This window comes from Diceros bicornis, chromosome 16 (assembly GCF_020826845.1).
Source record: "Diceros bicornis minor isolate mBicDic1 chromosome 16, mDicBic1.mat.cur, whole genome shotgun sequence".
Classification (NCBI taxonomy): domain Eukaryota; kingdom Metazoa; phylum Chordata; class Mammalia; order Perissodactyla; family Rhinocerotidae; genus Diceros; species Diceros bicornis.
In genome coordinates, this window is record NC_080755.1 from 43,208,738 (window position 1) to 43,279,835 (window position 71,098).

The 71,098-nt window shown below is 37.5% G+C and overlaps 1 protein-coding gene across 1 annotated transcript; it reads left to right on the plus strand.

The window, feature by feature from the left end:
• Positions 1 to 4,830: 4,830 nt before the first annotated feature.
• Positions 4,831 to 53,717, plus strand: ME2 (malic enzyme 2). Its single transcript, XM_058557151.1, has 16 exons — positions 4,831 to 4,926; positions 11,658 to 11,777; positions 21,944 to 22,077; positions 25,739 to 25,888; positions 28,060 to 28,135; positions 29,253 to 29,414; positions 29,726 to 29,829; positions 32,100 to 32,209; positions 32,311 to 32,408; positions 32,707 to 32,820; positions 35,591 to 35,705; positions 37,667 to 37,809; positions 43,226 to 43,328; positions 48,418 to 48,488; positions 49,163 to 49,261; positions 52,894 to 53,717. The coding sequence occupies exons 2-16, from the start codon at positions 11,670 to 11,672 to the stop codon at positions 53,059 to 53,061; spliced, it is 1,755 nt and encodes a 584-aa protein (XP_058413134.1). The 5' UTR covers positions 4,831 to 4,926; positions 11,658 to 11,669; the 3' UTR covers positions 53,062 to 53,717.
• Positions 53,718 to 71,098: the final 17,381 nt, after the last annotated feature.

Genomic DNA, 71,098 nt, shown 5'->3' on the forward strand with positions numbered 1-71,098 from the left:
GCGATCAGATGCACCGCTTGTCAAGCCATGCTGTGGTGGTGTCCTATATAAAGCAGAGGAAGATGGGCACCGATGTTATCCCAGGGCCAATCTTTCTCAGCAAAAAGAGGAGGATTGGCAACGGATGTTAGCTCAGGGCTAATCTTCCTTACACACACACACACACACACACACACACAAATAATAGGAATAATAAGTTTTCACATATTGAGATATATGGGGAAGCCATTCTGGTTTAAATCTGATTTGGTCTAAAACTTGTTTTTCCCAGAGCAGCCTGACTTACAGACCACTGAACATGCATTGTTCATCTGCTTCTAACATTTTCCCAAAGCAGACTGCACTCTTTAAAGATAGGGATGAAATGTCTCCCTCTGTCCAGCATTGATACTAGTACTTCTTTGAAGATCAGCTTTTCTTCCCAGAGAACTAAGGTCAAGTTGACCGCAGTACATGCTAAACTGCGGCAAAACATCTCCTTGTGACTTTGGGGGAAAAATGCATTCCTTTCATGCTTGATGTATGTTCCATCATTCCCAGATTACCCGTAAATGGGGTGTCTAATCGGTGGATAATCTATACTCTGCTTGGAGATGTATTTCTTGTTCAGCCTTATTTTCAGTCAAGGATTGTCAAGTTCTAACTCCATTTATTAGAGAGAACTCTGCATTTAGCAGAGGTCCTTTCATTCTCTCAAGGAAAATCCAGAAAGTGGAAAACCTAAAACAAGACAAGTTTGAACAAGAAAGTCCTCTTCTCCAACACACATACAGTTGGCCCTCCTTATCCACAGTTCTGCATTCTTGGATTCAACAGATCTCGGACGGAAAGGCCTGCCATGGTTGCCTCTGTACTGAATATGTACAGACTTTTTTTTCTTGTCCTTATTCCCTAAACAGTACAGTATAACAACTATTTACAAAGCATTTACATGGTATTAGGTATTATAAATAATCTAGAAATGATTTAAAGCATAAGGAAGAATGTGCGTAGGTTATATGCAAATACTATGCCGTTTTATATAAGGGATTTGAGCTTCTGTGGCTTCTGGTATCCGTGGGGGGTGCTGAAACCAATCCCCTTTGGATATCAAGGGATGACTGTACATGTATACTGGGAATGTTAATATAGCAACTAACATGTTCCTTTTATGTAACTGGTACTTGGTGACATATTACATATATTATATTCTGGATCTGAACAATGAAAGCGTAGGAAAAAGACAAATGTAATTGGAAAACATGAGTAATCATTGATAGAAACATAAAACCTAAAACCTCTCAAAGTTTCCCTCTGTCAGTTTGTATAGGCAAGAACTACACCAAAGGATACAACTCCTGGGTTAAATAAAGTGCTCATTACTCCGTAACTAGTGGTGAGTTTTCCGTAAGATTGAAAACAGACGTGTGGGAAGGTACTCACATACTTTAAACACAATAATCCTCTTAAGCTTTGAAAATTACTGTACTCTTTTGAATTTACCTTTTAGCCTCTATCTGTCCAACAATCTTGCTTGAATTGAGCTATTTCATCCATAAGTGATGCTATTTTAATTAAGGAATAGTCATAGTGAGACACTATGTTAAGGTCTCACTAGTTAATGTTTAAAAGGCCAAAGGGAATCACATACATCTCTAGATCTCTAGAAATAATGTAGGTGTATAGACAAATTTCAAGTATAGGATTTTTTAAAATGAATTTTAAGGTCTGATATCTAATATAGTGGATTGGGGGCACATAAAGCCAAAGGAGTATTATTATCATTACTACTACTACTTCAGATCTGATATCCTCAATTTGACCTAATGGGAGTTACGAGCTTTTCTAAAGAAAGAAGTTCTTTAGAATGTATGACATTAAGATAGTATGACAGGGACCAAATTTTTGTGCACTTTAACAGTAACTGTTAGAAATTATTTTTAGATCCCAAACAACAGAACACCCTATTTGAGTTGATTTATACAAACAGAGGCTCATTTCACAAAACAAGAAATATGGGGCTAGGAACCAAGGCTGAACTCAGTAATACTATTGGGGGGCCAGCCTGGTGGTACAGTGGTTAAGTTCTCGAGTTCCACCTCAGTGCCCAGGGTTCGCCACGCAGTTCAGATCCCAGGCGTGGATCTACTCACCGCTCATCAAGCCATGCTGAAGCGGCATCCCATATAGAAGAGCTACAACTCTACAACTATGATACACAACTATGTACTGGGGCTTTGGGGAGAAAAAAGAAAAAAGAGGAAGATTGGCAACAGATGTTAGCGCAGGGCCAATCGTCCTCAAAAAAATAATAATAATAATAATACTATCAGGGACCCAGGTTCTTCTATCCTGCCAAAATCCTTAAGAGTGTAGGCCTTCATCCTCTTGCTTGTCATCTTATGGTTCAATGAATGGGTACCATGCCTCCAAACATTTCTGGCAAGAAGAAGTGGGATGAAGGAAAAAAGCCAAAGGCACATGCCAGTTGAGTCTATTCTTTAAAAAAAAAAGTTCCCCAAAGCCCTACCCAACAGCTTCTACATATGTGACTCTAACAGGGTCCTCTTAGACCACCAGCACTGTCCAACTGGCATATAATGCAAGCCACAAATAGGAGCTACATATGTAATGTTAAATTTTCTAGGGCCGGCCTGGTGGCTTAGCGGTTAAGTGCGCGTGCTCTGCTACTGGCGGCCCGGGTTCGGATCCCGGGCACGCACCGACGCACTGCTTCTCTGGCCATGCTAAGGCCGAGTCTCACATACAGCAACTAGAAGGATGTGCAACTATGACATGCAACTATCTACTGGGGCTTTGGGGGGAAAACGAAAAAAGGAGGAAGATTGGCAGTGGATGTTGGCTCAGAGCCAGTCTTCCTCAGCAAAAAGAGGAGGATTAGCACAGATGTTAGCTCAGGGCTGATCTTCCTCACAAAAAACAAAAAATCTGAAAAAAAAAATTTCTAGTAGCCATGTTAAAAAAGTAAAAAGAAAGAGATGAAATTAATTTTAATAATATATTTCATTTAACCCAAAATATACAAAATATTTTGACATGTGATCAATATTTTAAAAATTAACATATTTTACATTCTCTTTTTGCACTGTTTTCAAACTCAGTATCTCAATGTAGACTAGTCACGTTTCAAGTGCTTAATAGCCACAAGTCACTGTATTGGACAGGAAGCCTTGGACCAATTACCAAAGTGACTAAGGAGAAGTTAATTGGGATGAACTACCCAAACAGCAGTGTCTGCCTCCTTGACATTAACAGATATTTCATTAATAAGGAATGAATTAACCTCAATTTAACCAAAATAAGTCCCATCCATGATAGCTCTCTACAACCCTTCAACCTGAGATTATTCTAACGTAGGCCAAACTGTCTTTCAAAGACAAAAGAATTTTACCTCTACAAACGAAGCATTCATAGTGACACTTGAAATTTTTGAAGTTTCCCTCATTTAGCTTGCTGCATCTCAATAATTTCTGGGCAGCAGGGTTATTTTAGGTCATAGTTATTTACAGTCTTGCTTTTACTGCAGTGGTTACTATAGCAGCCATACCGATCTTTTATCATCTAACTACACTGTTCCAAGAAAGCCCCACCCTTCACTGCTCCCAATGGCACGGCTGCTCCAGATTTTACATAGTTGTCAAAGAGTTTAGGAGGAGACAATCTACTTTTCTCTATTTCCACTCAATTTTCTCTATCTTACATTTCCATCATTTTCAATTTTCTTACTTCCTCTGCCTTGCCTCTTTTTCATCCTTTACATCTTTATCTTAAAATCATCACCACCATACTTCAAGAACACACTCGAACACACTTTAAGAACTCGATTACAGTAAAGAATTTTTGGTGATAACATTTCTGAAATAAGAATGAAAAAATATCCTCCAATATCATAACCGTGGCTGAGTATAGATGTATTAACATACGGTCTCTGCTGCTTTCAAGGTGACGACAGTGTTCCAGTGTTTTTCTGAGGGAACATTGACTATCTATCGACGGTGACTGTGAAGGTAGGGATCATTAGTAAGTTCCCTGTAGGCCAATAACTATGCCGGCAGCTGTGGAGAGTGCCAAGGAATTTCGCAGAAGAGCGAGCCCTAGACACACAAACAAAAATAGTTGGGAAACATACATCGTTCCTAAAAGTGCGGAGGCCTCGTATTTCCTGGGTCCTCCCTCTTCTGCTTCTCCATTCTCCCGCCCTGTACCCAGCCCCTAAATCTCCCCTCCGTCCTCCTCCTGCCTTCACTGGCTGTCCAGGACGGACGCAAACTCCCAGTCTTCCCGTCGCCTCCTCGGGCTGGAAGACTGGTACCCGCCGACATCCCCCAGCCCCGCCCGCGCCTGCGCAGAGCCTCTTCTCGCGCGAACGCGCTGCCATCACCCCCAACAGCCCCGCAAACCCCGGCGATGCGAGGTCCGCATCGAGGTAAGCCGGCCCTGGCTCCTTTCGTGGAGCGACAGGTGTCGCCTGTATCTCCGGACTCCTACTCTACACGGCCCCTCTCACATTCCTCGGGATCGCGTCCACAAGGGCGCGCGCCCGGCCTTAAAACAATAACCTCCGGGAATGAGACGGAGACAGGTCCTGCAGGGCAGGAACCGGCGCGCGGGCCGCCGAGGCGCGAGGCGGAGCCCCGCCTCTCGGGGCCGGCTTCCTGCCTCCCCATTGGTCCGCGCGCCCGTCAGTCTCCGCCCGTGGGGCGGTGCCGGCTCTCCCCCCGGCGCCCTCTCCTCGCTACGCCGCTTTACTAGCTTCGTCGGCGCTGTCCTGCTGCACACGCCAGTCGCGTCCTCAGCTGGCGCGGGCCCCGGGGAGCTGGGGGAAGGGCAGGGCCGGGCCTGGCCGGAGCTGAGCATCGCCCGGGTGGACGGCAAGGCCGCGGCCTCTCCGCGGGCAGCACCACCTGTCGCGGGGCGAGACGTCGGGTAAGGCTCCGGGGGCGCGCAGCTGCGGGCGCCCTGGCGCGGCGGGCCCGGGCGGGAGCGCCGGGAGGGGAGCGGGCGCCGGCCTCCTCGCGCCGGCCCGGGGAGCCCAGCGTGGACCCGCTGCCGGGCTTCCGCGTGTGCGGCCGGCGAGGCCCCGGCGTGGAGGATGGGGGCAGGTGAAGGGAAGGGGCTCACTGAGTCGGGGCGGGGATGGCGGGAGCGGTCAGGTCGCGGCGACCCCCGGTTCGACCGTCCGCGGCTCTTCCCCAGCACACGGTTTGGGGGCGCGACTTCCCAGTTTCTCGGCTCCCTGGTCCCAGGGCGCTTCCCTCCCGCTCCGGAGTGAGGCCTTGTGGGCTCCGGATCACGAGCATCTCTCCTCTTTCCTCCAGCGCCCCTTAAAGACCAATTTTGTGGCTCGTCAAATCTCTTTTTATGCAGGGATGAGTTAATGACAGGAGTTAGGTAGTGTGGGTGTGGTTGTGTGTGCGGTCGTTCGTTCCTTGCTTTAAAGGAAGTTTGCTGCAAGCTAGAAAGTTCTAAGATTCTGTCCATGCATATGAAATGGCATCTGTGGACCCGGATTGGCAGATGATTCTTTGATGTCCGCGATAACCATCTCTCCTTGTGTGGTGTTACATTTGTGGTCCTGGATTTGACTTTCTTTCTTGGTTCTGAAGATAATTCTAGAAAACATGTTGCCTTTTGGTAGGGAGCGTAATCAAAACAACAAATCTCAACAGAAGTGCTTCTTTACGAAACGTGTTATCTCATATCTGTTTGATTTACCTTCCTAAGGCTTGTGGCAGTCACTTCTAAGCAAAGCAGTTAATAGCATTGTTATTTCTTTTCATGTTGCAATTGATGATGATAACAATAGAAGCACGTATTAATTGTTAATTATGGGCCGAGCACTGTTATCTCAGTAACGCTTTGAGGTTGATAGTGTTATCTTCTCCAATTTACAAATGAAGAAACTAAGTCTTAGGAGGGTTAAGTAACTTGCCCAAGATCACAGGTTTTAAGCGGCAAAGCCTGGGTTCAAACTGAGGCAGTCTAATTTATTAGTTCCAGTCCTCTCTTAACCTTGTATGCTCCTTAAGCATTGTTCATGTCTTTAAGCTAATTGCAATGTTGTACTCATAAGTTTTGATCTTCAGTAGCCGAACATTCTGGGAGTTAGAGCAGAGACAGTCGTTCCCCACCCCACCCCCCATATACCCATATCCATGTGTGTATATATATGTATATATACACACTCACTATAGTATATATATATATGTCTATTGTGTGACTACTATAACTAGTTCAGTTATGTGTTGCTGTGTTACATGGTTTGCAGAAATACAGGAAAAAACAGTTTAACTCTGTCATCTAATATTGGATCTTTAAATAATCAATTTTGAGCACTGATTTATAACCTGTATCTGACTCTTTTATGGTAGTTATAAAGATTTCATTAAAAGTTAGGGTTAGAGGCCAGAAATGCTGACATTACCTTTACCATACCTTACTAGAAAACGTTAGGCTGTGCTCTTGTAGAAGTTCTTCATTCTCTTGAGAATTAAAACATACTCTTTCTGGGGGCCGGCCCGGTAGCGTAATGGTTAATTTCGTGCTCTCCACTACCTGGGCCCAGGGTTCGCAAGTTCCGATCCTAGGCGTGCACGTACATACCACTTACCAAGCCGTACTGTGGGTGGCAGGCGTCCCACATATAAAGTAGAGGAAGATGAGCCCAGATGTTAGCTCAGGGTCAATCTTCCTCAGCAAAAAGAGGAGGATTGGCAACAGATGTTAGCTCAGGGCTAATCTTCCTCACACACACACACACACACACACACACACACACACACACACAAACAACATACTCTCTCTTGCTCAATAGTTATTCTTGAGAAAGAATTGCTCACGGCTTAGAAGGTGAATATGTATAATGTTTTTGTATTTTAATATATTTGTTATGAAAACACATTAAAAAATTCATAAAGGAAGAACTCATTTACCATTTGAGAATTTCTTTTGTAAATTAACTCCTACTATAATGCTGTTCATGCATAGCTTGTATTTAATTTCATATAAAACTAAGCTATGCTAAACTATATTCAATTTTATATTAAGTTAAAGTAAAATAAATTCTAATTTATGTTGGTGAATTTCAGACAAACTTTAAAGCCATATTTTAAAATGTAAATAACACTGAAACTTATAGTTGTTTACTGAGGAACAATGTTAGAGGACAAAATTCACACTAAGTATAAAAATTACTCTACATTTTATTTATTTTTTTATTATTATTTTTTTAGTGAGGGAGATTAGCCCTGAGCTAACATCTGTTGCCAATCCTCCTCTTTTTGCTGGTGAAGATTGGCCCTGGGCTAACATCCGTGCCCATCTTCCTCTACTTTGTATGTGGGACACCTACCACAGCATGGCTTGATAAGTGGTGTGTAGGTCTGCACCTGGGGTCCAAACCTGCGAACCCCGGGCCAGATCGCATGAACTTAACCACTATGCCACCAGGCCAGCCCCTGCATTTGCTTTTATAAAAAAGTAACTGTTTTATTTGAAAGTCATCATTTTGGTTAGATGGCTGCATATTATACCTCCTTTGATCAATATGTACAAATTTCAAAAGTAATGAAAAATATTGTATTGATTCTGTAGATATTGTTTAGGATGACATTTGATGTTGCCTGCATCTATATGCCATCCAAATTCTCATTCTCGACTTGGAAACTTAATTTGAAATAGTTTAAATAAATGTTAACCATGATTATCCTTGTAGCCTCTTAATATGGATTTCGCATTAGAAGATGTTGATGCGGAAACTAACAGGCCTTTAGAAGACTCTTTCTGACCACCTTAGTCTGTTACTACTAATAACAATAATGCTTAGATAACTAGCATTTATAGAGCACTTAGAGGGCACTGTGATAAGCATCTTACATGGATTATCTAATTTAAATCTTAAAACGGCCCTGTTTAGTAGGTCCTGTTGTTTATCATCCCCATTTGAGTGATGAGACAACTGCAATTTAGGGAGATTGTGATTTACTCTGACTTACTCCGACTTGCTCAGGATCAGCGCTAGCAATGGCAAAGCCAGGATTTACATCCAGCAGTTGATTCCAGAGCTTGCCTTTGACCACTCTGCTAGACTGCCTGGGTATGGATTGCATTGAATAAACCTTCAAGTCAAGTAGTCAAGCTATTTATGATGATGATAAAGCTCTAAGGGCTTGATACTTTATATATATCATCATTACTACATACAACTCTGCCAAATAGTTTCTCCTCCCCTATTTTATTGATGAGAAAAGTGAGACTTCTAAGTCAGTGGTTCCCAGACTTTTGAACTTGATGGGCCAGTAAAAAAAAAAAAAGTGTGTGTGTTAAGGGGGCAACTGGGACCAGACATAAGATGGCAAACTTTTAATTCTGTCAAGGTTAAGGACCTTTTTAAAAACTACACTCAACCATCCCCATCCTTTTATAAAAGAAAGGACATTTTTATCACCAAAAAGGTAGGAAGATCATAATTACAACATGAAAACAAAGACAATAAATTTAGTATTATGAAAAACTATATTACATTGTCCTAGTTTTTCTCATTTGGTCACAGACCAGTGAAAAGTGTGTCCCAGACTAACACCAATTCAGAGACCATTTGGGAATGCCTGGGTCACACAGCTGATTCCAAAATGGTAATTAGCTGAGTCCACATTCAAACTTAAGTCTGTCTGACTACAGAGCTTGTGCTCATTGCACTAAGTCATGACCTCTCTCGAATTTTGGTCTTGAGGGTATTGACCATCTCTTTTCTAGCCCCAAGTAGGGTAGTTTCCAGTAGCCAATGGCCTAGCAGTTTCAGTCCTAAGCCAGTTTATAAACCCCACTGGGAGAGTAAGTTCCACTGGCTCCCAGGATAAGGCAGTGTGAATGACGTACCGAGGGTAGAAACCACAGACATATCTTAATATCCAAGAAACTCTTAAGCAGCTTGATTATGAATAACAAAAGATCCTCCATCACTTAGGAAATTCTGAGGATTTTTAGGAGCTCTATACCAGAAACTGGGGACAAAGACCAACGTGTTTCTTATACTACAAGTACTGATTACAAAATGTAATTTTTTTCAGATTTTCTTTAATTTAAAATAAAAGGTATTCCTTACTATTTTAAATTTGCCTACCTTACCAATATACTGCAATACTAAATCCAGTCTTTTGATACCAAAGTTTTAATTGTGGTAAATAAGGCTGCCCTGGAAGAACCACACAAACACATGACCAATGCTACCATTTAAAATTTATTTTGAAATAATTTGAGAGGCTTTGTTGCATACATCGTACCTTTTGGCCCCTTAATATTTCACTGTGTATTTTTGGAACAAGGATATCTCTTACATGTGGTTATCAAGTTCATAAAATTTAAAATTGCACAATACTTTTATGTAAGAAGCTACAGTATATCTTCCAATTTTGCCTATTGTCCCAGTAATGTCCTTTATAGCATTTTTTTTGGATCAGGTTTTGCATTTAATTGTCATATCTGTTTAGTGTTCTTTCAATTGCAATAGTTCCTTAGTGTTTGTCTTTTGTGACATGAACATTTTTGAAGAAAATCAAAAACCACAAATCAGTTATTTTGTGGTATGTTATTATTCTCGTCTATTATTATTATTATTATTATTATTGAAATATATTCAACGTATAACATTGTGTAAATTTAAGGTGTACAACATGTTAATTTGATACATTTATATATTGTAATATGATTGCTGTTGTAGCAAGAGTTAACACCTGTCATGTTACATAATTATTTCTTTTTAGCGGTTGGAATAATTAAGTTCTAGTCTCTTAGCAAGTTTGATGATGATAATACAATATTATTGTCTATATTCACAATACTGTGCATTAGATCTCTAGGACTTACTACTCATTGTAGGTTTGTACCCTTAAACAATATCTGTCCCATCCCCACCCCCATCCCCACCTCATGATTCTTGATGTTCTTATGATCATATAGATTTCTTGTTTTTGTGGCCATATTTAGGGACCACATTTATGTGAAATATCCAGAATAGGTAAATCCATAAAGACAGAAAGCAGACTGGTGGTTGCAGGCACTGGGGGAGAGGGGAAAACTGCCTAATGGGTACTGGGTTTCCTTCTGGGATGATGCAGATATTTTGGAACTAGATAGAGGTGGTAGTTGCACAACATTATGGATTTTCTAAATCCCTCTGAATTGTTCACTTTAAAATGGTTACATTTATGTTATATGAATTTCACCTCCATAAAAATCAACTTTAAAAAATCCCAATGTAAATGGTTTTGCTACACCCCCATATACGATGGCTTTCTCATCAAATAGAAATTCCATTTGGGCCGGCCCCGTGGCTTAGCGGTTAAGTGCGTGCGCTCCGCTACTGGCGGCCCGGGTTCGGATCCGGGCGCGCATCGACGCACCGCTTCTCCGGCCATGCTGAGGCCGCGTCCCACATACAGCAACTAGAAGGATGTGCAGCTATGACATACGGCTATCTACTGGGGCTTTGGGGAGAAAGAGGGAAAAAAAGGGGGAGGATGGGCAATAGATGTTAGCTCAGAGCCGGTCTTCCTCAGCAAAAAAAAAAGAGGAGGATTAGCACGGATGTTAGCTCAGGGCTGATCTTCCTCACAAAAAAAAATAAAGAAAATAAATTCCATTAAAAAACTTATTGCATGGTAATTGCAGTGATTTGTGATGATTAAAGAAATACATGGGCATTGCAAATTGATATTTGGTAGGACAATTGATATGCAGAAGAATCTATATATTCCCATCAGTAAATATTTAAGGTTTAATGTACAGTCATGCATCACTTAACGGGGATACTTTCTGAGAAATACATTGCTAGGTGATTTCTTTGTTGTGCAAACATCATAGAGTATACTTACACAGACCCAGATGATATAGCCTACTACACACCTAGGCTATTTTATGGTACTAATCTTATGGGACCACCGTCATTGAGCAAAACGTCGTTACGCAGTGCATAACTGTTATGTGGAGTTTTCCATTTTGAAGAATTCCCATATGTTTGTGATGGATGTGAAAGGACGAAAACATGTTTTCTAGCCAATTTGCATGATTTTTTTTTATATTAACAGGTTTTCTAAAACCAAAAAAAGTTTAGTACATTAAATTTAAACATAGAATATATTAGTACATTAAAATTCTAAGTCTAGATTAAGAATCTGGATAGCTTCTCTTCCTCTGAATGTGTATGCTCCAGGCTTTCCTGTTATTCACTTTTCCACCTTCAAGCTAAGCTCCCACACTCACTGACATGGCACTCACTTGGCTCTTTACAAGCTGTTACCTTGTTTCTTAACATCTCAATTTCTTCTCTCATAAGTGAAAGATACATACCTTGCCACGCTTGTGTGGATTAGAAAAAGGGTAAATGTTTAGCACACTGTAGTAGATAAATACATAAAGAGGAGCACTAATTATTATCCAAGGACTTAAGAGTGTTGTCAGGAAAAGTAAGTCTTTGCCTTCACCTTATTGTTACCTTTTTAGAATCGTTACAACTTGTAGAAACATAAATGTATTTTGAAAAAGCTTTTTCACATGTGGAAAGTTAAGCTTTCTAAATCTGCTTTTGAAAACTGATACCTGATGTACATGCAGTTCTGTACTGTTTCTCATCAGTGGTTAATTTGCTTTGCTTTTCCCAGGTGAAAGAAAAGATGTTGTCCCGGTTAAGAATAGTTGCTGCTCCTTGTCCTCTGGCATGTCGTCGTGTTCACACAAAAGAGAAAGGCAAGCCGCTTATGTTGAACCCAAGAACAAATAAGGTTAGTAACACTCATACTAACATACATTGTCTCTCTTGCTGATAAAGGTTTTTTATATTTTAGATTGATAAAGTATGAAATTTTTGTATTTTGTAGCTTTATACTAAATCTATTCAGAGGTATTTGCTTTTTCTGCATGAACTTTTTTTTCACTGTCCTCCACGTGGTGAGAATCGTGGCTGCTTTATAGCTCCCAAATTTCATCCTGTACAACTTCTACCACCAGAAAGGATCGACTTTATATCCTAGTTCTAACTCAAAAAAAAAAAAATCCCCAGAATAGCAGTCTGGCCAGGACTTTTGGCCAGATATGGAATATTTAGATTGACCCAGCTCGATTCAGGTACTCATTCTGGACCAATCAGTTGGGCCCTTGGAGGGTGGGGTCAAAATTGTAAAATGAAATTTTATCTAATGTCCCCCCCCACCCCACCTCTGCCCAGCTTTTTGGACAGAAATGATTGCACACGAGTGATTTTGCCCATTAATCACACTACTGCTTCAAAGGAAAGACACCTGTGCCCCTTTTTACACCCTTGGGACAGAAATGATGGGCAACATTGAGATCTAGTTGTGCCTTTGTTCCTCATCCAAGCTACATTCAGTGGGCAGGTACCTGTATTTTTTAGTGGCAATATTAAATAGTAAGTAATTCTGGAAAGAGATTTCTTACAGAAAGCATACATTGGGTTTATTGCTGTATATGCTATATATGAAATTTACCTTTTGGAAAGGTACATTCAGATGAAGGTGTCATTTATTTTAAAACAACAGTCATAAAAAATTTGCTAATCTCATTTGTTTCCCGTTATGGGGGGGAAATAATTAATTGTATGGTGTGATGTGTTTTGAGGGGTTTCAGGCCTACAGAGGGGAATTTGACCAAGGGTCACACAGAGCACCTTATCTTTGCGTTTTTGGTACCCGGCACAGCACAAGAATTCAGCAAGCAGTTAGTGAATTAAAGGAAGTTTAATGAGGGATATTCTAATCCTCTCTTGTTTCTGCCTCACCTCCCCAAATCTTGCTTGCTCTTCAAGATGCAACTCATTCAAAATCCACTTCTCCTTTAGAGCCTTTTCACACCACCATATAGACTGGAATAATCACTCCCTTCTCTGAAACCCTGTAGCAGTTTTTATCTTCCTGTTCCTATGGCAAAGAATCAATATATGTTGCTTTGTGCTTCTTTTCATGTCTAAGCTGTCATTGAAATAATTGATAGTATTTAGGTTTTCATGAATTTATATTTCAGGTTCCTTTTGGGCAGGGACCATTCAAAATTTCTTGTATCTTTTACAATTTCATTGTATATAAATTTGATACAATTTATCAAACATTTGATAAATATGGTTTTATTTTATTTTTAGAAACTATTTAAAACATACTTTGGGGGAGTTATAAGAAATTTATAAAGTACATTAAGTAGCAAGTGAATTTTAAGGAGGATAGCCTAAAATGTATTATAGTACTTCTATAAAGAAAAAATCTAACACTCTGGCCTGAAATCTCTAAGGTTGGATAGCGTCTGTATGGTTACCTCATTGAAGGACAACTTCTGGAAATCCCTTAAGCATCGTGAAAAGTTTTTTGTTGTGTTTGTTTGTTTGAGAAGGAAGTGATTCCCAGTGTGAGGGTCATGGACTCCTTGGGGGCTTACCATGCAAAGAAATCAGGTTTGTGCTTCAAACATTGTGGACTAAATTAATATTTTTCACATATTTATAAATACTGTTTTAAGAGTATGTTGCTGCTGTGATTACTAAAATAGTAACTAAAGGCAGTACTGAATTCTTAATCTTTTTAAATGTATGCCTGTAATCACTGTCTACTAAAGGTGTACCTGGTATTCTGTGTGTAAAATGTTTTTATTGTGGTAAAGCAAACATAATGTACAATTTACAATTTTAACATTTAAAAGTGTACACTTCAGTGACATTAAGTACATTCAGTGTTGTGCATCCATCACACTCTCTAGTTCCAGAACTTTTCATTACCCAAAATGGAAACCCTAGTAAGCCATCACTCTCCCCACTTCCCCTGTCCCCTCGTCACTCAACCCCTGGCAACGACTAATCTGTTTCTGTTCCTGTGGATTTGCCTGTTCTGGTATGAATATGAAATTGTTTATGACAAATTTTTTTAAGTCCTTATACTTTAAAGGATTGGACATTATGCTAGATTATGAGCAGGAGTTGTGGTGCTAATTTGAGCTCTGCCACTTACTAGCCATGAAACTTTGGCAAATCATTTAACCTTTCTAGGCCAGTTTTCTCACTTAAATAATGTAGATAATAGAGCATTTTGAAACATTCAAAGGACGGTACAAGTGTAAAATTAGATTTCTCCTTTCTCCCCATGCTCCTTTGGCTAACTTTTCTAATAGTTTTTTGAAACTCAGCTCTGCATCCTTTCCTCTAGGAAGCTTTCACTGACCCTTGTCCCCTACGTCCCCACCACACTGGAGGAGTCCCTCCACCTATGTGTTCTTTTAGCATTCTTGTGCTTACCTCTATTATTACCATTGATAATTCTCTATTGGAATTATCGAACTCCTCCATGAGACTGTGAGTCCCTTGAGGATAAGGACCATGTCTTGTTTCAAGATCCTCAATGCCTTAACATAGTACTCAGCACACACAGAACCCTGGTAATGATGGATGGATGAATGCACAGATAGAAAAAGCCTGAAGTAGTTGATGCTGCTCGTTTGCACAGATAATTAAACATGAGTTTTGTTTCCAAGAAAGATGTTTGGATTCGGTTGTTTTGTCATCTACTTTTGCAAAGTAAGAAGGTAGGAAATAGCCGTATTCACAGCTCTTCTTCCAGTGTGCTGACTTTTGTGTTTCCTTGTGATTTTTGTGTGTTTTCCTTGAGCCTATTTCATCTTACAAAGTCTTAATTAAGTTGTATATATGTTTTAAAAGTAAGAATAATTTTAAATTACATTAAAAGTTTTTCAGTTGATGGACATATTTTATTTCTAATTTCTGCATTGAGTTGTAAGACCTAGTTCCTATACTAAAGCAACATAAGCTAATTAGAACATCTGATGTGAATAATTATGGATTTCTTATGAACAAACCTTGCCACTTAGTTACAGTTTTCTTCTATTGGTGCTATTTCATCTCATTTAACACATTTTCAGAAATCTAAACAAGCATTTGAATCTTCCAGGACTACGTTATACTAGTGCCTGAGTATACTGAAGTTAAGGGAATGCGTTATATAAATGGATTCTATCTTCTGAATCAATTGCTTTCTATCTGCCCTGTCTATCATCACAAATCCAAATCGGTATTAAAGTATCTGAAATGTTTTAGTGTGGGATTATTTCTATAACTCTCAGGATATACGTCCTGTTTGGCTTATACAAGGCCTAAAGATTTAGGTAAAATGTGCTTTAAAGTATAAAATGAGTACCAATAAAGGAATATTAGGTTGAGTCATAGAAGAATGAGAAAGTATATAGTAAATGAATTAGATATTTATTTTTAGTGCAGATTTACAGCTTTTAGAGGTAATTATAAGCATTTAATAATGCTGCCTTAGGACAGTTTCTCAAACAGGAGATCTGGGGAGTATTCAGGCTGAGGTTTATTATGATAACAACTGTAAAACTGTAAGCAGTTGCTTGATTAAAGATGGGCCAACTCTGAACTCTGTGCATAGCCTCCGCTCCCAACTCTTTTCACTTTCTTCCAGTTCTTCCTACCTGTGGATTGGCTGCCTTAGCAGGAGAGAAGCAAACAATTTTATTGATGAAGTGATATGGGTGTCAAAGGTATCAGAGTCCTTCTGAAATTAAAAAAATTGCTACTGATATCAACTAGCAATTCTCAAAGCCCTCCTGCTGTCTAAATTTTTTATTTTCCTGGTTCCTCCATAATATTAGTGAATATCTCTTTTAAATCAAATATTTTTTTCAAGGTGGAAGAGTTATTTCAGCCAAATTTGAATATCCTAAGGAACTCTATTTAGAATAATGTACCATAGATTGCTAGAGCTAAAAGAGCTAGATAAATAGTAAATGCCAGTGTAAATCATTAACATATTTGGAGAAGAAGTGTTGAAGAAGAGAATTAATAACTCCTTCACTTTGTGGATTAGGAAATTTAAGCCCTAAGAGATTTAATAACTTGCTTTAGCTTTGTATTGGGAGCTCTGGTTTTATGGTTCTCATTCTATGAGAATTTTGGTTTGTTTGTTTTTATTTTAACCTCCTGTGCCTAGTTCCCTAATAGATAAACTAATTCAGACTTTTTTTGTGATTCTTATTATTTACACAGATAATATTATGACTAACAAAAAAAGAAAAATCACATTCCTACTACCCCAGTATATCATCTATTTTTATATTGCCATGATCCTGTTAAAAGTATACTTACTTTTAAGACTGTAGTATTCAATTTTATATGCCATTTTATCACTGAGAAGAGTATATTATAAATAATCTCCATGATGTTTCATAAACCTTATGATATATGGCTGCATAATAGTTTAGTAGATAGATATGGAATTGCAAAGACTGATGAGAGTCCTATCTTGACTGGCTGTTTAATCTTCAGTGTAGATATGACCTCTTTGGATCCCAGTTTCTTCATCTAGAGTGCTATAGAGAAAAAAGAAAAATTATAAAGCTACTTTAGGCACTGTAAAATACTATGTAAATGTGAGTTATTCCCTTCAGGTGATGTTTTATAAATTAGCCATGACCCTGTTGCTGAATATTGTTTCCAATTTTGACATTATAAATCATTAGTTACTAGTCATGTTATCAGTTTTATAAATAAGTTTGGTAATTTCCTAATCCCTGGTGGATTTTATTCTAACTGCACTTGAAGAGAAGGAAATAGAAGGGGCCTTTATTTCCCCCCTAGCATGCTTACCTGCACATTCAAGAGTCTAGTTAAGGGATTTTTACCAATATTGGCTTATGTGGGGAAACAGCATGTGTCTAAAGAAAACAGCTCAGAGGATCATTCAGGATCAGCTGAAGGAGGTACACTTCTACTGTGTAAATTGAGAAGGCACTGCTGTTGCATCAGAGATGAGAAAAATGCAGACTTGGTGTGACAAGTGGCATTGGGAGATGGAGAGAGTAGGAGGGCAGATGAGAAGAAGATTGTTTCTGCTGACTGTTAAAGAACTAATCAAGGCATTCATTTTAAACGAGTGTTGTCTCTGCAGGCTTGCTTCAACTTTAAGAATTTGACCACTATTACCATACTTAATACTTAAAATTATTTCTTTAATAATCATTTTAACTGCTACCCTGCATTATAAATAAAATGCTTTTGAGTGTCCCCTCAATCTAAATAGGAGATAGGTAGTGAAACCTTGTTTAGCCAACTTATTTATCTTTGGCAATAGGATAGGTAAAGTAATTTTAAATGAACTACGTAGTTCATTTAAACATAAATTTTAGCTTTTTCGCTTTAGCCTTTTACTAGATTTGGAAAAAGGAAGAGAGACAGTTTTGGTTTTATCTCCTTGATATTTCTCAGCCTTAGATAAAATCTTACAGGGAGAAATATATGACACAAAGGATTTAGTGATTTGAGTCTTCTCCTTTCTTTTCTCTTTCAGTCCAGCTAAAGATTTATCAATTTTGTACATCTTTGCAAAGAACCAGCTTTTGATTTCATTGATTTTTTTTATCTGATTGTTTTTTCTATCTCATTTATTTTTCACTGTAATCTTTATTATTTCCTTCCTTCCTTCTTGCTTCAGGTTTAGTTCGCTCTTTTTTTTTCCCCTAGTTTCTTAAAGTGGAAAGTTAGGTTATCAATTTGAGATCTTTCGGCTCTTTTCATATGGGCATTTATAGCTATAAATTTCCCTGTAAGCATTGTTTTCACTGCATCTCATAAATTTTGATCTGTGTTTTAATTCATCTCAAAGTATCTTCTCATTTCCTTTGTAAATTTCTTCTTTGACCAATTGGTTATTTAGGAGTATGTTTAATATCCAAATATTTGTGAATTCCCCAAATTTCCTTCTATTATTGATTGCTAATCTCATTGCATTGTGGCTGTAGATCATACTTTGGATGATTTAAATCCGTTTGAATTCATTGAGACTTGTATTTTGGCCTAACATACAGTCTGTCCTGGAGAATATTCCATGTGCACTTGAGAAGAATGTATATCCTGCCGCTGTTGAGTGGAGCGTTCTATAGGTGTCTCTTAGGTCTAGTTGCTTTATAACGTTGTTCCAGTCTTCTATTTCCTTGTTGATTTTCCGTCTTGTTTTTTTCTCCATTATAGAAAGTGATGTATTGAAGTCTCCAACTTTTTAAATTGTCTTTCTGCCTTCAATTCTGTCAGTTTTTGCTTCATGTACTCTGGGCCTCTTTTGTTAGATGTGTATGTGTTTATAGTTGTTATATCTTCTTAATGGATTAACTCTTTCATTATTATAAAATGTCCTTCTCTAGTAACAATGTTTCAGTCTGTTTTGTCTGTTATTAATATAGCCACTCCAGCTCTTTTGGTCACTACATGGTATATATTTTTCCATCCTTTTACTTTCCACCTTTTTGTGTCTTTGAATCAAAGTGTGTCTCTTGTAGACAGCATATAATTGGATCATGTTATTTTGTCCATTCTGCCAATACCTGCCTTTTAATTGTAGAGTTTAATCCATTTACATTAATGTAATGACTGATAAAGTACAGTTTATACCTGCCATTTTGCTATTTGTTTTCTAATTTCCTTCTGTCTTTTTGTGTTCTTCTGTTCCTCCATTGTTCCCTCCCCTCTGTATTAAATAGATATTTTCCAGTGTACCATTTTAATTCCTTTCTCATTTCTTTTATTGCCTTGTTCTGAGTTATTTTCTTAGTGGTTTGCCCTGGGGATTACAAGTACCATCTTTATAACAGTCTAGTTCAGATTCATACCAGCTTAATTTCAATAGTACACAAAACTTTGCTCCTGTGTAGCTCCCCACCTTTTGTGCTGCTTTGTCATACACATTACATCTTTATACATTGTCTGACCGTCAACACAGATATATAATTATTGCTTTATGTAGTTGTCTTTTAAATCGAGTAGGAGAAAAAAAAAGCTACAAACAAAATACATTTGTACTGTCTTTTATATTTACTTATATAGTTTTATCTTACCCATGTTCTTTATTTCTTTGAGAGATTTCAGTTACTGTCTAGTCTCTTTTCATTTCAGCCTGAAGGACTCCCTTTGGTATTTCTTATGGGACAGGTCTGCTAGCAATGAACTCTCTGTTTTTGTTTATCTGGAAATGTCTTAATTTCTCCTTCATTTTTGAAGGATAGTTTTGTAGGATTTAGAAATTCTTGGTCGACAGGTTTTTTTCCTTCACTTTGAAAATGGCATCCCACTGCCTTAGGACCTCCATGGGTTCTGATAAGAAATTAGCTGTTAATCTTTTTGAGGATCCCCTGTACATGATGAGTCACTTCTCTCTGCTTTCAAATTTCTCCTTTTGTCTTTTGACCATTTGAATATGATCTGTCCAGGTGTAGATTGAGTTCTTCCTGATTGGAGCTGCTGAGCTTCGTGGATAGGTGGATTAATGTTTCTCATCAAATTTGAGAAGTTTTTGGCCATTATTTCTTCAAATATTCTTCTGTCCTTTTCTCTCCTTGCCTTCTGGGACTTCCATTATACACATGTTGGCACTGTTGATGGTGTCCCACAGGTCTCTGAGGCTCTGTTCATATTTATTCATTGTTTTTTCTTTCCTTTTCTCAGACTGGATAATCTCAGTTGATCTGTCTTTTAAGTTTGCTGATGCTTTCTTCACCTGCTTGAATCTGCTGTTGAGCTCCTCTCGTGAATTTTTAATTTCGGTTATTGTACTGTCAACTCCAGAATTTCTATTTGGTTCCTTTATATAATTTCTATCTCTTTATCGATATTCTCTATTTACTGAGATGTCATTCTCAGGCTTGCCTTTAGTTTTTTTTTTTTTTTTGCTGGGGAAGATTCACCCTGAGTTAACATCTGTGCCAGTCTTCCTCTATTTTGTATGTGGGTCACTGCCACGGCATGGCTGATGAGTGGTATAAGTCCACACCTGGGAACCAAACCTGTGAACCCTGGGCCGCTGATGCGGAGCATGCTGAACTTAACCACTAGGCCACGGGGCCAGCCCCCACTTTAGTTCTTTAGACATAATGTCCTTTAGTTCTTTGAATATATTTAAGATAACTAATTTAAGGTCTTTGTCTAATAAGTACAATGTTTGGGCTTCCTCAGGGATAGTTTGTATTAACTGCCCTTTTTTCCTGTTTATGAGCCAGACTTTGTTTTTTGTATGCCTCATAATTTTTTGTCGGAAACTGGACATTTTAAATAATATGGCTGCTTTGGAAGCTGGATCCTCCTCCTGGGTTTGTTGTTTTGCTATTGCTGTTGCTTATTTAGTGACATTTCTGAATTAATTCTTTAAAGTCTTTATTCTTGTTGTATATGTCCCCTGAAGTCTCTGCTTCGTTAGCTTAGTGGTCAGCTAGTGATTAGACAGAGACTTAAATACCTAGAACCAAATAAGTCTCCCATTCTTTGGCTCTTTGTACATGTTGGGCATGCCTTCAGTACTCAGCCAGGCAGTTTACAACTGTAAATCAGCTTTCACTTCCTGTTTACACAAAGCCTCAAGGTTAGCCAGAGGTGGGAGCCTTGGGGCCTTCTGAAGTCTTTCCTGGACATGCCTACAGCTCATGCACATGACCTTCTAGAATCTCAGGAATATATTAGAGCTTTTCAAAGCCCGCCCTGTGGACATCTCATTCCTCAACTTTTCCTTTTCAGCTTTTTGGTTAGCCTATTGTTTGCCTCAGCTGTTATCCACTGCCTTGGAGAGCTGCCATGTTAAATAATTGCCTCTGATTGTTTCCAGCAGGCTCTTCTGGGAAAAAGGCTGTTCACACTGGGTGAGCTCCAAGTCAGGTCAAATGAAGACAGCCTTGCAAGTGGGCTCTTCCAGGGAACCAGTAGATGGGTCAGATAATGCCAGTTCCTTGGGTATGGGGCTTTTTAGAAGAATCTCCAACCCCTCTACCCTCTCCAGTGGCTGCCAGGCTAATTTTCAAAGTGGTTGTTTCACAGTAATTGCTGTTTTCAAGCCTACTGTGGAGCTGGGGAGAGTCTTGAGAATAGGAATAAGGCAAGTTAAAATGCCATGAAGCTTGCTGTTCTTATTGAAATTCAGCTGGTTTTTTTTTTTTTTTTGAATAAATGCTCCCCAATTGCTGAAGCCTTTGGTTAATTTCCAGAATTCTAAAGTTGATTCTGATCATTTTGCCAGTGTTCTTGTTGCTCTTATGGAGGAAAAGATTTTTGGAAGTCCTTACCCTGGCGTTTTCACAGGCATCATTTTGATACAAAGAATTTAACCCACAGCTGAATACCAGAAATTGAAAAAGATTTTCTTATGACACGGTTAATTTTTTCTTAAGCATCATTTTTTCCTTCCCTGTACCTCTACGCAGCCTCACTTCTTTCTGGTGGGGGTAACCTCTGTTATCAGTTTGGTTGTGTTTTTTCAAAGTATATTCCATTGATTTCATTTCTAATGTATGGATGCATATGTGTATAATATATACTTTATGAGGGTTTTTTAAACACATTAGTTAACAGTGAGTATATTTTGATTTGCAGCTTTCTTTTTTTCCTGAACTGTGTAGGTCATCTTTCTACTACACACTTAAGAGATATATGTTTAATTATATGGTATTTCATTATATGGAAATACCATAAGTTCCCTAACTTCCATAACTGATGGACTTTTAGTTAGTTTGTAATAGCCAAGAGAACTAGAAACAATGCTACAACTAATCTCTTTGTATATGCCTCTTTATGCATGAATATTTCTCTAGGATGGCTATCTAGAAGTAGAATTGCTTTATTGTAGAGTATGTGCTTTAAAAATTTTAAGAATACGTTAAAATTGTCTTCCAAAAAGCCTAAACCAATTTATATTCCCAGCAGTGGTATGTGAGAGTATTACCCTCACCCATACTAGATGTGATCAATCTTATAAATTTTTGACAGTCTGGGCAGAAATGATATTTTGCTGATTTCTTTTAAATTTATATTTAAATTAAATTTTGTAGTACAGCACCATTGCTACCCTAGTAAGTAATAATTTTTAATCCTTTTATTTCTCCTTTTTAGGGAATGGCATTTACATTACAGGAACGACAAATGCTTGGTCTTCAAGGACTTCTACCTCCCAAAATAGAGACACAAGATATTCAAGCTTTACGATTCCATAAAAACGTGAAAAAATTGAATGGCCCTTTGGAAAAGTAAGAGTTAATTAGATGTTTAGTTTTTTATTGATGTTCTGATCAGAAAAATTGGGAGTATTATGGTTATTATGGCATGAGAAATATACAGTCTCATGATGAAGTTTGTGTTTTAATCAGTTAACTGTTACTTTTATGATGATTGTGTTTCCTTCACTTCAGTGAATACTTGTGTTCAGTATTGTAAAATTTAGCAGAAGTCAGTTTTTAATGCTTAAAATCACAGAGCATTTCAAGTTTGAATGGAATTTTAGAAGCAAGGCTATCATCTGATTTGACCCATTCTATTCAGCAACTTCTATTGATCACCTACTTTGTGTGTGCCACTGTACTAACCACTGAGGGTATAAAGTGGGTAGTAGATGGGGTGACCATGTAATATATAATCCAATCCAGGACACTTTGGGGAATGAAAAAGAGGAGTAACTGAAACTGTCCCAGGCAAACTAGAATGTGTGGTCACCCCAGTAATGCACAGCTCTGCCTTCTAGGAGCTCTTCAATAGATAGTTATACTGTGACTATCATTGTACTCTGTACTATAGCGTGCAGGACAGTGAGAAAAAGGTACATGCAGAGTATATTCTGAAAGCACGAAGAGGAGCACCTAGCCCAACTTGGGGAATCAGTTAAAACTTCCTGGAGGAAGTGATGACTAAGTTGAATCTTAAACAACATGTTACATGTAGCAGGCAAAAGGAAAAAGAAAGGCAAGGTATTCTGGGTAGAGGAATCAATCTGAATACAGGATTAAAAATATCTTTTGGGTTTGTTAAGTGTAAGAGATTATTGGTTTTTGATGGCTGGCAAGGGGTGGTTTTTTTTTGATGTGATGGGGCAAAAAGGTGACTGTAATAGATTGAGAAATGAGTGGGAAGGGAGGAAATGCAGACTCTTTCAAGAAGTTTAGGTAAGAGGGGAAGGAAAGACATTGAAGAGTAAGTAAAGCAGGACCTGGGTTTAAGGGGGTATATTTCAGGCCGGAAGGAAGTTGAATGTGCTCATAGCACATAGTGAGGAATGAGCCTAGGAGAAAGGATAATTGATAGAACAAGATCCCAGAGAAAGGAAAAGGGCATAGGGTCAAGTGTAGAGGTAGAGAGGCTGGCCTTGAACAAGGGAAAAAGAACAGCTCAATCTCTGAGGCAAGAGCAAAGAAGAAGAGTAAGGATAAGCTATGCAGGTGATGGAATCTCATCATACCTGATGACCTTGATTTTCTTTATGGTGTAGAATGTGAAGGTTGTGGCTAAGATGGAGGAGGGCCAAGGTTGAATAGAGTTGGTGAGGAGAGTGGTAAATGTTTGGAAGAGCCATTTAGCCATAAAGTGAGGCTGAACAAGGACAGTTTAAAGGGATGAGAGTAGGCCCCTGAAGGCCTAGTGGCATGATCTTGTTTGTATTGATGCCATTCTGCCCGGCAGTGTTATTTTTCCAAGGAAAGGTGCAATGTAACATTGATTCAGGTTTGGGGTTTGCTGGGCTGGCAAAGATGCAGCATAATTCATTCAGCTAATATTCCTGCAGGCTGTTAGAACAATGCCAGGCATTGTTCTAAGATCTGAACTACAAAAATGAAAAATTCCAGCCCTTGCCTTCAGGGAGTTCACAGATGGAAAAGGCAGACACTGTAGAAGGGTAGTGCCACGATAAAGATATGAGAGAGTTCCTAAATGGTAACAATGGTGAGAGATTTGTTCAGAGTGAGAGACTTGATCATGGGATCCAGAGTGGGGAAGGAAGAGGGGCCAGAAGGGAGCTAATAGAATGGGAGAAAATGAAGCCATCAAGGAGCTAGAGATCCCTCGAAGAATTATAAAGCGAGGGCATTGTATAGCTAGCCAAAGGGTAGAGGATTGTGATCAGAGAGTGAAATAATGGCATTCAAGGTTTCTGAGCTATAACAAGCCTAGGTGAGGATGACAAGATCCAGCGTGAGGCACTCAGAAGAGTGACCAAAGGGAAATGAAATGAAAGTGAAAGTGATAACATTAAGGAGGTCCAGGAATTGCACAGCTTCCCTCTGTCACATGCCTGGTAGGTCTTCTGTTCTTTCCTTAACATTTATGCTGTCTGTTTCACAAAGCTATTCAGTCTTAACAGCCCAATTGTTAGTTTTCTTTCCTACACTGAGAAGAAATCTCCTTTCCTCTAATTTCTACCTATTGGCATTATTTCTGCCCGTGGTAGATATATAGAAAATATTATTTCTCTTCTGAATGGAATCACTTCTCCTTATTTATTCACCAAGTATTTGCACACCAGTTGTAGTCCACGTACTTTGCTGGTTCCTGGAAATATACAAGTATATAAGGTGATAGTCCCTAACTCATGATATCATCTAGGCTAGAGGGAAGAGAGACAGTCAAGAGTGGAGTGAGAGTTACAGAAGAGGGAGTAGGGTCTTATGGGACCTGACAACAGGAAAATCTAACGTGTGTATATGTGTGGTAGGGGAGGGGAACAGGCAGGAAGGGACCCCCAGAGAGTATGCCACCTGAGCTGCACTCGGTGAGCATGAGTGTGGGATTGTGCCTGGATAGAGACGGTGTTCCAGGCAAAGGGTGCATTGTAGGTAGCAGCTCCAAGGCCAGACTTGTGATGCATTTGAGGGACTGAAGCAAGTTCAGTATGAAGATGAGTCTGGAAGGTAGGCAGAGGTCTTGCTAGCTATTTTAGGAGGTTAAGCCTATTTAACTGGCATTTGGAAGTCATTCAAGGAAGACAGAAATAATCAGAGTTATGTTTTTAAGAGAAGAGTAGATTGGAGCAGGGGAGCAAAATCGTGTGTATAGAGGCTGGTTAGAAAGTTCTTGAGGTAGCCCAGGTGAGAAATGATGGTGGCTTGGACAGGGTAGGGGTGAAGGTAGGAAACAGATATATTTGAAAGATCTTTAGCAGATAGACTCTGTAGAACTTGTTGATTTATTAGATTGGGGTAGGGGAGAGTGAGAGAGGGAGAAATCAAGAATGGACTCTGCAATTCCCATTTGGTCAGATGATAACAGGAGGAGAAACAAGTTTGGGGAAAAGATAACGAGTCTGTTTTAGACATATTTAATTCAAGGTGATTACTGGTTTTTCAAGCCAACATTTCCCTATTTTCTAAGCTTTATTCTTTAAGAGCTGTTATTATATATTTATATGAATTGACCTTTGTGCCACCTCCGTGCTCTATGTAGACCTTGTAATGCCTATAAGCTTACTGGATTATAAACTCTGTGAGAACGGGGGTCACTTCTTACATCCCTGAAGTTCAGAATAGTGCCTGGCACACAGTTAGTATTTAGTAAATATTTGAATGGATGCCACTTTTTTTGCTTTCTTATTTATATGTCAGTCACTTTGAAGATGAGTTCCTTAAGGGTGGGAGTGCCTCATGGTAATCTTTGCATTTCCAGTGCCTGGTACAGAGCCTGACTCACAGTAAGGGTTCAATAAATGTTAACTGTTGTTATCCTCTTCATCATCATCATCTCCCATTTAAGTACATTTGTATTTTTGTTAATTTTTACTCCTGGGTGTTAAATAATGATAATTTAGGATTTTGTTTTCGGGGGGAGGGGTCCTTAATTTTAAACATTTAGATTTCACTTCCAAAGGCCAAAACTTTGAATGTAATGCTGGCTGATGTAGACATTATTTACTGTTCTTAATTTCAGATACATCTATATAATGGGAATACAAGAAAGAAATGAGAAGTTGTTTTATAGAATACTGCAAGATGATATTGAAAGTCTATTGCCAATTGTATATACACCAACAGTTGGTCTTGCCTGCTCCCAATATGGACACATCTTTAGAAGACCTAAGTAAGGCTTATTTTTAAAAATATATTTGTAAATGATTTTTGTATAGGAAAAATATCACTCTGTAACACCTGTTATATTCCTATTTTATGTGTTGCAGTCTTATCTCAACCACATTTCCTACCTCACAAAAGCTTAATTTGGACAAAAAGGGATTAATAAAAACCCATTATGTAGAAATAGCATTATTCATTCTTAACTTTCTTTAAGTTATTATGATTGTTATAGAAATTATGCATTTTTGTACCCAAAAAGGTACCCTTAATTCTGGTGGCAGGTTCTCCAGAATTATCATTAAAGTTTTTGACAGTTTGGCCAGATTAAGAGATTGCTTCTCATTGTTTGTCATCCTTAATTTCTGTTGTTTGTTTATGAACTTTCACAAATTTTAGTTTCAAATAGTTCTAGCACCTCCAGATATTTTAAGTGGAAAGAGTACTAGAATGGGCATTGACTCAGGTCTTTGAATAAGTCACTTTATCCCTTTGATCTGTTTTTTTATCGTAAAATAGAGATGCTGGCATCTATCAGAGAGCTGTTGAGAAGGTCAGATGAGGAAATTGATGCGATAGATGTTCTTTATAAACTTGGAAACATTATATAGATGCTATTTTTATTTCGAGTTTTCTTTGTCCTTTTCCTCTAACCTATTATCATTTTCCTCAATCCTCACATCTTTCCCATGTTCTGTTTACATGTTGATACAAATATAGAAATTCAGACTATATGTGCTAGCATTTACCTTCAGTTTCGCCTCGTTTAGTCTGATGGTTTTGAAACTTTAACGTGCATACAAAACATTGATGGGACTTACTTAAAATGTTGATCCCTGCCAACTTTCCTCTTTTTCCCATTCCCAAGATTCTGATGAAAAAGAGAAAGGTCTGGAGGTCCAGATTTGAATGAACACCGTGGTGATGGTGTTGCAAGTATTCCCTGGAAGACACTTGGAGAACCTGTCTGTTCTGTCCTGTGTGCTGTCATCAGTTAATGTGTCTAAAACATTTCTATGATATAACCCAGCTGTCAGCTCTTAGTTGCTTTTTCACTTAGCATAGTGGTTCTCAATCCAGATGAAAGGACAAAGGGAAACTTAAAAAAAAAATAAAAACAACTACTGATGCCTGGGCTCTACCCGCAGAGATTCTGATTCAGTTAGTCTGGAGTTGGGGCCAGATGTCGGTGTTTCATAAAAGCTCCTGGTGTGATTCTGATGTGCACCAGGGTGAGAACTAACATGATACATAGAAAGAGCATGGCTTTTGGGTGAGGGCAGATACTGTGTATCATTTTTGCAGTGTTCTGCGCAATGGTTTTTTGTTCCTTTTGTTTTTTACATAGAAAATGGTCAGTAAATCTTGGTTGGTTAATTTAAACTGCAGGTCAGTTAAATCAGAATCTCTGGGAGTGGGACCTTGGCATTTTTAAAAAGCTCATTCTGTTATGCAGCTATAGTTGAGAAGCTGTTTAAATTGATTTGAGCTAGGATAGTAGTAAGGCCAAAGTTAAGATGCCAATAAGAAAGTTAAGTGTAAGAATCAGTTTGAAGGCACTGGGGACCTGTTGGCCCTCATCTCTGCCCAACTTATTTTCTAGAACCTGTGTTTCTTTTTTTTTTCCCCTCTTTCTCTCTCTCTCTTGCTTTTTTGAAATCTGATTATCTCAGTTGGATAACAATATACAGTGTGTTTAAAATAAATTTTCACTTTTTCCTAATGCTTCAAGGATGTCGTCTTTTATGTGAAATTACTGTAGTTTTTTTCTCTCCATTGCTATTCCTTCAAATTGCAAATTTTCCATTTCACTGAGTTTTAACAGTAGTTTGCTTAGCCTTATTATGCTCTCCTGCATTGGTGGTTTATCTTTATATTGCTTTTTACTAGAGGTGTATTGAGTATTTTTCAACATGAGATGTGGTAACATTTCTTCTGGGGTAAAATCATATCATTTAATAATAATCTTTGTGGCAGCTACTATGTGTAAGCAATGCAATTACAGTTTGAAGTGGTTGAAAATGTTTGAAAATAGACCAGTGTGACTTAGCTAAATCTGCTTGGAAATTTTACTGTGTCTTGATGTTTTATTAAAATATCTAAATATTCCAGTTATGAACAAAAAATTAGAAAAAACAAAAAACTGTTGTGAAATGCCAAGGTGTTTTTGTTCTGTTGCAGGGGATTATTTATTTCAATCTCAGACAGAGGTCATGTTAGATCAATTGTGGATAACTGGCCAGAAAATCATGTTAAGGTACTAATAGTACAACCTTCCTTTTCACAATGTTTTTTTCTTTCCTTGTAAATCACCACTGAATTTCCAAGAACAGTTTTTCATTGTTGCTCTGATTTATTTTGCATTTAAATACACACAGATTTAGTGCTCTGAGGAAATCATGATAGTAATAATTACAAAATGGGTTGCTGGTGTAGAGTTTGACTCTGGGAAAGAAATTAGGGCTGGTACACAAGGTAAGGCTGCTCACTGTCAGTACCACAGGTGTCTCCTGCCTTCTCTATATTCCTTTTCTATTTCAATTAATATTCTAGGTAGAAAAAGTACATTAAAATGCCATAAAAACTTTTATTCTGATGGGTGGTGGAGAGGATTCATTATGCCTTTTTTCTTCTAAATTTAAGATAGATTTAGATCCTTAAGCAGATGTAAAACTCTTAGAGTTTCAAATTTAGCAAATATATTGTTCAATCTTGCTGTCTTTCTTAAAATAAAATCTAATGACTTATTTAAGATCTTTTGGTAGGCTTTAGTGTTTATTACAGGAGTAATCTTACCTGCCTTTATCACATCTCTTCCTCACCAAAATAATCTTGATAAATAATCATTAATTCTAGTAATCTAGAAAAAATTTGGTCAGATAATTAAACTCACAGTATCATCTTAAAACCTTGTAGGTAGATATATTTTTTTATTCTAGATCTTTTTCTCTCTCACCGTCGCTAAGGTGTTTCTTGTTTGTTATGATGTTATGGTGTTATGATGTTGCAGTAGCAAGTTGTTTATTTCTAAACTCTTATTTTTCTCTTACGGTTAATCTCTTTATCAGAAGTTTGCTTACCTCTCCCTATTTAGTCTTTGTGAAGATGTTTAAGTCGATCCTCCAGTCAGAAGTATTCCATTCCTAACCAAAGACAGAGGGAAATCAAACCTAGTTAATTCTCTTTTTTACATCTAGGTCTAGAAATCCTAGAATTTTAAGTATGCTTGGTTGGTTTACTTCAGAAGTTAGTCAAGAAACAATTTCATTTTTAAAAGTGAGAGTGAAAATATGCGAAGAGAATCTTTTAATAAATGTTTTGCATTAGTGCCCTGTTTTTGACAATTTTTAATTTATATATTTTTTGTAATTAAGGCTGTTGTGGTGACTGATGGAGAGAGGATTCTGGGTCTTGGAGATCTGGGTGTCTATGGAATGGGAATTCCAGTAGGAAAACTTTGTTTATATACGGCTTGTGCAGGAATACGGCCTGATAGATGCCTGCCTGTGTGTATTGATGTGGGAACTGATAATCCAGTGAGTAAAATCATTTTCCCCCTTTGATCCTCCTCCCATATTTAAAAAAAGTGTTTTATTACATTCTTTTTTTGAAGATAATATAAGAAGGGATAATTTTGTGATTAGATGTTAATCTTTGTCTTAAACTCTGTTTTTAATACTTATACTAATAATAGTAAATTAAGCCTTTTAAAAGTGTCTTGAAGAAGGGCAATAAGGTTTGAAAAATTATATTAATTTTTTTATTTGGAAATTTTTGTTTTATAGAGTATATTTAAACTAGTTATGTGACAAAATGATTTTATCTTTACATTTGGTGTATTTTATAGGCACTCTTAAAAGATCCATTTTACATGGGCTTATATCAGAAAAGAGACCGATCACAACGTTATGATGATCTGATTGATGAGTTTATGAAAGCCATTACTGACAGGTATTTTTTAAAAATTTGAATATATGAAAGCACCTTAAACTTGGGGGAAAAAAAGGAACCACAGTTTTGTTTTGTTTTCCTTTAGTGCTTGTGAAGACAGGTAGGAGGAGATTAAATTTTTGAGCACTTGTGTTCTTTCCTGCCTGATTAGATGTGCTGATCCCTGGTGGTGCCCCTTATACGCTGCTTTGCGTTGTCTGACTTCTTGAGGGGCAGCTGCACCCACTGCGCCTGTCAGACCCTCACTGTCCAGTTCTCTCAGCCCTGGGCAGCCAGGCTCACGGCCAGCATCCCAGTGAAGCTCTGGTGCAGCCTTCATGTCCTAAACTCACTGACCATCGGGTCCTCACCTCTCTACAGCATCTGACCAGGTTTCCACCCCTCATCTTTGAAATTCTCTCTTCTCTTGACTAGTAGAAGACTTTCCTAACTCGGTCTTTCTCCCACCTTCTTTCTTTCGTTGCCTTCACTAGTTCTTCTTGCTCTCTTTTATTACATGTGGATGAGTGTATAGTTCTCTTCTCTTTGAGTCATATAAGCTGTGACCTTTATGCATGTGACTCGTAAATCCATGAAGACCCGTCTCTGTGGTCCCACCCCTCTCTGAAGCCTGCATTTCTAACAACTGGAATGCTCCATCTAGACATTTTGTTGCTACTTCAAATTTATGTCCAAAACAGCTCCTTCCCTTTCCAAACTGCCTATCTTCTGTATATCCAGCCTCTATTAATGGCAGTAACGTTCGCCCTATTGCCAAACCTTTGATCTTGGTGTTATCTTTGACTCTTCCTCCTTCTCCATCAACCCGCTGCACACTCAGTCAATCCTCAAGTCTAGTTGATGCTACCACATAAATGCCTCAGAAATGTATCTCCTCTTTTCCATTGCCACAGCCGTTCTGCAGCCTCATCTCTCTTCTGGATTCTTCTAAACTTTCCTCCAGTTTCTCTCTTCTCCATTTCATCCCCACCTTACCACCAGATTAATCTTTTTAAAATGTGTACTTCATTATGTCATTCTTTTGCTTGAAATCTCTCAGTGGTTTCCTACTGCCATAGGGTAAAGTCCAGACTCTTTGTGATCTAGCTCTGCCCTTTCTTTTAAATTACTGGTACATAGAAGACACTAAAAAATTAATTTCAGAGTCCAAGTTGACATATCTAAAACTAAACTTTTCATCTTCACAGAAATTGCCGTCTCCTTCCCTTCTTCTCACTTCCCTACCTTGGACGATCAAATAGTATCTTCTTAGTCATCTGGGTTGCCTTGGCATTTTAACAACTTTTCCCTTACTTCCCAGTTGGTCCTCACCATCAAGTTCTGTTTGTTCATTCTAATGTCTCATAATTGTCCCTTTCACTTCCTGTGGCTTCTGCTTCAGATCTTCTTGTCCTCATATCATAGTAGCCTCCTACCTGCTTCTCCTGTCTTTCTCATCTCTCCCACACCAATATGTGCTGCACATCACTGCCAGGCTTATCCTTCCTAAACGGAGTCTTACGTGAATTCTTCCCTTCTCTGAAGCCTTTAGTGATTCTACATCGGATGCAGAATAAAGTCCTCATTCCCTAATTTTGCATTCAAGATTGTCTCTTATCTGTTTCCAACCTACCTTAACCAACCTCTCCTTTATCCTCTCACATAAATCCTGAAATATATAGCCAGACTGTTGAAAATTCAGGGTCACCAAAATACACCTTGTTTTTCTTCCTACCTCTTTACTTTTTGCTTTTCTTTTAGGGCCCAAATAAAGTCCCACCTTCTTTTCAAGCCTTCCCTTACCCCAATACACCAAGATGATTGATGTCTTTTTCTGAATGCCAGTGAATTCATACAGCAATTATTTTTTAACCTCTTATTTAATATCTACTGTCCTGTGTTGCTCTTTAACTGCTAATGCAATGAGAATATACATATCAAATATTTACTTTTTTGAGACTCAGAAACAAAAATCTCTTCCTTTTCAGGAAATTATTTCGTGCTTATATGTGCTGGGCATCCTCCTAGGCCCTTGGAAATAGTTTATACAGATTAATATTCATTCATTTATAACATTCGTTTTAAGCATCCCACAAATCTTTCTGAATGAGTAATAGATTTCTGCATTTTGAGTCTAGTCTTTCATAGGCTCTGAAGATTGCCAGATGGCCTTAAATGAACTAACATAATACATTATGTATTTTTAAATGCAATCATAAGGAGTATTAGACAGGAAAGCTGTTTAATAGTGGTATTTTCAACCCAACCATTATGAGTTTTGCTGTTTTTAGATATGGACAGAACACACTTATTCAGTTTGAAGACTTTGGAAATCATAATGCATTCAGGTTCTTGAGAAAGTATCGAGAAAAATATTGTACCTTCAATGATGATATTCAAGGTAATGCAAAAAAAAAATACCTTAAGTTTTTGATTCCTACTTTTTAAAAGTATTTTTAATGTGCTCATTTTTATTTTTAAAAATCTTTCTGTCTCTCACAGGCACCGCTGCAGTAGCTCTAGCAGGTCTTCTTGCAGCACAAAAAATTATTGGGAAATCGATCTCAGAACACAAAATCTTATTTCTTGGAGCAGGAGAGGTAAGTTTTTGTAAGCTTTTAGAATTTAAAACCAACACTCTCCTTTAGAATTGGAAAATGGGGATAAGGAGCTTATAATTTTGTTGAGATAGAGGGTATGAATTCAACGTCTCTGTTATAAAGTAGGTAACTTAAAATATGTTTAGAGAGAATATCACAAAGAATCAACTTCTGTCTGATTTGTAAGGGAAGAACAAACCACATATTCCTCATAACAAATAATCTTCATGTATAAAGTAATTCAAACATTGCATCATACTCTAGTCTTTATTTTTAAAATTTATGTTTTGTTGGACAGGCTGCTCTTGGAATTGCAAATCTTATAGTTATGGCTATGGTAGAAAATGGCCTCTCAGAAGAAGAGGCACAAAAGAAAATTTGGATGGTTGACAAGTTTGGTTTATTATGTAAGGTAAGGTATTTAAAACTGGGAGAAGCAAAAGAATGTTGTTAGTTTGATTTTTTAAAAATATTACCAGTTCTTAAAATCTTGTATCTCACTGGCCTATCCACATTGTACCAGTAGGGGACCTTCCAGGATATTCTCAACAGAAATCCTCAAACTTTTGTCTTTTATAAAGACTCTTGCTTCATATTCAAATCATGATCTCTATGTTGGCAGCAGACTTATTCTTTTTTTCTTTGTTCTCTGACTCTTAAGAGATCAAATAACCATATAAGTAAGATTATACTTGACCATTCTAAAACTAGGTTTTTAATCGGAACTCAGAAGTTTCTAATTAAATTGTTAGCAGGACATCTGATATTTGAGCAAAACTTCTTTAACCCTTTGGAGATCATAATGCCCTGTAGAAGTCTGTGGACCTTTTCCCCCAAGAAAGGCACATATTCCTGAAGCCAATTCATGGATAATAAAGAGCTTCTACCCCAGATTAATCTAGTATCCTTTGGACCTGCCTGCCTTCCTAGCAAGCGTTCATATGTGTTGAGGCTAACCCCGCCTGCACTCACAATCACGCTGGCCACTGTGTGAGGATCTGTGACTTGGATCGCAGTGCCGGGGTGGGGTGCGGGCTGCTCCCCTAGTTCCACTGCTTCCTGCGGGGTCCAGTCCACCCACCTTCAGATGTATAGCTGTGTGGATCTCTCAGGCTTCCTGTTGGTGCTGTGTAGGGAATCCTCTGTTGGTTAATGGATGTCCGTTTAGTTGTAACTTAGAGGGGAGAGACAAAGGGAATAACTCACTCTGCCATGATGCTGATGTCACTCCCTGCCTTCCATTGATTGCCATTTTTAGTAGCTTAAGAAATGCGTTATGTCTTATACTGTGTAACACATTGAAATCTAGGTAAATGTTTCATGGTTAGACCTATCCGGCACACAGTGCTATTGTATGTTTGCTGTATATAATGATGTAGCAGTTACTTGTCATTTACATCTTTGGAGCAAGCTTATCTCAATGTACTTTGTTCCAGTTCTGAAATCTTTTCTTCTTTATTAGTACCAGTATTCTATTAGTGTAAAAAATTAAATGACAAATTAAAGTGTGTGAAGGAAAAATCTTGAGTGCTTAAATTATATGTAATTTAACGTAGTAGTTTAAAATGTACCAGACAGTGTGATAAGACTTTACGGATCATATCTCATTTAATCTCAAAAATCCTATGAAATTTTATAAATGAGGAAACGGTGGTTTAAAAAGGTCGTGACTTTTCTAAGGTCATCAGCTTGGAAGTGATGGAGGTGGGATTCACACCCAAGTAGCCTGACTGTGAAGACTGTGCTTTTAACCGTTCAGCTGCACTGCCTCCTGAGTGGGCTGTAACTGCCATGTTTGCTTGTATATAGGATGCAAGGGTTATAAGACAGCGTACTCTTAGAAGGCTATGGGGAAAGTGGGAAGTGATATATATTTTTTCTGGCACACAATTAGTTTGGTGCTTTTATTTGTGATGTTGGTTTTCCCAAATGTTTGGTGATTATTATGTTTGTAACAAGTCAGGTCTAGAGTGCGTGTGGTATTGGTTAGCACAAGTAAGAATCCCTGTTCATCTGCAAGCTCAGAGTATATTTGCCTTTCAGGGTATGTAAATAGCTTAACCTATGGGTTTTAGGCTTCCCGTCTCTCCTGGGGACCCAAAACACTGTCCTCTTTTTTGAGACTGAGAGTTTCATGTTGAATCCCCATATTGCAGAGCTGAGGTCGTGCTGGGGGCAAGCATAAGAAGCGACTGTTGAGAGAACCTGGAACTGTTGAGGCTGTTTTTCAGTCCTTAGATTAACTTGCCAGCCAACTCATGATAGTGTGCTGCTTTTCCCAGCCCCTGCTGGTTCTTATCTGGGGTTATTTTGGAGTTCTGATGGAAAAATTCACCTTTGTAGGGGAGATCTCTTTTACCAAAATTACGGATCTGGATTTCTCACCTTGATTGGCTTTTGTATTCAGTATGTTTTTGCCTGCTTTAAGTTGTTGAGAAATTCTTAATTGTTCTAGTTTGTCAGTGGTACCTCTCCTGGCTTTGTAACATTACCAAGGACTTAATTTTTACAGTCTTTGACCTGGGATTTGAGGAGGAAAGCATGTTTCATCATTCAGCCATCTTGAACTAGAATTCCTTGTTCCTCTTGTTTCTGAACTTTTGGTAGCACAAGTCCATGATGTCTAACTGCAATTCTGAAGTCCTAAAAGCTCTGAAATCCCAAAGTTTTTTCTGAAATTCATTTGGTAACAAATCTGAGTGACCTGAACTTATCTGGTAGCAAAACCAGAGAGGATATTTATAGTCTTAACTTTCTGTATTTGGCGTGACTATTCATAAGTTTTGTTCAGTTGTGAGGTGCCCATTGGGGGGCATTTGTAATTTTTGATACACTATCATAATACATTGCTAAAATATGAAAAGTTTTGAATTCCAAAACGCATCTAGTCCAGATAAGGGACTGTAGGCCTTTGTGCCGTACTGGATTTAGGAGGACTTCACACAGTAAATAAGTTTTTGAGAGGGATTAGAAAGTTTTTGGTTATAATGGGATTTGATTTATGTTTTATATTTGGGTTTATGGACACTGTGAAGATAGAATTGGAAGAAATGAGTTGAAGAGAAAAGTAAATGAGAGGACATTGCTATTATATAAACAATATGTGGCTCGTAATGATGTCTTTTCAATTAATCGTCAATAAGTGTTTACTGAAAAATACTATATTTTATCTAAAAATTTAGGGACGGAAAGCTAAAATAGAGAGTTATCAAGAACCATTTGCTCACTCAGCCCCTGAGAGCATACCTGATACTTTTGAAGATGCAGTGAATATACTTAAGCCTTCAGCTATAATTGGTAAGTAAAGTTGTTGACACATCGTTCTGTTACTTAACTGTATATTGCTAGTCATAACTACAGTGCAAGATTACTGAAAATGAAATGGCAGGTTTTTACCTAGCTTTTAGCATATCTGATGTTTTCTGTGATAGCTTTTTGATAACAGTGTGTGAAGTTTAGTTAACGGATATTGCTTGTACTTTCAAGTGGTAGCAGCTGTGCTGTTGATCATGCTGTGCTTTTAGAGTTGGTATGACTGTTGGGCTCAAAACCTGAAAAAGACCAAGGTCATTTGACAGATTGTACCAAGAAAATCTTATGCAGAGGCAGAGATTTTCCTTGGCAACAAAGTTGAAAGCTTTCGGTACGTTTTGAGAGTCAGGCATTGCATAGCTGATGTCAGACTCTGCCAACATGGCATTACGTTCACAGCAGAAAATATAAAAGTCTTGAAAAGAGGAGCTATTTCATTTCCTATACGGCTGTAAGATTTGAATCTATAATTTTTCTTGTAATTTTGTCAATTTCACGTAGGAGCCCTATTGAATGTTAAATAGTAAAACTGTCACAAATGGTAAGTATTAGCTTCTTCATTGATTAGAACTCATAGTTTTTTTAGAGTGAGAAGAAATCTTAAAGATCATTTAGCCCATTTCTGGAACCTAAGAATCTGTTCATTGACTTCATCCCTGGCTGGTCAAGGAAACATAAAGAAATGTTTAACTTTTTTAGAACTCAGGAACTCCTAAGAATTTGTCTATGTACCTCCACACGAAGAAACACTGAGTATAAATTCCTTTTTTACATAAGAAAAGCACAGAGATGTTAAGCAACTTGCCCAAGATTTGTGAATATTTCATATAGACAGGAGTGACAGAGCAAGCACTAAAACTCTGGTCTCCAGATCAGTATTTTTCTATATTATATATCAGTTAATAAAACAGACTTAAAGATTAATTATTTTGACTATTGAATATAAGTCTTTTTACTAGATGAACTGGTTAAGTACTCAGCTGAAGCATTACTTGGTCATCCCCAAATTCCCATGTGGGCTAAGTATTTCTCCTTCATGCTGTGCTTCTGTAACACTGTTTACTTAGCACCTATTACAGGTTTTCTGATTTCTGTTTACTTTGTTATTTTCCCTCAACTATAAGCTGCCTGCATTATACTCATTTTTATATCCTAATGGCCTAATATTAGAGTCTAAGGCATGGTAGGGACTTAATAAAGGTCATTAAACTGAACTGTATCAAACTTGAGTCAGGATGATTTTATCCCTTCTGAATTCCTATTATTTTGTAATGAGTACAATAAAGTTTAACAATTTAACTTTTGAGATGCAGGTTATCTTTTTTTTTTATTTTAATTGTGGTAAAATATGCATAACATAAAATTTGCCATCATAACTATTTTTAAGTGTACAGGTAAGTGGTAGTCTTAAGTGCATTCACATTGTTGTGCAACCAATCTCCAGAACTCCTTTCATCTTGCTAAACTGAAACTCTGTACCCAATAAACAACTAGATTCCACTAGCAACCACCACTCTGCTTCCCGTATCTGTGAATTTGACTACTCTAGCTGCCTCATATAAGTGGAGTCATACAGTATTTGTCTTTGTGTGACTAGCTTATTTTACTTAGCTTATTGTCCTCAAGGTTCATCCATGTTGTAGCAAGTTTTATCTTCTTAATTAGACAGAGTGATGGAGATAGTCTTATACTCTTTTTTATTTCCCACAATTTACTGTCTGGGGTAGACAATAAATATTTAAGTGAAAACTTTAAGCATTTTACTGTTTTTCTTTTCAGAGTTGAGATTGTGTTCCCATGACAGTATCTCAGCAATGCAAAAATCTGTCTTTGCAGTGGGAGTTTACCTGTGCTTTTATGTTAAACCTACTGTAGAAATGCTGTTGGTAAGAACTGCTTTATTTCACCTGTAATGAAGTTGCTTTTTTTCCCCTTATTTATTATAGGAGTTGCAGGAGCTGGCCGACTTTTCACTCCTGATGTAATCAAAGCCATGGCTGATATTAATGAAAGGCCTATAATATTTGCTTTGAGTAATCCTACAGCAAAGGCCGAGTGCACAGCTGAAGAAGCCTATACACTTACAGAGGTAGTAATCAAAAATAATTGTATGAATTGATTATCTCTGTTTTCCCTCTATTGGCCTGTTAGTTATACATTCTTGCATAATTCTTTTAATGGTTACTCTAGAGATTACAATGTATGTCCATGGGTCATCAAATTCTGATATAAATTACTGCTTGTATCAATTCTGGAAAGCTGTTACCTTGTATCTCCATTTTAACACCCTCACACTTTTCGTGCTGTTGTGCATTTTAATTCTCTATATATTTTAAACCCCAAAAGATGTTGTTTTAAACAAAAATTATTCATTTAGATTTACCTACATTTTAATATTTTCTCTTGCCATTCCATCCTTTCTGCATGTCTGTGCTTATATCTAGGGTCATTTCCTTCTACCAGAAGAACTTTCCTTAAGTGTAGGTCTGATGAATTCTCTTGATAATTTTTTTATTTTGCCTTCATTTTGAAGGATATTTTCACTGTGCATAGTAATAAAAGTTGGTAGATAACTTTATTTCAGCACTTTGAAGATACCATTCTATTGTTTTCTGACTTCTGTTTTCCTTTTGATACATCATTTTGTCTTGAGTTTTAAGCAGTTTTACTGCAATGGACCTAGTTGTGGTTTTCTTTGTATTTATTCTACCTGGGGATTGCAGAGCTCCTGAATCTGTAGCTTGATGTCCTGGTTTTTGGGGGCTGGGGGTGGTCTATTCTTGCAATATCTCTGATTTGGCCACATTCTCTCTCTCCTCTTGTGGGACTCCAATTATGTGAATGTCAGACGTTGTTTACTATATCTCATATATCTCTTACACTGTTTTCTGTATACCATCCTGTTTGCTCTCTGTGTTTCAATATGGTGATTTTCTTTGGACTTATCTTCCAGTTTGCATGTTCTCTTTTTAGCTGTGTAAACGTATTGTTAGGTTCTTAATTTTATTGTATTTTTTATTTGTAGAATTTCTATTTGATTCTTCTGACAATAATTTATTAATTTAGTGACACAGACTTAAAATCACATATTATAGAAATAATCAATTTATAAATACTGCTTTCTTGCCCTCACATTTTATAAAACAATTCTTTTTACCCTCTTCAAATGTATCTTCACCATCAGTGTTTGTCTTTATGAGGGCCATTTTTTTTTTGTGACATAAATTTTTACCTTCATCCAAATCATTTGATTTAGTTCTTTTGAATTCTTGGACACTACCACTGAATTATATCCAAGTTACAAGTATCTGCTTATATACCATTAGGACAGTTGTTTTTTTCCTACTGTTCTGTGGGGATATATTTGTAATCTCCACAATGTATTCATTTTCTGTATTGTTCCTGTAAGCGATCTTTAAGTGGCTCTAGGAAGTGATTTTAAAAGGCTTGTTTGCAATGATATCAGGCAGTATAATTGTTAGGTCATGCACTTAAGAATAATTAATAAATATGTGATAAATGTTTTTGTCTCCACTCTATTAAAAAAGTTTTTTACTATGGAAAATTTCACACATATGCAAAAGTAGAGAGAATAGTATAATTAACTCTCACATACCAATACCTAGCTTCAAAAATGATCAGCTCATTGCCAGTCATGTTTCTTCTACGTCCTACCCACCCAGATTATTTTGAAGCAGATCTCAGACATCATATCATTTCATTATAAATATTGTAGTATATCTCTCAAAAGTTAAGGATTCTTTTAAAAATATAATCACAGTATCATCATCACACCTCTCAATTTTAACAATAATTTTCAAATACTTATTGATCCTTTTGTGTAGCTTGCAGCTCTCTGCTAAAATTTTCTATCTTGCCATTTAAATTTTTTTTTTTTTTTTTTTTTTTTTTTTTTGGTGAGGAAGATTGTCCCTGAGCTAACATCTATGCCAATCTTCTCTGTTTTGTATGTGGGACGCTCACAGCATGGCTTGATGAGCAGTGTGTAGGTCCACGCCTGGGATCTGAACCTGCATACCCTGGGCCACCAAAGCAGAGCATGTGAACTTAACTGCTATGCTGTTGGACTGGCCCCATAATTTCTTGAATATATGAATCATAATTAAAGTCAGTGTCTGATAGTAACAAATATCTCACTCTCTCTGAGTCCATTTCTATTATCTGTCTTTATTACTCTTGGTTATTCAGTTCTTTTTGTAAGCCTAGTTTTATTTTTGTTGATTTATTATTAATGAGAAGAATTGTAGCAATAATTTGAGACTGTCAATGACATTATCTTCCTCCAGAGGGCCTTTACCTTTTCCTCTGGTGGCTGTTAGTCTGGGGTAGCTCACCATAATCTAATCAGGATACAGCCCATGTGATGCCCGGTCTATTTTGACAGTTTATCCTTTCTCCTGATGTGTACTCCTTTGGGTATGAATCAAAAGCCCTGGCATATTGATTAGCACCCCTCATCTCTCATGGTCCCTGAACTTGACTTTTTCTCTCTCTTATCATGAGACTCCTGATAGCTTTGCTGCTCAGGCTCTCAGCCACAGATTTTGCTTTTGAAATCAGCAGTCACCTTGAAATTAGCTTCAAAGGCTAAGCTCACGTATCTTGCTTTCCTCTTCTTTTGGATCTTGAAATATCTCCCACCTCCAAACTCTATCTTGCTAGTGCTCCTGCTTCATTGAAAAATATTTTTAATATATTTTATCCAGTTTTTCTTATTGTCGCCAGAGGGAGAATTGGTGTGAAACAACCTAGAAGACCACTGCCAAAGCAAAACTCTGTCTCAGAACTTTCTTTTTTTTTTTTTTTTTTTTTTTCTTTTTTGGTGAGGAGGATCAGCCCTGAGCTATCTGTGCTAATCTTCCTCTACTTTGTATATGGGATGCCACCACAGAATGGCTTGATGAGCAGTGTGTAGGTCTGTGCCTGGGATCCAAACCTGTGAACCCTGGGCCGCCAAAGCAGAGAGCGCCAACTTAACCACTACACCACTGGGCCGGCCCTCAGAACTTTCTGAACTTAATATTCATGTGCTTGATATATGAAGCATTCTTTTTTTTCTCATTGTTAAAAATTTTATTTTGACATATATGTTCTCTCAAAATTCCTTTTGCTTCTATGTTAGTCAAAATAAATTCTCTTGACTATTGGTTTCCAACATTTATAATAATTACTGAAACATCTAATAATTATTAAAATCTTTTCTTTTGAAATCATCCACAAAATCTGCATACAGATTTTAAAAAATCAGTCTTTAGTATACTGTCTTACCTTTATACCAAAGTATGGTGTTACTTTTAGCTTGATTGTTCATCCTCTTCACCAGTCTTTGTTACTGAAAATTAATGGTTATTGTGCCCAAAATTAAACCTTAGTCTTATACCATGACTATTTGATAAATATACTCAATGTATCATGGGCTTTGGCATTTCCAAAATATAAAAAATTTAAATGTTTTGGGCAGTAGTAGTATATCACTAGAAGACTGCTCAACATTTAAGCATTTTATTTTTTTAATAAATGTTATTGTAATAGATGTACATTATTGGAATAAATAAAACTCCCCAAGGGGACTAGTTTGATAAACTATATTCCATCAGTTCTAAGATGAAAATTTTTTCACAATTTTTATAACTTTGAAATTGTTATCACTTAAAAATGATAAAGCATTGTGTCATAGTTTAATTTTACATAAATTCTTAGTGTTACATAAAATAATGGCATAAATTTATGTATTTGCAGTCACCTGGTAAATTTTTAATCTCTGTTTGTTTTCAGTGGAGAGATGTCTTGGTGTTCCTCTAACACCCTCTGCTGCTTAGTGAGAAAAATTCTTTTTTTTTCACTGTCTTTATATTTTAATGGCCAGTTGCTCATAAAACACAGAATAGGCCAACTTGGACGTCAGAATGAGAATACTGTTATCATTAAGATCTGGCCATGGTTAAGCTCTTGGTTGGTTATGAAAGGAAAAAACAGAAGTATGGCCTGGAGAAGGTAAACTGCTGTAGAATTTAGCCATTCTGGAGAAGATTCCCAAGATGTTTCTAAATTTCCAAATTTATTGATATCATGACAACATAACATTTTTCCTATAAAGAGCTATATTGTACAATCTACTTTATAAAGCTATTAAAATTAATAGTGCCACAAAAATAACCTATATTATTATACACATCATCATTGTGGTAACATGTATGGCATTAACCATGAACTAACCTTAATCTTCAAAGAAACAACATTTTTGTCACAAGTAGAGCTATGCTTAGAACAGGTAGAGAATAATAGCTATCTGTAGAAAAGGATATAGCTATCCAGAGTTGTAGGCCCAAGATAGTCACCTGGGCCCACCACTAGCATAGTTAACTTGTTTCCGCACTTAAACCTTGTATCATTTTGAAATTGAAAGTGTCTTGTGAAAGTAATAATTACTATACATTGTGGACCTTCAGATTGTCCAAAAGTTCAAATTCTTGAGTGTTAAATCCACTAATGCCAAAGGTCTATTATATTTCAAAGAATAATCACTGTTGGTATAATACACATTTTTAGATTTAGGGAAAAGCAGACAAAGCATTGTCTAAGCACTTAGAATAGCTCTGCCGAATGTTCAGGTGTCATGTCAGTGACAAAACGATAAATAAAGTATTTATGAATTAACTTTCTGGTACTCTTCAATTTCATGGGCATCTAATTCTCTTAGAAAAACTGAATGTGCTAGTAGTATTTATTATATGCCATTATAGAACACAGTACTAAAATTGACGTATACAGCAAATTTGGAGACAATTTTAACAAGGCAACATGCCATATTTTTCTGAGGTGTTAGTGTGGTTATACCATATGCTTGTTTTATAAACTGCCGAACTGGGGGGCATTATAGCGTAATAGACCATGGGCCTTGGAGTTATAAAATATCTAGATTCAAGCTGAACTACAGTTGTGAGGTGTGACTTTTTACAAAGTACTTGGAAATATCTAAGCCTTAGCTTTCTGAGATTTTTTTTCTTTTATGTCAGTGAAATGGAGATGATGATAATCTCATAAGACTTTTATGCGGGCTAAATTAACTGAATTAACACATATAAAGCACCTGGTACAGAGCCAGAAACAGCAGATGTACAGTTAGTGGTTGCAATTTAAGTTTTGATGTTTTCGCCTTCATTCACAGATGTTTACAGCAACCTTTATTATTTGGGATGGTATTTTTTGGCCATTTACATTTTTCAATTTTTAAAGAAAATAGAAGTGTCAGGTTTTTTTAAAGTTTAATGGACATTTTTCAACTTTATGTGAATGTATGCTATGCATAAAACCTCATTCTAATAAGGATTTTAAGGAAAGGATCATGTTTTATAGTAAATTTATGCCTGTTTGCTAGTAATATATTGGTCTACTTTACTACAAGATTTAATTTTGTTTGAATTTACCTCAATTTTCTAGTCTACATAAAGTAACAAAATTGAGGGTATTTCATTTTTTAACAGGGAAGGTGTTTGTTTGCCAGTGGCAGTCCATTTGGGCCAGTGAAACTCAGTGATGGGCAGCTCTTTACACCAGGTCAAGGAAACAATGTATATATTTTTCCAGGTAAATGCCACCATTATTTATGTTATACAGTAATAGTTAATTACATAAAAATACTTCATGAAATTCTTTGGAATTTAAGATTAAAATGAAAAACAGGATTTTGGTGTGAATGTATAAGGAACTCAAGGAATTCAGCACATCCGACTTGCTCTATTTCCACTGAATATTTATTTATATTGTTCATTAAACTTGTTTTTATTATAGAAATAACCGTAGTAGTACATGGTTCATAAAAATGCAAAAGGAAGAGAATGATTTAAATATTAAACCCTGTTTATCTCCCCTTGGCACCTCCTTATCACACTTCTCAGCCATAACCACTGTCAGTGGTTTGCTTTGAGTTTTTCTAGTGGTTACCATCGTGACCGATACACTTATATCCCCTTATCTTGATTCTTCCAACTCTAGACTGTATGTATGAACTTCCCACGATGAAATATAGGTAATAGTACACATATACCTCCAAATACCTTGCTTCCTCTCTCTACCTCTCGATTTGTGTTACTGCTTTCAGTTTTCCTAGTAGTTACCTTTACCTTTATATTACACACAAAGAGCTTTTGTTAGCAACTTAAGACAGTTTTTATGAGCTTGCCACAGTGAAAAAAATGAAAAAATTTGGTATTTAGCTTTCTTATCTCTTTTTATTCCACATCAATTTTGATTAGTTAATTGTAGGGAGGGTGTTTTTGACATTTGCATTGTATTCTGTTGTTTTCCATGCTTTGTGTATGGATTGGTTCTGAAATTACATGATTATGTCATTCATGTCTAAACAAGAGTGTGATATGATAAATATGGTAGAATATGCAATTCTATATCACAAAACTTTTGACACTCAGAGTCTTTCAAATATCAAGTATAATGAATCCTCCTTTAATTTCTTGCCAGCTTTCTTCTCTTCTCCTTGATCCTACTCCGCAACAAACGATTTCTTGTGTCCCATGTTCTTATTCTTCTCTCATGTACATGTGACTATTCTTCTCTGTCTTGGTCTCATGTTTCTGGAATACATCTTTGAATAAGTTTTTTTATAAGGCATGAATGAAAACTTCCTGAGTTCTTACATATCTGAAAATGTCTTTATTGTTTCCTGTTGATAGTTTGGTTGAGTAGAGATTGTAGATTCAGAGTCATCTTCCTCAGACCTTTGAAAACATTTCTCCATTCACTTTTAGTGGCCAGTGTTGCTGATGAGAAATCTGTTAGTGAGATTCTCATTCCTTTATATATTCTAGCTTTTTCTCCCTAAAAATGTTTAAAATTTTCTCTTTATCTTTAGATTTTTGAAAGGTTACTGGGATGCATCCAGGTGTGGGCTTATTTCCATTTATCATGCGTGTCTGTTAAGTGGGCCAATTCCCTGTATCTTCTTTTCCAAAGGATTTTTTTATTTCCTTCCATTATTTCTGTTTTTTCCTTATGGAACTTATGTTTGACTATGGTGAAATCCCTCTATTGTCCTTGACTTGTAAATTTTATTTCACATTTTCACCTCTGCCTTTTTTATTCCGTAATATGGGGGATTTCTGTAGTATTCATTTGTTCATCTGTATCTGTTCTGTTTTTTAGCACTTCTGGTATATGTTTTGTTTCAACAGTCTTTTTTCTTTTTATTATGGAAAATTTCAAACATATACAAAAGTAGAGGGAAGAATGAAGTCCCATATTCCAATCTCCCACATTTCAGCAGTTATCTACACATAGCCAGTCTTATGTAATCTGTTTTCCCACCCACTGCACCTTCACTGGGTTATTTTGAAGCAAATCAGAGACGTCATATAATTTCATTCATAACTACTTAAGTATGTATCTCTAAAAAAGTAAAATTTTAAATTAAACATAACCATAATACTGTTATCACACCAAAAGAAATTAACAGTGATTGCTTAATATCATGTATCATCAATTCAGTAAGTTCAAATATCATTTTTGTATTCTCATATCTTTTTTAATCCTAGAATCACTCTTTTTTAATAGCCACTTCTATTTTTTTTAAAGGTTCCAGTATCCTTTCAGATCTCTCCTAAGAGTTACTAAGATTCTTTTAAATATTTCTTCCTTTGTGCTGTTTATTTTCCGTAAATTTCTGGTGATCCTTAGTTCATTCATTTTAATGAAAGACTATGTTAAGTAAAACAGGAATTTGGCATGAATTTCCTTTGTACTTATGTCTTTCTCCTTGTGGGCCTCTCCTGGAATACCTAAGATTTCATGACAGCTAGATTTATAGCATACATAGGCTGGCATCAAGCAAGGATGTTATAACTGTTATCAAAGTAAAGATATTTGGCCTGTGAATATCCTAGTGCTTCTGTATATGAACTCGCCTCCTTTTTCCCCATGTAGTTGTGGTTGTCTGGAGTTCTACCCTGCTTGGCTCTTGACTCAGCCTCTATAATAGAAACTGTCCCATCACTGATGATCTCTTTCTAGAACTTGATAATGTGCGAAATCAGTCTGTTCCATCCAACAATATTTCTGTGGCATAAAGGCATAAGAGCATGGAAAAGCATACTTCTCTGCTGATTTTAACAGCCCTTTTTTGTATCATATTTGACTAATAAGGAATTTGGCAGTTGATTACTTTTATACAACACTTCAAAGTCCTAACTTTATTAATAACAGTTATTAGCAGTATAGAGATAGACATAAAAATGACTTGGTAGTGGAGGTAAAAATGGGCTTAAAAACAGGAGGATTGGCCAAAAGTCTGTTTATAAAGCAATTAAAAACTTAAGGCTCTGGCAGATTTGAGTTACCTAGCCCGGCAATTATAACAACTGAATGAAATAACAACAACAATAAAACCTTAAAAGAGTCAAAAGGCTAATAAGATATTGACTAATAAAATATTGGAGAATTCTGGATCAAGATTAGGGAGAGAACTAGAGCTCAGAGGTGAACCAGCATTCAAAGGTGTTTTGCACTGCAAGCATTCTCTGATCAGGAAGAAGCGGCTGAGAGGTTAAGCCATGCTTTTCGTGGAGGGAGGATAAGAGTTGGAGTATGGCCCCTGCCAAGGATGGGATTCTAGTGAACCACCTCCCACTCTGGGCTGAAGCCCTCATGGGCTGAACCTTGGAATATGGGTGTAGTTTATATATCATGTGGGTGATCTAGAAAACCTCAAGCCTTTGTTCTGGACTACCAGTGCCCACAAGTGCCTGGCAGAAGCAAACAGAAATCTCTGGAACAAGATAACACTACCTAGTCCTCAAATTACTTTTACAAATAAATTTTCAAATACAACCCCAGTTAAAAAATAAAAGATAGAGGCTGGCCTTGTGGCCTAGTAGTTAAGTTTGGCGTGCTCCTCTTCGGGAGCCTGGGTTTGGTTCCTGGGCGCAGACCTACACTGCTCATCAGTGGCCATGTTGTGGTGGTGACCCACATACAAAGTAGAGGAAGATTGGCAACAGATGTTAGCTCAGGGCTAATCTTCTTCAGCAAAAAAATTAGTTAATTAAGAAAATAAAAGATAATGAGGCATGTTACGCGACAAGACAACACAAGCCAAAAGTAGCAGAAACAACAAGCAAACTCAGGAACTCTATGAAGCAAATATGCTTTTTATTTTTATGGAGATAAAAGCCAACCTTGAAAAATTCAGCTAAGTAACACTAAGTTCTAGAACTGAAAAATACAATAAATTAAGAACTCAGTGAATGAGGCTTATAGCAGATTAAACTACAGAGAATTAATAAACTTGAAGATAGGCCAGAAGAAACGATCCAGAGACCAAAAAAAAAAACAGGACAATAGAGAAGAACAGATAAGATATATACCTTTAATTGATATACTTTTAATTGAAGTCCCAGAAGATGAGAATGAGAATGAAGCAGAGGCAATATTTGCAGGCCTTGTGGCTGAGAATTTCTTAGAACTGATAAATGACATCAATACACAATATTCAGGAAGCTCAGTGAAACCCATGCAGGATAAATAGAAAGAAACCCACATTTAGAACATCGTTGTGAGCCTTCAGAAAATAAGAGCAAAGAGAAGACTATGAATGCAGCCAGAGCAAAAAGATTTCCTTCAAGGAGCAACTGTTAGACTGACAACTGACTCTTACACAGCAACAAGATGCCAGAAGGCAGTGGAATGCTCTAAGTTGCTTATACAAAATACTTGCCAAGCTGGAGTTCATTACACAGTGAAGATATCTTTCAAGGATAAAGGCAAAATGAAGACATTTTCAGAAAAACAGAGGATTCACCTGCAGACCTGTAAGAAAGGAAAAGAAATTCTAAAGAGTGTTCCTTAGGCAGAAGAAGAATAATCCTAGCTAGAAGCTCAGAGATGTAGGAAGGAATGATGAGCAAAGAAAACTGTGAATGTGTAAGTTAAACAAAATGGATGTTTTATATAGAGAGCAAAACCATGATGACATGGGATTTCGAAAAATATAGCCACAGGGCCGGCCCCGTGGCTTAGCGGTTAAGTGCTCGCGCTCTGCTACTGGCGGCCTGGGTTCGGATCCCGGGCGCGCACCGACCCACCGCTTGTCCGGCCATGCTGAGGCCGCGTCCCACATACAGCAACTAGAAGGATGTGCAACTATGACATACAACTATCTACTGGGGCTTTGGGGGGAAAAAAAAAGAGGAAGATTGGCAATAGATGTTAGCTCAGAGCTGGTCTTCCTCAGCAAAAAGAGGAGGATTAGCATGGATGTTAGTTCAGGGCTGATCTTCCTCACAAAAAAAAAAAAAAGGCAGTTGTCTCTGCAGAGCGAGAAATGGAGGGTTGGAGGTGGGCTGGGAATTGATGTTTTTTGTAACAAGTGTTGATGAATTGTATGCATTTGAATTTTCATAAATGTAAAACTAAATTGAGAAAAGCCATTTGGTACTTCTCAAGTTATTTCTTATAGTAGATAAGAATTGTAACGGTTAACAAAGATCACTTGATATTTAACTCGCAGATTTCTGTTTTCTCTTGGTTGCTTTGTTTGGGGTGTGGGGAGGCTGTTAGGGGTGGGAGTGACTTACCATTAATTTGCCTTAAATGTAGGAATTTATTTGGCTCCTTTCATAACTTGAAAAGTAACTTTACTAAATAAACTATTTAAAATGTGTTCTAGGCGTGGCTTTAGCTGTTATTCTCTGTAACACCCGGCATATTAGTGACCATGTTTTCCTAGAAGCTGCAAAGGTAAATGTTTTAAATACTGTTTGGTTTTTTAATAAAGGATGAATTATCAAGATGAATGGATCTTAATTAAAAGCAGAGAGAGAATGGGTTAAATCTGCCTTATGAATGGAAAGGAAGTTACTTATCTGTTGCTTTTTTGATTTACCTATCTACTTTTGCATAGAATTGATTTTTTTCCAAATGTTTGATTGTAAGCTATGAATCCTCCCATATTTATAGCACATATACTGTACCTGTATTTAGGATATCTGAAGGTAACATTGTGACAGCACAGATAAACTATAACTCCTTACATTTTTTTAATGGATAAGTACTGGTTTCTTTGGAGTGCTGGCCTATTGGAGCTCCAGAATTCACAATGTGAGTTTTGAAGAACTCACATTAATACAGATATTAATGTCTATTTTCGTGTAGCTATTGTAATTACACCAAACCTTCTATGAATTATGTGGAATAGGTCAATAAGTCTTTAAATCTGGTTTTTTTTTTATTGTTTAGTAGTAAACAGTTATTAAAACTGTTCTGCAGTGCTTTAAGTGTATTCCTGCTAGGCATAAGGAGAATTATGTCACCTGTGTCATTTTCTGCTCCTCTAGCCCTTTTTCCATTTTTTTAGGTCCTCATTACTCTGTGTTATTTAAACAAACAAAAGTAAAATGCTGTTTTTCTCTTAGGCACTGACAAGTCAGTTGACAGATAAAGAGCTAGCTCAAGGGAGACTTTACCCACCACTTGCTGATATTCGGGAAGTTTCTATCAACATTGCTATTAAAGTAAGTAATAATTTATACCCCTCCACATAAATTTTAATGGTGTTTTCTTATGCAAGTAACACAAACTTATTAGAGAAAAATTTGAAACATTTAGAGGATGCAAAGAAGAAATGTTAGGTCACCTATATTCTTACTACCAGAATATAACTTACATTATTATTTTGGATTTGGTGCCTTCTGCTCTTTTTTCTTCCTAAACACACACATACATAGGCACACGCATCAACAGTCATCTGTGCCTGTTTTTATAGTTGGTTTCTCGCTGCACTTTTTTCCACTTTATTTGTAAGCCTTTTCCCATGTAAGTCAATAAGAATTCCCAAATTATTGCCCATTATCTCTTCAGAAAACAAGTACTGATTACATTGCACCTGTTAGATATGAGTGTAACTGTTTTCCCACACCTTTGCCAATACTTAGAATTATTATTTTTTTAATCTTGCATATTTAATAGGTGAAAATTGTATCTAATTTTTATTTAAAGCATTTATTATTAGATTGAAGAATTTTTGTATTAGTGAACAATTGTATTGCTTCCATGAACTGCCTGTTCATGACCTTTGCTCGTTTTTATATTATGATATTTGTCTTTCTAATGTCCGATATTGATTTATAAGGGCTCTTTGTTAAGGGTAGTGATCCTTCTGTTTGCTGTGGTACAGGCAATTTCCCATTTGTCATTTATTTTAACTTTTGGAATTGTTTGACATGCCATTTTTCCAAAGTTTTTATTATAGAATGATCTGTTTATTTTATGGATTGTTTCCTCATCTTTTATGAATGTTAATGCCTTCTCCCACTCCAAAATCATATAAATATCTACCTGCATTTTCTAATAACATAAGACTTTTTAATCCCTCTGAGATTTTAGTGTATGATGTGGGACAGAACCATTTTTTTTGTGAGTAGTTAACCAGTTGCCTCAGCACCAATTGATTGAGAATGCTCCTCTTATTAACATAAAATTCTTGAATCTGTTACTGGGATTCTGTTTCTGACCATATTTGTCTATAACTAGGCACTGTTTTAATTATTAGAGTATGTATAATGTGTATTATTTGATACTGTATATTTCCCATCATTATGGTTTTTCAGTATTTTCTTGTCTATTCTAACCTGTTTATTCTTTTGGATGAATTTTTCTATCAGTTTTTTAATTCAAAGAAAACCTTGCAACTATGTACGAAACTCATGTTTATAAATTGTTTATTATTTTCCTAGATATTTAAAATTTTTTGTTCTGTATAATAAAGGTTTTTCTTTCCATACATACTTCCCTGCTTGTCATTTCTAATATATGGGGAAGGTATTAATTTTTATGAATTTATTTGATAACTGATTTCTTTGTTGAACAATCTTAATTCTTTTAATAGTTCTCAGTTAATGCTTTTGGAATTGTTGAATCATCTGCAAATAATTTCTTTTTCTCTTTTTAATATATATAGCTTTTTTTTCCCTATCTTACTAAATTAGTTGGTACTTAAGAGCAATTTTAAGCAATTGGGTTGATAAGGGCATCCTTATATTTTAATATTAAATGTAATGCTAGCTTTTGATTGAAATAAGTATTTTTTTATCTTTTTAAAGAAGTAGGCTTCTATTGCTAGTTTACTAAGATTTTCTTAAACATCAGGATTAGATGTGGAATGTATCAACCACTTTTTCCACTTGGACGTTAATGATCATAAGGTTTTCCCCTTTATCTATTAATGTTACTGTTGCATTATTTTAATACTCATAAACTAAGCAAAGATTGGGAATTGGTAAAGGATGATATGTTAAGGAAATAGCAACCAATCCAGTTGAACTGGAGTCTAAGGTATATGTAGGAAAATGGTACAAGACAAGATTTGAAAGCTGTCTGAAGGCCACCTTGTACAGAGAGCACAAATGCCAGACTAAGGCGTCTGAATACTTTACTATTGCAAAACAGCTACAGATTTTAGAGCCCAGAACTAAGATGAATAGAGTTCAGCTTTAGAGAATGATATTTATAGAATGATATTACAAGTGGGACAGATTTTGGAAGCTGTCAGTTAAGAGATTACTGGTATATCCAAATGAAAGGTAATACATGAGGAAATAGAAGGAGATTTGGGCTTCGGGTTGGTATAGGAGCGTAGCCCCAGGATCATGTCTCTTCCCCCTTCCCTGGGCGGTAGAGAGTTTGCTCCTTCTCCAGTGGCTTAGGGCTTTCCTTTGTAGGAGCAAGGGATCAGGAGAGTAGGCAGTATTTTGTGTCTGTCCCCCACCCCAACCCGCAGCCACCGAGCCTCTCCTTATGGCCACCAGTCATCTCCTGCATGCCTACATGACAAGGAGAGCTCACTCCAATCTCATGCCTTGCCCCCAGCCTTTTCTGTGGGTACAAATATGTTTCCTACAATAGACTAGGAAATAATTGAAACACATTTTCCATCACAAAACATAGTGAGATTGAGCTCCAGGGACCAAGGATTATTTTTAATAACCACCATTTTTTCTCAAGGTTTTCTTTTAGAAAGCTGAAGGAAACTTCAGTACTGGTCACCGTTTAGAATGAGAATTAGAGGAGGAGGAGAAAGATAATTGTTTGAATTTTTGTTTTTTTTACCGTGTGTCACTACATTTTTTTTAAATTAAAATAAAACCATAACTTCAGAACTTAGTGTGTGACAGGCACTGTGCTACCCTGAAAAGGTGAGGAAGCTTGTCATACGACCTCATTTTACATCAAAACAGGCTCGGGGTTTATCCTCACCTTCAGTCATGGTGTGTGGCTTGGTTACAAAGATCAGAAATCCACTCAAGCCAGTTTAGGTGGGAAGTGACCTAGCTTAACTGTCTAGGGTCTGAGATCTCGAATCAGAATGTTTTGGGTTTGAAACAAACAGTTTGAAGTTGTTTGAACGATGAAAAACTGAAATAGTTAAGCTCTCACTTAACTATGTTGGGCAAGTTACTTAAACTCCTCATACTTGGGTGTCCTTGTATGTAAAATGAGAATAATAGTAGTACTTACCTCAGAGGGTTCTTGTGAGGATTAAATGAGATATCCATGTAAAGCACATAGAACATGCCAGGCGTTCATGATGGTGGTGAGTTGCCATGTACTGCTTCTAGCCCTAACTTTACTTGACCTTATAGTTCATGTCCAACACCTGATTTATAATAATGTCTTTGTCTCTCGATCTAAATTCTAGAGCGAAAGCACCGGGCTCACTTTGGGTTAGGTTTTCACCGCGGTCCAGTCAGTTATGACTAGGAAGTAGAGCCTCCCACACACCGTTTCAGCCGGGCTGTGGGGGAAGGACGTGGGCTGGGCAGGTTACCCAAACAGGTCTACTTGACTGACACAGTAGAGCTTAAAATTGTTTGTTGCCTTGAGGTATTGAGCACCTGCTATTAATTCTGGGGGAGAGGGGAGACTGTAAAACACTTCAAACTTAACGTGAGATCGCAGACTTTTATTTCATCTTTTAAACTTTTAATAGTTTCTGAGTGTTTTGAAATGAGTCAAAGTAATGTTATTTTTTATGTGGAAAAAAATGCCATTCTTCTAAATTTATTTCTCTGTCTTTTAATAATACTCTTTCTCTCAAATAGGTTAGTACTCAGAACCTGCCTACACGGTAATCTTATTTATTTTTCAGGTTACAGAATACCTATATGCTAATAAAATGGCTTTCCAATACCCAGAACCTGAGGACAAGGCCAAATATATTAGAGAAAGAATATGGCGAAGTGAATACGATTCCCTGCTGCCAGATGTGTATGAATGGCCCGAATCTGCGTCGAGTCCCCCCCAGATAACGGAATAGAAGCACACCCACTGATAAATACTTTCCATGCTTCAGAGAACCCCTTTTTTCAGACAAAAAAGAGAATGTTCTCAAATTTATGGGTTTTTCTGTGTTTTATTCTTCCCCACCACTTTGCTTGACTTAATTTTTCCCATGAATCTACACTCTGTAGGGGGCAGATGTGTTGACTACGTTGTTCATGCCCACCAGCATCCTGCAATCAAATAACCATAATGCTTTCATTCTGATCTGTAGCTCATCCCACATCAAAGAGATGTTTAAATTGTATTTGTGAATATCTTCACTTGTGCTCTTGTTCACGCTTCCCAGAGTATTTGCTGTTTACATAATAGGTAATAATCTTCTCTCACTCAGCTCTTTTAGTAAAATTGAAATTTACTTCTGTGGATATGGATACAGCATTCTGAGAAGCCAAATTTAACCAAATTCTAAGGACAAACTGTCAGTATCTAAAAATGTTCTTTTATTTCTGCTTCATTTTACCTTCATGCTCTGAAATTCCTTTCCGGTAGATACATGTAGAGAAGTATGAAAAATCTACCCTATTATTTATCTTCTGGAACAAAACTGAAGATTAACTATAATGTCGTGAGAAAGAAATGGGAACTACTGCTGCCTTTAGACAAATAAAAAAAATAGTTGTTGTTTTCAACAGTATAGTGTAACTTTTTTATCTAATAAAGGTAACATCTTAAATTTAATTGCTTCAATTATGCTATTTTATTGCCCAGCTAGGAATATTTTCATTTTCTTTATTTCTAGATGATACTAAGGAGAAGGGTATAGGATACCTAATGCATAAATTATGACTCATGTGATGTCTCATGTGACTTTTAACAAATTAATCATATGTTTCACATCTAAATGAGTCCTAGTTAACTGGAGAAGCTATACCCCTATTCCAGTAGTGGTGCTGTTCATTACTTGATATAATTTTGGAATGTTGCTATGATACATTCCTTTGAATATCATTAGTGACAACTCTTTCTCCGTTGAAGATGGATTTAATTTTTTGAAACCACCGAAATTAATTTAGAGCTAAGTGGGGACGAATGATGTAGGTGTTCAGACTAGGAAATGCCGTTTTTAATCCCGGTAAAATGGGTAATAATTGGCTAGTGAGACCAGTTTTCTTATGTGGCTTACATATTGGAGAGTTCTAAAGGAAAATCCAAAAGCATTTTGAGAAGTAGTATTGCTATAAGTGTACCTAACATGGTTGCTTTGAGGGAACAAAACTTTTAAATGCTCATTCTAAAATATTAACTTCAAGAAATTATTCATAGCTACGTATTAGCATGCACATTATTTGGTATTTCCACAGTCCTTAATATGTTAGACGTGATATTCTGTAGAGAAAAAAGAGCTTCATTTTTATGTTCATCTTCCCTTCTACCCATAGGTAGAGATTGGGTCATAATAATTTTGAATACAATTCAACGTTTTCAAAATGGCAAGGCCATTTTGAGTACGGGAGAAAGCAGTTGATTAATCCATTTAACAAATAAGTAAAGTCAGAAATCTGTTTCATAAAATAATCAACTAGGTCACAATTTGTTTCTTTTAATTAAAGATGAAAAGTTTATGTTTTTGATGTTATCTTTGTCAAAACAAAATCACCCCCAAAGATACTCTCTGTGAAATCTTGATTTTAGGTTAACATTACAAGTATAATTACAAACCTGTCGTTTGCTTAATGCTTATTGAAGGCAGGAACATATGTTGAATTAATCTTACTAAGATTTTTGCTTATTAAATATGTATAGTACAGTCTTCATGGAAATTTTAAATATTTTAAGGAAAAAACAAGGCCAAATGGCTTATAGCCTGCAAGAGAAACCTTATATATATATATTTTTAAAAGCTGCCTATTCTCAATATGTGTTATTTACCAACCAGTATTTTAACAAGTAACAATTACTGGATGTAAATTAAAGAAAAAAATTTTTAATAGTTCATCCAAGAATAGAGACAGGAACTATCAGCATGGGGGAGAGGTGGCATAATGGCATCAAATTGGAAAATAAACTAAAACACTTGGACCTTCTATGGAAACTTAACCTAGCAAGAAAGTAGTTATTTTGAAAAACAGCCATGGAGAGTCATTTTCATTCTTTTAAATAGAGAAGAAATTCTGTAAATTTGTCAAATTATTTAGTAGGGAAAAGTGAGAATACGTGTTTTTCTAATCTGGCACCACTACCTGTAGTGTGAAACAAATTGGATTAATTTGTGAAGGTAAGGTTTATTGACTATAATGAGAAAAGTGTTAAAGAGTTTCGTTAAAATCTTTTTAAAGGATGGATTCTTTTTTTTTTTTTTTTTAACTTTTTTTTTTTTTTTTTTTAACTTTTTTTTTTTTTTTTTTTTTTTTTTTTGTGAGGAGATCAGCCCTGAGCTAACATCCGCCAATCCTCCTCTTTTTTTGCTGAGGAAGACGGCCCTGGGCTAACATCCGTGCCCATCTTCCTCCACTTTATATGGGACGCCGCCACAGCATGGCTCACCAAGCAGTGCGTCGGTGCGCGCCCGGGATCCGAACCAGTGAACCCCGGGCCGCCGCAGCGGAGCGCGCGCACCTAACCGCTTGCGCCACCGGGCCGGCCCCAAAAGGATGGATTCTTAACCAGGAAGTTGCATTAAAATCACCATGAAGCTTCTTTAAAATGCAGATGCTTCTGCCTCTCCTCCCAGGCCCCCTAGACCACCAGGGGCAAGAGCCCTGGCAGGTGTATTTTCAGCAGGTCCCCAGGTGATCCTGACGCACACTCTTCCCCCGTCCTCCCAATCACTGCCTTGAAGCAGACTTCCGAATCAGCTGGGGATGACTGATTCCTCCTGCTGATGCAGGGGCGGGAGAGAGGGGCCGGGGGTGGGGGGGGCCAAGATTCTGCATTTCTGACAAACTCCTGGGTGATGCCCACACTGCTGGTACAGAGAATGCACTGAGTGCCATTGTTCCAGAGTACTGAGTGTGATGTGCGGTCTCTCTGTTGGTTTTTTCTGAGGAAGATTGGCCCTGAGCTAACATCTGTTGCCAATCTTCCTCTTTTTTTTCCGCTTGAGGAAGATTCACCCTGAGCTAACATCTGTGCCAGTCTTCCTCTATTTTGTATGTGGGTCACTGCCACAGCATGGCCGCCAACGAGTGGTGTAGGTCCATGCCCAGGGAACCAAACCCGGGCTGCTGAAGCAGAGTGTGCTGAACTTAACCGCCAGGCCACAGGGCCAGCCCCGTGATGTGCAGTTTAAGTTTAGTGCTCATACAGTATATACTTTATATGAAAAAGATAACTGAAATTATGTTCTTACATGGAACTGGTTTCATCATTTTTGTTATGTATAGTTTTTATAGGATGTTTATAAGAACAAAAATTAATACAGAACTTAAACATTTTTCTGAAAATACATAACTAGAATACTGTTCAATTCTAGGTTACAGATTTTCAATGTACTTATTAAGTAAAACCTAGCACCCAGTTCTCATTTATAAAAGATTAGCTATCAAATGGATATTTCTTTCTTTTCTATTATTGTTGTCTTATGATTTATCCTACCCTTTGTCATTTCTTTCTCTAAATTATCAGCCTCTGGAGAAATAAGATTCCACATTGTCCCTTACAAAGAAGTTGCTAAGGAATTAAGACCAAAGCATAATTAATAATTATTAAGGCATGTGGAGCATTACTTCTCTGAGATAACTGAGAAAGCCCAAAGGGGATGGTAGGGGAGTGGGAAAAGCCCTGCTTTAGAAAAAAGGCTTCATTCAAATGCTCCTGTAGCTTTTTTCCCCGAATCCATTCAGTATCCCTGGAAGATAATTTTATCTGGATCTTCATACTGTTGAACAGCTCCAGGGTTCTGTTGAATTCACCAAAACGGAACCAGCTCTGTTGAGCATACATAATGCTTGAGAACGTTAGTATAAATCTCAAAGCTCTCTACTGGGATTCCATTTAAACGGACTGTCATAAACAATGAAAGAGCACCAATATGGTATTTCCATCTAAGACAGGACCACACATGTTCAAGTGCAGGCATAGTGCTGGCTTTACAAAAATGGCATAGATTCATTATCTACTTTGGCTCTCAACCGCTTTGTGATTTGCACTTTGATGTGTATCTAAATGGTGAAATGAAATAAATCCTCTATAGACAAGCTAAATAAAGTAACATACTTAATATTTAAAATATTCAAGATAATTTGACTGTAGAAAACTTCTCCCTCATCTGAAATCAGGATGTTTTAATGTAAGCAGAGAAAAAGCTCAATGCTTCGTTTCAAATTTTGATAAATTCAACTGGGCCTAATTAGGACATGACTCCTATTGCAAATTCCCTTAATCCTTGCCAGGAGTTACTCAGATAAACTAGTGATTAGATTTTAAACAATAAGTATTTTCCTTTCTTGGATAAGGAAAATTGTGCCTCTTAAAGAGGACAGTAAGGGTATGATATGGAAATATGTTCATTATTCAGTTGCGTAAAATATACAAATTAAGTCAAATGACTTTTGGGTGCTTTGTCTCTTTCTTTAACAGGTTTTTGCCAATAAACTGACTCTTTTTCATATGGCTATTTAATCGTGTATTTTCCAAATAAAAATTTATTTGCCATTTTGCTGTTTAGGAAGTCATCCCTGCAATCAGCACACTTTTTAAAGTTTTAAGACTAAGGGGAAATTTGTGGGTACATATTCCCCAGTTTTCAGTATGTCCTTTTATGTTCTAGAAAAATTATTTTCCCTTGCTTTCCTAATTTTAAGTGTATATTCTAGCAAATCATTGATTCCTACGTAGTCATTGAATTATCACCAACACCTTAGGTGTGTACAATTATCGAATAATGATAAGCTAAATTTTATGGATAGCACCTACTCTGTGCCGGGTATTAGTCTAAGCATCATACGTGCATCAGCATATATAATCCTCACAATCACATTCTGTCACCACATCTGTTTTACAGAGAAGGACATGGGCATAGAGAGGTTAAACGCCTTGCCCAAGGTCTGTGCTGGGGAGTGGCAGAGCCTGGACTCTTAGCCTCAGCCCTTCTCTAGGAAGAAGGGCCTCTGTGACAGGTGATTTTATCTGGATCTTAAATTCCTTATCTTCAAGAATTGTTATTTCAGATGATAATTCTTCACCTATTCTTATAAGACTAGTCTTAGGTCATTTTTAATGCATTTTACCAGTTCATTTGATTTTTACTTAGTTCGCATTTATAATTCAAATACAGTATAAACCTATTTTACTTGTTAGTCTTCAGCATTTTAAGTATTGGATGTAAACATAAAAGATTTGGTTTTGAGTTTGATAAATTACAACCAAGATTCTCGGTAGCCAGCTCACTAACATCTTTTGATTTGGTAGTCTTCACAGAACCACCAGTTGCTGTCATTTCTGTGCAAATCAGTTTCAATAGTGCGTATACACTTTGTGAATCTGCCAATGTCGCTGTGACTTTGAACTGTAAGATATATTTAAGTGATATCTATTGTATTATATGCATATATATAACTTCTTCCATTAAAAAGTGAGAACAGTTAGAAAGTAATATAAAATGTATGTGTGGAACAAGGAATTTCTGAGAGCTGTTTTAGCTAAATATTTGACAAAGTAAAATTTCTGCCTAATGTTTTATTATACTTTGCCTAATGACCTTTAAAATTAGCTGAAATTAAAACCATATTTTTGCAATTGATACTGTGTTCCCTTTGATAAGGTCCCAAGTATTAATTATCAACTTCAAAGAAGCCACACATTGCAAGTCATTGCTTAGCCTTTCTCACCTTTGGATTTAAGATAAAGAGAGAGAATAAACCGTCTTGTGGTAATCGCTTATGGGATTACTAATTTAAGGGGAATGCCTTGTGTAGAGTATATGATACCAGATCGACTTATTGCACATGGTTCCAGGAATCAGTCCAAAAACTTCATAATGATGTGAATTATTTTTTCTCTTTTGTGATATATAAATTGTAATGATGTGTGTATTTTCTTTGTAAAATTTTCCTATGCATAAAAAATGCATTATGACCTTGTTTTTAAAGGCTGCTATATATAGGGCATTTTAAAACTTGGCGTTATCTTAAACCTTAAAACATATAAACACACTCCACAATACTTGATCCCTTGGGAATGTATTGTTTGACTTAAAATCACATGTGGAGCACTGGTCGTGCTCCTCACCTTTTCATGTCCTTTTGCTGAACTATTTCCCTTCTTCTTTAGTTTAATCATAGCAGTAAAGGAATTATTTCTCACCTCTTCTCCCCTACTACGTACACATTCCAAGACTCTAATGTAAGAATACAAAATCAGGAAAGATTGCATGTTGATTTTGTGATAAAGGGGAAAAACTGGTATAACAGCTAATATCTACTGAGTGCTTACTTCAAGCCAGGCACTGTGCTAAGTACCTGATACCTATTTACTCGTTGAAACTTCACAACAACCTCATGAGGTGTAGGTGTAACATTTTCTCCGTTTTACAGATGTAGACTCTGAGGCGCTGAGCCATTAAGGTCATGTAGCTACTAAAATGGCAAAGCCAGGATTCAGACCTCTTGCGTCATGGTTTAACAAAACTCCGATTCTGTTTAAACTAGACGCTCCATCTACTCTGACCACAGCCCATGCAGCAGAACGGCTGCAGAGAATCACAGTCGTGTGGTCTGTCTCAGTCATAATCACTAACTTCAAGAAACCCTTCATGCTCCTGGCATTTCCCCATCCAGTGACTATGATACCTTCCCTGCTGTCAGATTTCTGACATCCTCCTGTGTCCTCACTCTCAGTAGATATTTCACAGAGAAATAGGACAATCAGAAGAGAATGTTCTCAAGCTCCCCTTACCCCCTCCATCTCCCCAGGTACCTTGAGCAAGTGAAAAGCAGCAGCTCCTGACCTGCAGGAGCTGGCCTGGCACTATTAGCTGGCCTTGCTGTGGCTAGGAACTCAGCTAGGTCTCCATGTTCTGTTGGATGTAAACCACCTCACAGAACATCAAAATCAGGCAAGGCACTCTGACCATGTCGGATGGAGACAAAAACAAGGTGTTTTGTTTCGAGGGCAGCAAATTAATGCTCAGAGACCGAGATTGCCTTTGCCAATAATTTGTTTAACACAGGTTCACTGTGGGATTCATAATAGTTTCACAAGCCAATAGCCTACAGGATAATGTCTTTTAATAAGCTAATAAAAAAATTATACCCCAAACCAATGATAGATTAATCACACTATTGTTCTAGGCAAGGAGAGATAAAAGGAAAAGTCTAAATTTAATCCAGATGTCCCTTTTTGTATGAGTATACACTTGAGAGAGATAGCTAAACCAACCAAGAGCTGACTTCCAGCTGCCAGTGCAAAATAAAAGTCCCTTGTTGCTAGAGCATGTTGCTAGGGAACAATGGTGCTGGTGTTGGTGGGCAGGCTGATCTCCTTCACGGGCCATTGAGCAGTTTGTCACCACTATTGACAAGGGAGTTGCCCTTACCATGGTAGAAGCTAATGCCCCAAGGTCTTCAGACAGTTTATTTAGGTCAGCAAAGTGTTTCCTTGCCCAGACTGAAACACTGGAATATTTTTCACAAACTCTGGGTATTTCTAGTCTAAATGTCCCCTTGCCATAGTTGCTTCTCCACGTGTTCTTACTAATAAGCCCCTCAGCAGTGTTCACCCAGCTAAGCTACTGAGTGCTTATCAATGACAACAGATGAGATGATGACAACCTGACACAACTTAACTTCATTCTTATATCAAAACAAGTTTGGGGTTTTTTTGGTCTTTGTCACAAACAAGTTGGATTTGAAATCATATCAAACTAATACACAACACAAGGCCACTCCATCATCCTGTCTGTACACAGACAAAACATGGGCATTGTCCAAACCACAGAAATGACCAAACCCCACCCTACCCCCGTCCTGGCTAGCATGCTTGACTACTAACACTTGACCAATTACAATTTAGCCTCACTCCCTGAAGGTAAGATTTGTGATAACCGATCATAGAGTTGTCCCTGCTTCCTAAGCAAATTCCAATCCAGAGCGAACCCCAACTTCTGTGGCCCCCTGCAAAATCACCCAACCAAAACCCGAATCCTATAATAGCTGCTTTCTAACACCCTGTTACTGAGATGCTTCACAGTTCCCCACGGTGTGCATTCTCCCTCGCTGCAATGAATAACTACAGGCGTGCTCCTGGTGGTCTTGGGCTGGAGGGCAGTGACAATCTTCACCCACGTGCTTAAGAACCAACTACACTCCTGTCAACCAGGACCAACTCCTCCACTTAGGCACTAGGTACCATTTCCTCTCAGCCACTCAAGGGCCTTGCTCGTCAATTCTCCCTTCTCTGCATCATCAACTTTCTCTCTATCAGATCGCTGGCATGCTGCTTGGGGCTAGGAGGACTCTTGACTCCTCTTCCCTTCAGCTATTGCGCCAAGTCACTATTCTTTAAACCAAAACTCTTCAAAAGATGTTCTATACTTACTCTATACTTTCTGACTTCGATTCCTCTCCCTCCACTCTCTTTTGAACCCTCTCCAATCAGGCCTTCCCTACCCAGCCTCCAATGAAACCTACAAATTGCCAAATTCAAAGGTCAAATTAAAATTTTTGTTTTACTAGAGCCATAAGCATCATTTGACACAGTCGATCACTCCCTCCTCTTTTTTGTTTTTACTATTTTTTTTGATAGATATAATTTCAAACTTACAGAAAAGTTGCAAGAGAAGTACAAGCAACTCCCAAATGCCTTTACCCAGATTCACCAGTTGTTTATATTTTGCTTCATTTGTTTCATCATTCATTTTCTCTCCACACATAAACATTTATTTTCTGAATGATTTGGGAATAAGTTGCAGACAAGATGCCCCTTTACCCCTAAGTATTTCTGTGTGCATTTCCTAACATCAAGGATATTCTCTTATATAACCACATAACCATTCATTATCAAAATCAGAAAATTTAACATCGATGCAATACTATTACCTAATCTAGTATCCCTTCTCCACTCTAAAGTTATTTTTCCCTTTGTAAATAAGTAATTTGTTGGGAAATGTTTTGAGACTATGTAAATAACCTCCTCCTGATCAAACTTTCACCCAAGTTTTAGCATCCATTGATGATTTTCTAACTTTATAATTTCTTCTATATGTATTAGTTGGCATTCTATTATAAGGAAGACCTTTTCCTTCTTCCCATTATTTTATTCATTTCTTTATATTGGTAGGGACTCATCGGTTCCTATTTTATTCAAGGTTATTCTGGGTTCTTACAATGCCTTCCTAACTGGCCTCCCACCCTTGCCACCTACAGAAATCTCTTCTCAGTAGAGCAGCCAGAGTGATCCTTTTAAACATAAAATGAAGCAAGTCATTCTTCTGTTCAAAACCCTCAATGGCTAAGCTGAAGTCTTTATAGTGCCATGAAAGGCCCTGCGTGATCTCCCACCACTACCACCGCCACCACTTACTTCTCTGACCTCATCTACTATGCTCCCCGCTTTCCTGCTCTACTTCAGCCATACTTGCCTTGAGCACACCAGGCAAACTCCAGGCAGGCCTTTCATTTGTTGCACCCTTGGCTGGGGACATTCTCCATATCTCCACAGCTGGCTTCTTTACCTTCTTCAGGTCTTTGCTTAATGTCACTTTTTGGTGAGGCTTTCTCTGGCTCACCCTTTTAAAAATTGCAGCCCAAACTCACCAGCATTCTCTCTCTCTCTTCCCTACTTATTTTTCTCCACAGAGATTATTACTGTCTGATGTAGTATATATTTTACTTATTTTGTTTATTATCTATCTCTCCCCAGTAGAATATAAATTCCATGAAGATATGGTTTTTTGCATCTTTTGTTCATTCTTGTATCCCATAACCTAGGACAGTGTCCAGCTCATTATTTGTTGAAAAAATACCTTTTTCACCTGGGGGTTCATGAATAGTCTCAGGAAGTCCAGGAAACCCCTGAGATTGTATATGGTACTGTGCTTGTGTCTCTGGGAGGGAGAGGTTCCATTGTCTTTATCAAATTTTCTAAAGGGCCCTTTCTTTACCTAAGGTAGGTTAAGAACAAGTAGCCTACACCATTTGTAACTAGTCTATCAGATTTTTTTATTGGAAGAGTTGGCATGCTGAGATACAGGTTCCAACTTTCACTGAGGCTGAAATGGGGAAACAGACAAATAAAGGTCTTTCATTGCCTGATAAAACAAATAATACTCAGATATGTTGGCAATATCAGTGACTCCACACCTCCTTCCCCAAATAGTACCTGCTCTGTTCTTGAATCCTGAAAAATATGGACATCAAATACCATCCGGTTTGTGTCTAAACTGAAGAGAAGGCAACTTTAAAAACAATTTTCTTACTCAAACTGGTCTAAAAATTACACTTAAGACACTACAGGGGCCGGCCCTGTGGCATAGCGGTTAAGTGCGGGCACTCCACTGCTGGCGGCCTGGGTTCGGATCCCGGGCGCGCACCGATGCACCGCTTGTCAGGCCATGCTGTGGCGGCGTCCCACATAAAGTGGAGGAAGATGGGCACAGATGTTAGTTCAGGGCCAGTCTTCCTGAGCAAAAAGAGGAAGATTAGCATGGATGTTAGCTCAGGGCTGATCTTCCTTACAAAAAAAAAAAAAAGACACTACAGGTGCAGCAACCAGGAAAATGTGCCTTTCAGATCTCCAACTTCTAGGAGTATAATTGAGTACCAGCCCCAATTGCCGCACTCTGAAATCTGTCTCTGCATTCTCATGGAATGCATGCTTCCTGCAGGCTGCTCTCAGCAATGACTTAACACAGCAGGGATAGTAAGCCAAGCCCATTCCTGGGAGACAGGGGACTCTTTGACAGGTGACTTTAGCTCACCTGGGCCTTGCCAAGCTCAGAACTGTACTTCAATCTAAAGTGCTTTCTATACCTACCCTTTCTTCCTTCTCCCGCTCCTTCACTTGGAATCAGACCTGCATCAGCGTCTGAAGGCTCTCACAGCCTGCCCAGCTCCCTCCTCAATTTCACAGGCATCTCCTCTAATCAATTACTTATATGTTTAATCCTGTCTTGGTGTCTGCCTCTTGGAGGATCCAGACTAATGCAGCAGGTGATTCAGGATGTAAGTCTGTAGGTTAGAAATATTGAAATTATTAGAGCTATGGGTAAAGTAATTAGACTTTCTAGATTTTTTGATATTGTTTCTTTTCTAGGTAATGTCCCAACTCTAGACCATGTTGTGTCTGGTAATACTGGATGCTTTAATCTGCTCATCCGAGGGTGGAGAGGATCTCTGAATTGTTTTGGCCAACCCACCTATATTGAATAGCTTGTACTTTTAGAATGAGAGCCCATTTTTAACGTTCATCATGCTAATTAACAAATCACTAGAGTAACCAATAAAATCCATGTTTCGACATTCAATATGCTAATAAGCAAAACGTTGATTTTTGATCGAAAACGATAATAGCAGAAAGTCTTGTGGTAGCTGCTTTTGCAGTGTAGCCTTTCCTCATATAAGATGCTCACTCCTGGACTCTTGATAACACATTGGATGACCACCCCTAAAATTAAAGCTTAAATTAACTGACAAATACTTAATATCACATGAATAGACTGAAATATTTAAAAGCAAATTATGGCTATTGTAGCAGATCATCTATCCCAATGTGATTTAGAAAATGGTCACCACAGATTTGAGAGGAGAAGAATGGTGTTGAAAAGTGCTATCAAAAAGGGCAGGAAAATAGTTAATTTGAGTGAAATCCAAGTGCTACCATTGCAAAAAGAAACAACGTATTTGAGGAATGAATTGAGGAAGAAGCAGGTATGGATGAAGAAAGCAAAAGTTCCATATTGGTCAGTTAAGTTTGAGGTGCATATTAGACATATTTTGGGTGACACTCAGCATCCAACCCTATTATTTTGGAACAATACCCCAGTACGAATAGTGTTGCAGGGAACAGAATGTGCTGCCTTCCTCTGTGGAAGCCAGAGCTTGTGGGGGAAGATCCTCTTTCGCTGTACCTCATGGCAGCCAAGAACAGTGGCAAGTATGCCGTGGTGGTGTGTCAATGGCAGTGCCCTAAGAAGGCACTGAGGCAAGACCTTGACTGTGGTTCATGCTACCTCCATTAGTTCATGTTTTCTCTCAATTCTGTGGGCTCTCCAATCTCCTTAAATTAGCCAAAATTGATCTCTATGCTTGTAACCAATAATTCTGATTGACATCCAATTAACATGTCTATTTATAAGTGTCTTATATTAACCCATCTAACTAGACTTTAAGCAAATTGATGGCTGGGGTCATGTCTTTTGTTTATTTTGCATGGTCTCAAAATCTCTTTCTCACTCAGTTCAGAGCTCTTTCTCTATATAGGTTTAAGCAGTGCTTGATTTCACATAAATGATCAACAAAAAAGTTTCTCAATATAATTTGAATGAGGAAAATAAAGTCATGGAGTCTGCCATGTTAGTACTTTGTTGACTCTGAAACCTTCCCACTGCTTTTTACTAACTTGTAATCAGAGGTATTATCCTTCCCGCTTAATTCCAGGTCAGTTACACCTGTAGACGAGGTAATAGGTAGGTTTATTTACTGATTTGAGAAAACCACTATTATATTACATGTAGGTTACCTCTAAGCAAAGGACAAGAGAGAAAAGGGAAGGCAGCCTTCTTCTATCTGTAGAAATTATATTATTAGATGTGCTAGGTATCACTTTGTAATGACTCACATTTGAATAACACTTTACAAAGCATTTTCAACAAACACAATTTAGTCTTTATAACAAAAGTTTGAGGCAAGAAGAGCAATTATTATCCTCGTTCTGCCAATGGAAAAACAGAGGCTCAGAAAAGTTAAATGACCTGACCAAGGTCACCCAAACACAAAGGGGCAAAATCAAGACTCAAACTATCAAGCAGAAGTTGATGTTGTGAGCAATGTGAAAAGACAAAGGACAAACTGGGAAAATATTTGCAACTTATAATTAGTTATTATCCCTAAGATATAGAAAGCACCTAAAAATTAAGAAGAAAAAGGCCCTCAATACAATAAAAAACTGAGCAAAATATATGCACAAAAAGCTCACAGAAAAAGAAATGCAAATGACCCTTAAACTTAGGAAAGATACTCAACATAGCTCATTTACAAAAGATGAATGCAAATTTAAACTACTCTAAAATGTTAGATTGGCAAAAATACAAAAGTTTGACAACATGAGCGGTGGTAAGGCTCTGAGGAAAAAGGTACTCTGATAAGTTGCTAATGGAAGGCAAAGTGGTACAACCCCCATGGAGGGAATTTTAGCAATCTCTAGCAAAATTATACATGCATTTACCTGTCGAGCCATAAATCCCATTTGCAGGAATCTATGGCAAAGATACATTTAAAGAAATAAAAAATAACTTACGCACAAAGCTATTTGTTACCACATTGTGATAGCAAAAGACTGGAAACAACCCAGAGCACTGATTGAATAAACTATCACAGAATCATTCAGTATTAGATAGCTGTGAAAATGAACGAGGAAGAAATTTGTATGCTGATACAGGATCGTGGCAGCCAAGGAAGTGTGTTGCTTGGAACTTCCTTCCAAAAATAACTTGCTGTCCAGCTGCAAGCAGTGTACCTTTACTGCTGCTTTTTGTTTTTTCATGTGGATTTAAATTCCATCAAGGTTCACTCGCTTTCAGCCTGAAGAACTTCCTTGTAAAGCAAGTCTACTAGCAACAAATTCTCAGTTTTGTTTATTTGGGAATGTTTTTATTTCACCTTCACTATTGAAAGAGAGCTTTGCTGGATACAGGATTCTTGGTTGACAGGTTTTTTTGTGTGTGTGTGAGGAAGATCAGCCCTGAGCTAACATCCGTGCTAATCCTCCTCTTTTTGCTGAGGAAGACCAGCTCTGAGCCAACATCTATTGCCAATCCTCCTCCTTTTTGTTTTCCCCAAAGCTCCAGTAGATAGTTGTATGTCGTAGTTGCACATCCTTCTAGTTGCTGTATGTGGGACACGGCCTCAGCACGGCCGGAGAAGCGGTGCGTGGGTGCGCGCCCGGGATCAGAACCCAGGCTGCCAGTAGTGGAGCACTCGCACTCAACCACTAAGCCACCGGGCCGGCCCTGGTTGACAGGTTTTTAATTTGAACGCTTTGAATATTTTATCCCCCAGCCTTCTGGCTTCCATGGTTTCTGCTGAGAAATCAGCTGTTAATCTTACTGAGGTTCCCTTATAAGTGATGAGTCATTTTCTTCTCACTGCTTTCAAATTTTTCTCCTTGTCTTTGCTTTCAGCCTTTTTACTACAGTGTCTGTTTGTGGATTTCTTTGTGTTTATCCCGTTTGGAGTTTGTCGAGTTTCCTGGATGTGGAGATTATTGCTTTTTTAATAAATCTGGGAAGTTTTCAGCCATTATTTCTTTGAATATTTTTTTGTTCCCTTCCCCCGTCCTTCTGGTACTCCTATTACACGTATGTTGGTGTGCTTAACAGTGTTGCACATTTCTTTGAGGTTCTACTCATTTTTCTTCATTTTTTGGTCGCTGTTCTTTGGATTGTATCATTTCTGTCAATCTAGCTTCAAGTTTTCTAATTCTTCTCTGTAATTTCAAATCTACTGTTGAATCCCTCTACTGAATTTTCCATTTTAGTTGCTATACTTTTCAACTCCAGAATTTCCATTTGTTGTTTTTAAAAAATTTTTTATCTTTTTTTTGATATTCCTTATTTGAAGTGACATTGTCATCATACCTTCCTTTGCTTCTTTAATCATGATTTTCTTTTCTTCTTTGAAAATATTTATGATGGCTACTTTGAAAGCTTTGTTTGTTAAATCCAATATCTGGTCATTCTCACAGGCAGTTTCTATTGCTACTTTTTACCGCTGTAGGGGTCATAGTTTCCTGTTTCTTTACGTTTCTTATAATTTTTTGTTGGAAACTGCACATTTTAGATACTCTATTGTAGCAATTCTGGGTACTGTCCCTCACCTCTGGGATTTGTTATTGTTATTTGCTTGTTTATTTGTTTAGTGACTGCTGGCTTATTTTAGGGAGCCTATCCCCCCCTCAGCCTACAGAGTTAAGCCTCTGATACTTCTCAGGTGATGCAGCCTTGGGTATGCCCACAATCATCCCTGGATGACAATGGTTTTGGCAGGACTCTCTGTGACTGTCTTCTTCCCTGGCTACACCTAGCTATTAAGCTCCTCTAATTGCCAGCTATTGCTCTATTGTTTTCAACAATGTCCTGGGGCATAAATTGCTCCATACACTAAAGCAATCAAATTTGAGTTCCTTTGAAGGGATAGTTCCTCAGGTCAATGTTTGAGTTTTGTTCTGACTCCAGGTAGGCTCCTCCCAGTTCTCTCTTGCCCCTGAGTTCTCTTAGGAAAACTAGCTGCTGACAATTTAGCCTACATGTCTAACGATTCTACCAGTCTCCTCCCAATCCCCTTTCACCATCATCTCCACTCATTTTGAGAGTGTCCTTAAGCTTGAATGTCTTCACAGTCTGTCGTAAGTGAAGTCAACCTGTTGGAAAAGGTTAAGAGGTATGTTTTAGGCCTGCTTGTCCCCCCAGGCAAAATCTCTGAGGCAAGGCACTGGGGTTGGAGAGCTAGAGACAAGGCATGCTACTCTATCGTGTGACACCACCAATTTAGGAGCTGGGCACTTGGGGAGAAGGGCAGTGACCTTAAAGCCGGGTACCTGAGGGTTACTGTAAATATTCAACAAGAATCTGATTACCCTTCAACCCTGTTCCAAACACAGACACAGAAGAAAAAAAGCTAATCTTAATTTGCCAATTTCTTGTTTAACCTAAGGGGTGTCTCAAGGATCACAAGGATTTATGAGCTTGTTTTGCAGAAGAAAAGGAATGCCTTTAAGGAAGTTACTACCACCAGAAAACCAGACCCCAGCTGCCAGTGACACCCAGAAGTCTGATTGTCCAAGGGCTTATCTGGAGTGAAAGAAACATGGATTTCTCCTTGTTTCTCTGAAATTCCTCCTTCCAAGCCCCTTAGCTCTATAAAGACCCCCTGCTGCCTTCTTTTGTTAAAGCAGATTTGAGAGAACCTATCCTCCTTCATTCTTGTTTTGGCCAATTCAAATAAACCTTTCTCCATCTCCAAGCAAGGATGTCTCAGTGATTGGCTTATTGCACATCTCGCACACAAACTTGAGATTAACAGGTTCGGTGCCAACCTCAGGTCTTCTTGGCTGGCCTCCCTCAGCGTGGAACCACCACATTATTAGCCATGGCAAGGGCAATCAGGGCCCTAGTACTATTCTTGGCAGGACATGCCCAAACTAAAGCCTCAATCCCACCTCTTAGGCACACGTGCCTGGAATTTAGCCTCAACAACCAGTGGCTGGGGACAGGATGAGAAACACTAATTTGTGCTAGCCCTTCCTGGAAGACAGCCCTCTGACTGTGAGCTGGGAGGACAGGGAGCCCTGTGTTACTGGTTGCACCAGTCTGGAGTGGAGGTTCAGTCTCAGTGATTTGGGAGGAGTGAGGGGCAGGTCTCAGTTCAAATACTACAAACTCTCATTGTTCCTACTGAATTTTAGTAGAGTTTTTAATAAACGTTTCTTCATTTGCCAAATGTCCTTAGGACAATTTCCAGAGACTTTAAATGGTCGTTTTCTGATCACTTTAACCAGTTTTTCCCGGGAATGGGCCCATGGAGCTCCTCATGCTGTCATTCTAGAAGTTCCTCTAAAACTAATTTTAAGAAAGTGTCACCTATGGAAGGAAGAAATTGATATTTTTCTGAATATAATTTTGACTTTGGAACCCATGTAAGTGATTTACGTAAGTAAAAAACAAAAAGACAATACCAAAAAATAAACAAACAAAGGAATCTAATTGCATATCAGCTTGATGGCAGAACAATACGGAAAAAATCATTCTTAAGTAACCTAAAAAGACAGTATTTTGACTGCACATACCTAGTGGGATATATCCAGTCGTGTGCTAGGGTTACTTTAGTGGGGCTAAATAAAATAAATTATGTTAATGTGATTAGGAATCAAGATTTTTTTTTTTTTGTGAGGAAGATCAGCCCTGGGCTAACATCTGATGCCAATCCTCCTCTTTCTTTGCTGAGGAAGATTAGCCCTGAGCTAACATCCGTGCCCATCTTCCTCTACTTTATATGGGACGCCACCACAGCATGCTCTACAAGCAGTGCATCGGTGCGAGCCCGGGATCCAAACCGGCAAACCCCAGGCCGCCGCAGTGGAGCGCAAGCACTTAACCGCTTGCGCCACCGGGCTGGCCCCAGGAATCAAGATTTTTGATATAGTGACAGCAGTATAAAATTAAAGAAATTAAGTAGAAACTCTATAATCTTACACAAATTGAAAATATCAGCATGAATTCATGATTTATTTTACCTTAAAATATATATATTTCTTAGCTTTATCTACTAAAAAGGCTTACAACAAGCCTCTAGATCTAACTCTCATGTGATAGGAAATGCAGGGGGTAGAGGACTTATTAAACGATATGATGGAGATGCAATCAACCAAGTCCAGCATCTGGAAGATTCTAGAGGAAAAATGACCTAGTTTCTTCCACAAATAAGTGGCAAGAAAAAAGGAGAGAGAAAAGAAACCATTAAAGTTTAAAAGAAACTTTAAAGACTTATACCAAACAAACCAACTCCATATGAGATACTTCAGGAGTAATTACATAAATTTGAACATTAAGAAGTTATTAGATGATATTAATAAGTAATTGGATGTTATAATAAATTAGATTATATTAATTATTGTTAACTTTTTCAGATGAGACAATAATACGGTAGTTAAGGTTTTTTTTAAGAGAGCTTTTTAATTTTTTAATTTTCTATTTTGATTTTCTGACTCGAACAAGTAAGCTTCAAAAAGTTATATGATCAGGAAAATTTGAACAGTGGCTGGATATTTGATGATATTAGGGAATTATTGTCTTTTTACGATAATGATTTTATGGTTGTATTTTTTAAAGTCCTTATCTTTTATATTTATATACTGAACTG

Bases quoted from the DNA above. Each gene is read 5' to 3' on its own strand.
- ME2 (XM_058557151.1), top strand. From the start codon at position 11,670: ATGTTGTCCCGGTTAAGAATAGTTGCTGCTCCTTGTCCTCTGGCATGT. The intron at 22,078-25,738 runs GTAAGAGTTAAT...TCTTAATTTCAG, and splicing joins TTGAATGGCCCTTTGGAAAA to ATACATCTATATAATGGGAA. The intron at 43,329-48,417 runs GTAAATGCCACC...AATGTGTTCTAG, and splicing joins CAATGTATATATTTTTCCAG to GCGTGGCTTTAGCTGTTATT.